The 71,448-nt window shown below is 36.1% G+C and overlaps 8 protein-coding genes across 9 annotated transcripts; 4 read left to right on the top strand and 4 right to left on the bottom strand.

Moving 5' to 3' along the window:
- Positions 1-248: 248 nt before the first annotated feature.
- On the top strand, positions 249-2,184 carry LOC149405790 (MATE efflux family protein). The gene has a single exon (XM_089604476.1). It carries the CDS (start codon positions 381-383, stop codon positions 1,953-1,955), a length of 1,575 nt encoding a protein of 524 aa, XP_089460602.1. The 5' UTR covers positions 249-380; the 3' UTR covers positions 1,956-2,184.
- Positions 2,185-17,308: 15,124 nt separating this feature from the next.
- Positions 17,309-19,390, bottom strand: LOC149405789 (BAG family molecular chaperone regulator 3-like). The gene is made up of 4 exons (XM_089608069.1): positions 18,667-19,390; positions 18,301-18,557; positions 18,039-18,185; positions 17,309-17,941 (listed from the first exon to the last, which is right to left on the bottom strand). The coding sequence occupies exons 1-4, from the start codon at positions 18,875-18,877 to the stop codon at positions 17,717-17,719; spliced, it is 840 nt and encodes a 279-aa protein (XP_089464195.1). The 5' UTR covers positions 18,878-19,390; the 3' UTR covers positions 17,309-17,716.
- Positions 19,391-22,365: 2,975 nt separating this feature from the next.
- LPLAT1 (MBOAT (membrane bound O-acyl transferase) family protein) lies at positions 22,366-26,004 on the bottom strand. Its single transcript, XM_089608068.1, has 8 exons — positions 25,531-26,004; positions 25,179-25,234; positions 24,819-25,039; positions 24,078-24,486; positions 23,438-23,523; positions 23,104-23,167; positions 22,815-22,933; positions 22,366-22,722 (listed from the first exon to the last, which is right to left on the bottom strand). Exons 1-8 carry the CDS (start codon positions 25,824-25,826, stop codon positions 22,585-22,587), a joined length of 1,389 nt encoding a protein of 462 aa, XP_089464194.1. The 5' UTR covers positions 25,827-26,004; the 3' UTR covers positions 22,366-22,584.
- Positions 26,005-27,328: 1,324 nt separating this feature from the next.
- On the top strand, positions 27,329-30,501 carry LOC149405787 (rRNA biogenesis RRP36-like protein). The gene is made up of 9 exons (XM_089630535.1): positions 27,329-27,571; positions 27,654-27,784; positions 27,901-27,967; positions 28,677-28,729; positions 28,826-28,880; positions 29,265-29,339; positions 29,438-29,555; positions 29,643-29,689; positions 30,113-30,501. The coding sequence occupies exons 1-9, from the start codon at positions 27,458-27,460 to the stop codon at positions 30,218-30,220; spliced, it is 768 nt and encodes a 255-aa protein (XP_089486661.1). The 5' UTR covers positions 27,329-27,457; the 3' UTR covers positions 30,221-30,501.
- A 679-nt stretch (positions 30,502-31,180) lies between these two features.
- Positions 31,181-34,854, top strand: LOC149405786 (putative transcriptional regulator SLK2). Of its 2 annotated transcripts, XM_089606674.1 has the most exons (11): positions 31,181-31,275; positions 32,070-32,586; positions 32,659-32,790; positions 32,891-32,939; positions 33,021-33,235; positions 33,312-33,380; positions 33,462-33,556; positions 33,677-33,770; positions 33,860-33,929; positions 34,053-34,216; positions 34,324-34,854. In XM_089606674.1, the coding sequence occupies exons 1-11, from the start codon at positions 31,268-31,270 to the stop codon at positions 34,537-34,539; spliced, it is 1,629 nt and encodes a 542-aa protein (XP_089462800.1). In that variant the 5' UTR covers positions 31,181-31,267; the 3' UTR covers positions 34,540-34,854. The 2 variants fall into 2 exon arrangements, with proteins under 2 accessions (XP_089462800.1, XP_089462801.1); XM_089606675.1 differs by lacking the exon at positions 33,312-33,380.
- A 345-nt stretch (positions 34,855-35,199) lies between these two features.
- On the bottom strand, positions 35,200-37,482 carry PP2-A12 (phloem protein 2-A12). Its single transcript, XM_089608066.1, has 3 exons — positions 37,043-37,482; positions 36,703-36,821; positions 35,200-35,953 (listed from the first exon to the last, which is right to left on the bottom strand). The coding sequence occupies exons 1-3, from the start codon at positions 37,379-37,381 to the stop codon at positions 35,551-35,553; spliced, it is 861 nt and encodes a 286-aa protein (XP_089464192.1). The 5' UTR covers positions 37,382-37,482; the 3' UTR covers positions 35,200-35,550.
- An 11,778-nt stretch (positions 37,483-49,260) lies between these two features.
- LOC149405784 ((S)-N-methylcoclaurine 3'-hydroxylase isozyme 1-like) lies at positions 49,261-51,272 on the bottom strand (the record flags this gene model as incomplete). Its single annotated transcript, XM_089607876.1, has 2 exons — positions 49,261-50,059; positions 50,397-51,272. Coding segments are annotated over 2 exons (1,491 nt in total), but the record flags the coding sequence as incomplete, so codon positions are not given.
- An 8,192-nt stretch (positions 51,273-59,464) lies between these two features.
- Positions 59,465-61,455, top strand: LOC149405783 ((S)-N-methylcoclaurine 3'-hydroxylase isozyme 1-like). Its single transcript, XM_089602186.1, has 2 exons — positions 59,465-60,488; positions 60,724-61,455. The coding sequence occupies exons 1-2, from the start codon at positions 59,487-59,489 to the stop codon at positions 61,336-61,338; spliced, it is 1,617 nt and encodes a 538-aa protein (XP_089458312.1). The 5' UTR covers positions 59,465-59,486; the 3' UTR covers positions 61,339-61,455.
- Positions 61,456-71,448: the final 9,993 nt, after the last annotated feature.

Genomic DNA, 71,448 nt, shown 5'->3' with positions numbered 1-71,448 from the left:
TTATTTAATTTATCTTACAAATTTAGAGGCCAAACGAATAGAGACAAAGAGTTTGGTCACACAAGGACGCTTACACGCTTCCAATATATGAGATATCAGTTTGGAATTTGCACAAGACTCACTCAAGTCCCTCTCTTCAAATATCCATAAATCTCTCTCTCTCTCTCTCTCTCTATTTTTTCTTACATTTTTCTTCCCAAATATATATATATATATATATATATTCTCCCCCACCATAAACATGCCGTTCCAATAATCTAAGAACAAAAAAAAAAAAATAAAAAAAAAATCATATCGAAGTCCTTTATTTAAATCCCCTCCTCTACTCTTCTCTCTTCAACTCAAAACCCTTCTCTCTCTCTCTTTTTCTCTCAATAAAAATGTGTCACTCCACTGCGAATTCTTTACCCAACAAAAACGACAACATAGTCACTCCTCTGCTCCCCAAAACCCCAACACCTCTGACAAAATCCAATCACAAGAACGACAATGCGTTCCTCTCTTTCGTATCTCCGATCGTCACAGAGTCCAAGCGAATCTCCGAGATTTCCATTCCCATGGCGTTGACCGGTCTCCTCCTCTACTCCCGATCCCTGATCTCCGTCCTCTTCCTCGGCCGCCTCGGCGCCGTCCAACTCGCCGGCGGCTCCCTCGCCGTCGCCTTCGCCAACATCACCGCCTACTCCGTCCTCTCCGGCCTCGCCGCCGGAATGGAGCCGATCTGCAACCAGGCCTTCGGCGCCGAGAAGTTCAAGCTCCTCGGCCTCGCCGCCCAGAGGACCTTCCTCCTCCTCATCCTGACCTCGCTCCCGATCGCCGGAATCTGGCTCCAAATCGACTCCATCCTCATCCTCTTCAACCAGAGCCCCGAGATCGCCGCCGTGGCCAAATCCTACATCCTCTTCTCTCTCCCGGACCTCCTCGCTCAGTCCGCTCTCCACCCCATCCGAATCTACCTCAGATCCCAGTCCCTCACCCTCCCGTTGACTTTCTGCGCCGCCGTGGCTCTCCTCCTCCACTTCCCGATCAACTACCTCCTCGTCGTCGTTCTCCGCCTCGGAGTCCCCGGCGTCGCCGTCGCCGCCGTCTGGACGAGCTTCAACCTCGTCCTCTCTCTCCTAGTCTACGTAACAGTCTCTAGGGTTTACGTGTCCACGTGGCCGGGAATCTCCTCGGACTGCCTACGTGGCTGGGGCTCTCTGCTCAGCCTCTCCGTACCGAGCTGCGTCTCGGTCTGCTTAGAGTGGTGGTGGTACGAGATCATGATCGTCCTCTGCGGATTGCTTTCCGATCCGACGGCCACGGTGGCTTCGATGGGGATACTGATCCAAACGACGTCGTTGATCTACATTTTCCCGTCCTCGCTAGGGTTCGGAGTCTCGACCCGGGTCGGGAACGAGCTCGGGGCGAACCGGCCCGATCGAGCCAAGCTCGCGGCCCGGACGGGGATCGTGATCGGGTTCGGGCTCGGGTTGACCGCTCTCGGGTTCGCCTACTCGGTGAGGGACGTGTGGGCCCGGATGTTCACGTGGGACCCGAGGATCGCGGCGGTGACGGCCTCGGCGCTGCCGATCATAGGGCTGTGCGAGCTCGGGAACTGCCCGCAGACGGCTTGCTGCGGGGCGCTCCGCGGGTCGGCCCGGCCCAGCCTCGGGGCCCGCGTGAACCTCGCGTGCTTTTACCTGATCGGAATGCCCGTCGCGGTGTGGCTCGGCTTCTTCCGGGGGCTCGAGTTTCGCGGCCTCTGGCTCGGCCTTCTCTCGGCCCAGCTCTCTTGCGTGGCCTCGATGCTCGTGGTCTTGGGTCGGACCGACTGGGAGGTTCAGGCCCGACGGGCCGAAGAGCTAACCGGGTCGGGTCAGGGTGGTGGGGATGATAGTGTCAAGGTCAAGTTGAGAGGAGAAGAAGAAGAAGAAGAAGAAGAGGAGACTAGTACATTTGACCAAATTTGTTGACCATAGAAAAGAAGAATTATTGATTTTTATTATTATTATTATTATGATAATTCTTGATGTAATTTGTTGATTTTTATTATGTGATGATGATGATGATGATAACTAGGTCTATTAGTGGCTATTATCGTGAGTCGTTGTTGCATGTAGAGAGAAGATGAAGAGTACGGGTTATATATGATTGTTCGTAAAATGGTAGGGAATATATTTCTAATGAAAAGTAGTTTATTTATCTTCTTTTGTTTTTCTCTTTTTTGCAGTTGGCCTTTGTATTGTATGTGAGTTTTTTTTTTTTTTTTTTTTTTTTTTTTTTTTTTTTTTTTTTTTTTTTTTTTTTTTTTCTGTATGTTTCTTCCGAACCATACGCTTATTAATTCCCTATACATTAAATGGGAACAAAACAAAAACATTATCTCTTTGCCTTGTCATATGTATTAACTATCCCTCTCCAAGAAAAAAAAAACTGCTCTAGTAGTAACTAACGTATGGGACACAAAACAATGAATACCTGAATTTGGCGTGAGTAATATTAATATGAACCAAAAAAATAAAAACTAACAAAGGAGATGGACCATATATAGTGGTCATTCAATCCCTACTTGACCCCAACTTGCAATATTTCTTGTCGCCAATGAATAAGTTTGTACTTCCATTATGATATTTTTCCCTCACATTCACTCACCTAAAATCTGAGAATTGGTCCACGTGGCAGTATCTAAAAAAAGTACAACTGCTTCTTTGATGCTATAGACTTTGGTATTATAGTGCATCTTTAATGGCTAATTATAATGGAAGGTTGACTAATTAAATAGCCAGAGATACAACATACATATGTTGAGGATGAAAACTAGTTACAACAGTTGTGTTTTCGATTAACAAATTAGGGAGAGTTTGAAACCTCGAGCAAATTTAGCACTCAGTCCCGAATGTTTTATAATAAAATCTGATTGCAAATAGGAAAAACAAATAAAAAAATTATTTGAAGGTGTTGATGATATGGATCCTGGGGTGATTAGCCCCCCTCGATTTGATGATGATATGCTTGGTTGGTTATTATCTTTATAGTTTTTCGCCGTATTTTAATATTTGTTTGACTAGTCTTTATTATCTTTTATAATATTTTTGGTAATTTTTAGTCATTAAATTATAAAGTCGGTGTGTACTCCGTGTGGTCCTCAAGCCGTATGCTCGAACCTTTTGTCATTTGCATGCCGAGTCGAACCTAATTGGCTAGGTTACCGTTGACAGACAAATATATTACAACACTTGTCCCGGAAAAAATAATGAGTATCGAGCAATAAGGTGCCGACCACTAAGAATTAATTTCTAAGCAGTATTATCTCTAAATACAGACGAATCTAGTAAAAGATAGAATGTAATTAAGGATGTTGAATGATAGTGAAGCTTTCTGGTAGAGTTTGAGTATAAAGTTGTGCATGTCTCTGCTTCTGTCGTTTCCTCATGTATATAGGTATTGAGAGTTAAATACGTGGGTTGACCAGACCCATATCCTGATGGTTTTTCTTGTAAATGCTCCTATAATGGGTGATTATTTTCTCATGTGCTCGAAATAACCGTCGACGTTTGCGTTTTGCTTAAGTTTTATATGTGGCCACATGTTTTATTATTTGACTAGTCTTTGGTTTACTAGCTTCTCTTCTCTTCGAAATTCTGCTCGGTAGACTTCGTTCTTTCCTTATGAACGAGTGTTTCCTTCTTTCAGTGTCCCTAGACTCTAACTTACTCGGGCTCGGTGCTGGATATATATTGTTTTCGGTGACTTCAAGCAATCTACTCGGACTATGCGACTTATGGGAGTAACCGTTGGATAATTTACATTTATTACAATTGTATTGTAACTAATAACCCGTGTGAAAAATAGAAATTGCATTAACCAATAATAGTAAATAATTGTTAATTAATCACTAACTACAATAAAATTTAATTAATATTTGACTTTATTTCTTTATTTTTCTCTCATTTTCTGTCTCTCTCTCTCTCATAGTTATTTTGGGATATCTAATTCAACTTTATTCTTCTTATTTATTTTCACTTATCTCTCACACACACTCTATTTTATTTTATTAATTCATAGCCTAATATGTCAATTTATAATTGTTCACAACGGTTAATATTATTGTTATTAGTAGATATTTGACGTAATTTTCTTATTTTAACAATCACTTGAAACATTCTCTCTTTCTCTCTCTCTCTCTCTCTCATAGTTCATTCAGGATAAATGATTCAACTTTATTCTTCTTATTTTTCTTAACTTCGCTTTCTCTCGCACGCTCTATTTTATTTTATTAATTCATAGCCTAATATACAGTGGCGGATCCAGACTCGGGCGGCGGGGGGGGCAGGGGGGCCAAAACTGAATTTTGGCCGGAAAAAAAAAAAAAAAAAAAAAAAAAAATTTAGCCTGAATTTTTTTTTTTTTTGGGGGGCCCAGGCCTCTTGGGCCTTCAACGTGGGTCCGCCCCTGCTAATATATCAGTTTATAATTGTTCACAACGGTTATTACTATTATTAATAGATATTTTATGTAATTTTCTTATTTTAACCACCACTTGAAACATTCTCTCTCTCTCTCTCTCATTCTATTTATGAATAAAATAGTTTTGAATTTATTTTCCCTATCCCGTTATTTGTTTTCTTTTTGTAGTGCGTAGCTCATTTATTTATTCATAATTGTTTATTATAGTTAATAATAGTAGTTATTAAATAACTCAAATATCAACACAAACCTTAAGAATGAAAATATTCATATTCAAAGAAATTCAATAAAACTTACATACATTAACAACCTAATTTAATTTGATTAAAAATTGAAAGACCTAATGAACATGTACATTAAGTACTCATCTTCAAACAATTTAAAAAATCAAACATATACCCTAAGCATCAACTTTTCGAACTAACCTCGCTCAAACCTCAAATTTGAAAAAAAAAATGATGTAATCCATAAAATTTTAATATGAACAAATTACCTCAAAAGTGTTCGGTGAATTGTAGTTTCAAAACAACCCGCTCAAACATTGACACTGAAAAATTTGAACTACAAATAAACAAAACAAAATTTTCACAACTACAATCGTGTTTATAAACAAATATTTATAATTGTTAATTCAGTGTTGTTTTATAATTATATTTCTGAAAATAAAAATAATGAAATCTAGATATATATATATATATATATATAGAGAGAGAGAGAGAGAGAGAGAGAGACCCTACAAATATGTGGAAGCAAATAAGAATATAATTGGGGGTTTTTTTTTTTTTTGCTTCTAATATTAATAAAAAAAATTGAAAATTATCAAAATAACTAATTAATAAGGTTAAGTTCGGTACAAAAAAATTATGAGATAATGGCCACGCCACCAAAATGACTAGTTAATGAAAAGTTTTGAAGTCGCGCGCGTGTGTGTGATGTACTGAAAAATACCGTTAGTTAAGAGAGCATAAAATAATTAAATGTCCATATAATTGAAACGCCGGCCGCAGAGAAAATTGAATAAAAATATTATCTGAATTCCTCATATAAAACAACGGTCTGTGCCGGCTTGAAGAACATTCCACTATAAAATTAATATTTGAGCCATGAATTGGAATCCAATAATATAATCAGCGTAAGCCAATACCGACAACTTTATTCACATAAAAAAATTGTTAATCACTCCAGTCTTTTTGTGTGACAACGTGATTTGTATGGGATCGATAGGATACCATACAATTATATAAATGAAAGGTTTTTCCGACTATAATTAAAATAATGAAATTTGGCCCAATTACTTAACATAGTCGGATAGTGGCATGCATCACTACTATTGAAGACGAGACAGCTTTAATTAAGTTGTTGGTATAATAGTCTTGTTGATTAATTATTAATATATATATATATATATATATATATATATATATATATATATATATATATATATGTAGAGAGAGAGAGTTTGTGTGCGCGTGCATTAATGCATCAATTTGTGCGATACTTCTATAAGTCTTAAGACAATCTTGTCTTGATTTTTTTTTTCTTGAACTATTGGACAAAGTGAACACTAAATTTGTGATAATATGATCCGTTAGCTACGTTTAATTAGTCTATAAAATAATTGACTAAACTCTACTTTCACTGCTAGCCGTCTACGCTGATCAATTTTATGATATTTGTAGTAGCATCATATTTATTTAATATTATTAATTTGTCCTTTGTGCGTATTACCTAGAATTTTTTTCAATAACCTAGAATATTTTATGTATATTAGGCTTTATCCGCTATAGCCTTATATAATTTATTCATATAGCCTTATATAATTTATTCACATAGCAAACCTATACATCAAAACAATAGACTTTCCGTTTATATTTTTTGTCATCATTTGTGATAGATATACGTACGACTTTCAATCATCACAATTTTATAAATGAAATAATGTATTTATCCGTCAATACATCAATCGCAACTTGTTGCCAACAAACTCTATCACAAATGAATTCCAGTTTTTTTATGAGGACGTATATGACGCACAAAAAAGGTTTGTTTGGATAGCTTAAAACACTTTTTTATTTTATTTTTGAGACGTAGTCACAAACTTCGTATATATACTAGGGCTGTATATCATATAGGGATTTCAATGATCACATTCTTAGTTGACATTATGTTGTTAACTACAATGTTTGTTTTAGATAAAATGTTTTAAAGTGAAAGTTGAGGGCTTATAAAATCTATATTAAACTTCGAATGTCCATACGGCCGAATTGTATATCGTACATCGATCAACTAGTCAGCTACTTCTGGTGAAATAATAAAACCAAACATATACGAATTTGTCGCGAAGAATCTTTTAGCATAATTTTGTATACATTTTTTAATCATTCAACCAAATCCATTCACCCGTGTGAGATAGAGATCGAGAGATCTTATCATTTATATGTATATATAACCATTTATAAATATGCATGGGTTTGGACGTAAATGTGCATGCATAATGCAAATAGCACCGTTATTTACTTTAACACGTATTAACAGGCGTTTCCACGCTCAAGACATGCGCTAAAACGTGTATGGATGGTAGAAATAGAATATATATATATATATATATATATATATATATATATATATATATATATATATATATCTGTGTGTGTGTGTGTGTCTAAGTGCATGTTTCTACCAGTAAAAATACCATTTTACTGAGAAATTAATATTACCACGATTAGCAAAACGACACCACCAATTACTTATAAACCGCTTAAGTAGTGTTTTTATTATATGAACTTATTAGTTACACGATGGTAAAGTCTACTCTATAGCTTGGTCTTCTAAAGTTCACTTATTAATTAGCATGTGCATTTGTTTGTTTGGTACACTTCTTAAAAGAATATATTATAAATTAATTAAGAATGAGAAAGAGAGCTATATATCATGCTCTTTTTTTTTTCTTTTTTTTTTTAAGATTCCCATTTGCGATCTTTTCATAAATTAGTTAATACTTAATATTATCTTCCGGCCATGTAGTATTAATAATTATAATTTTTATATAATAATATCATATAATGATCTCTATTTATGAGTAGCTCTAGGTTGTTTCATACTTATCCAAGCGCAATTAGTTTGAGAGGCAAAACAGTATGGGGTTCTCATGCATTGCATGTTGCCCTTTTAGAGTCACACATGCCATGTTTGGCCCTTCACACACACAGTCAATATAGGGTATAGAGCTATATGAATAATTATTATAATTATATGATTATAAGATTATAAGGTTAAACTAATAAAAAAAAAAAAAATCGATCCCTTTGCTCAAAAGTCAACTTGATCAATATATAAACAATTTATTTGGATGTTTGTTGTAGCAGAAATGGTCTCAAATTAATGACTGTAGAACTGTCTGTCTATATATTATATGATAGGTGTGGTTTGAACTTTTGACTCCTTACTGTTACTTGCATGAATTCTGAACTTCTAAATTTTTTATGTTATCATTTTATCGGTATTGATTCGGTCTATCGACTAAATGCAAATTTAAATAGACCTCGATTAATTAAGGTGATGTGTATAGATCAATACTACAAAATGCTACTGAGCAAGGATAAATATGAAATTTATTATTATGTAATTACGTAATATGCACTATTGCTATAGAAACCGTTTCATACGATTTTTTTGACAACCGTTTAAATCAAACGAGAAGATTGTAGAACTAATAATTAAGGGCAAGATAATGAACGAATACACGAATCGGTGACCCAATTCGACTAATAATGTCTACATCAATGGAAAGAAGTTCACTGTGATAACATAATACAATAAGCATTTAGGCTCAACGGCTTCTTGCTAGCTACCCGACTTACATCTATCTATGCAACTGCAACTTGAGCTTCCCCAAAGTTCGAGATCCCATTATTACTTTCACAAAATATTTCTCTTGAGACTTCTACAAATGCGTTTCCCGCTCTCACAAAAATAATATACCTAACTTCTGCTTCTTAATACGCTCAAATACCCGTATAGAAGAAATCCTAGCCGGTTAACATTACACACCCAAGAGAGTAAGTGTTGATATTATTGTTGTCATTTGATATTATTTTGATCGATTTGGTACTAATTATGTCAATATTTGAGTTTTTGTTTATTTTTTGTAAGTGACAAACAATTAATATTATTATTGTCAATTTCCCGTAAATGATTGGTAGTGGTTGAGCTTATAACTTAAATGTGTCATGATATAGAAGAAATCCTAGCCGATTAACAGTACACACTCAAGATATTATTTTCAATTGATATTATTGTTAAAGGATTGGTATTGTGGTTGAGCTTATAACTTAAATGAGATTGGATATGTAGACAATTATTTCAGCTTAGCGTTACACTATAATTTTTTAGACGCAAATTCGGAGAACCCATCTTGTCAACAATACTAAAAACAGCAAATAATAATAATAATAAATAAATAAATAAAATCTCCAATGATTTTACAACAACTCTTCCTCGTCCATGAGTTTTTTTTTCCGGGTACAACTCTTCCTCATCAATCTGCATGAGTTATTTTACCAAGTACAAGTATATGATGTTCATATGCTATTTTATTTTGCTAACGCTCATGCTCTATATCTCCTTCGTCTGTATATACAAAAACAAAAATAAAAAAAGCTTTTAAACTCTGAAAAATAAAAAATAAAAAATAAAAAATAAAAAATAAAAATAAAAAATGGAAGTCCATCAGGCTACCGAGTTAGATGGACTAAACTATGTTTGGAGTTTTACTACAGTTTCATTTGCAAGGAAAATAAATATTTATAATTTTAAAAAGACTAATTTTAAAAGGACCATTATTTTAAAGAAAAATTGATCATCCAACTATCATTTGATAACTCATTTTCTAATTTTCACTAAAATCATAATTTGGACAAATTTACTAGTAAATTTTAGAGACAGAATATTTTTGATCTATTTTTACTCTCTTCTTTTTTTTCTTTACTTTTTTCTGATTTTTTTTCTCCGAGTCTCGCCAAGAAATCTAATTTTTTTTTTTAAATCTGGATTTGTTCGACGGTTTGTTGACATATAGATGTCAATAAATAACAACACTAAAAAATTTGTGGATTTGTTGATATAGATATAATCAAATGACATGATTTGTTGACATATATATGTCAACAAACGACAACACTGAAAAATTTGTAGATTGACATAGATGTCAACAAATGACATAATTTGTTGACATAGATGTCAAATGTCAACAATCGGAATAATTTGTTGACATGCATATCAACAATCGACATGAATTGTTGACATAATTGTCAACAATCGATGTGATTTGTTGACATATATAAGACACAATTTCTACACTATTTATGCTAAAAAAATAAAAGCTAAAAAATTAAATGGTTCACGCATTTCATCAAACACCTAATATATAATGTAAATGGTTCAAACATTTCATCAAACACCTAAAAAATCAAATGTTCGTTTTTTCTTCATTACATCATTCTTACTTATACCATTTTTTCGTCCGCTCGACTCTCGATTTCCCGGCAACATCATTTTTTTAACATAAAATTTATACCATTTTATTCTCAAAATAATCTTACTTATGAGCTTACACATGGCTGGTCTTTCACTTATTCCCTGAAAAACAAGAACTCTAAGAACCTACATTTAGTGAAACAACAATGACAAACACACGGCGGCGATGTCATATCTCAGTCGCTGTATGCTCGGACATAAATCAAATGATACAATCACAACCTGTTTTTTCATTTAACTTCAAGATTTTGAAAGTCTGATAGTATAATTATAACATTTAAAATAAAAACGAATTTAATAATTATAGCCACTAAGTATTCTCTTCTCTATATCACCGAGCCTCATACCCCGACCAATCCAAAATAAATTGCTAAATTTTCCATCACTATTCTCTTCTCTAACCATGCTCAACAAGCACGTACAACATTACCAATCCAAACAACAACACAAAAGTTTCAACTATTCTAAAACACACCATACTCTATGCAATCACGATTGTATGCAATCATCCCCACAAAAAAAAATTGCACAATAATACCCAACTAAGTCTCACACCATTACCTCAATCATTTCATCAGTAGAAGAAGCACACGACGGAAGATCATCCCTAAGAACCTTAATCTTGATCCCAATCTCGTTCTTGATCCTCTTCACAATTTTTCCTCTCTTTCCGATCACGGCGCTAGCCTACGAAACAACCCCGAACCCGTCGGCGTCGAGCGCCATCTCCAGAATCCTATCGTACACTCTCGGAAGCGCCTCCTGAGCCTTCGTCACCTCCGCCGTGAACTCTCCGGAACCTCCACCGCCGAACACGGCGTCTGCCATCGGAGAAGCAAGAATCAGTGTCCGAGCTCGCCGAGAGCCAGTCGCCAAACAGAGGCACGACTGGGAATCCGACCTTGTCCAACATATCATCGGTCGATCATGTACAAGCTGCATGACCATGTCCCGACCGACCATAACGAAAGCAAAAATCCCCAATACTTTTTTTTTTGGTGTACATTAAGGGTGTGCACGATCCGGTCCGGTTTAAAACCGGTCAAAAAATAAACCGAACCAGTTTAAACGGTTTTAAAAATAATTAAACCGGACCGGACCAAATAAGAAAAAAAAACCGGACCGGACCGAACCAGTTAAAACGGTCCGGTCCGGTTTAGACCGTTTTAGAGCGGACTGTTAGACCGTTTTAAACCGGACTGTTTTATTTTAACCTACTTTTTATTTATATTTTTCTTAAATAATAACCGGTCCGGTTTTCTTTTAGACCGTTTTGGACCGTTTTAGACATATTTTTTTTTATTAATTTTTATTTAAATACTAACCGGTCCGGTCCTGTCTAAACTGCGGTTTAGACTTTTTAGACCGGATCGGACCGTTTGAAAGTTTAAATCGGACCGAACCGGTGAAATTTTAAACCGTTTAAAACCGGACCAACGGTCTAAAAACCAACGGTTCGGTCTAGTTTACGGTTTTACCGGTTTTTTTGCGCCGTCCTAATGTACATGCAAGGCCGGAGAGAGAGAGAGAGAGAGAGAGAGAGAGAGAGAGAGAGAGAGAGAGAGAGAGGGTTTGGGTGATGAGTGGGAAGGAAAGGGAAAAAAAAAAAAAAATGTATTTGTACACATGATGAGAATTGGGCCCAAATAAGAATTGGGAAAATGAGAATTGGGTTATGAAATGATAGTAGTTTAGTCATTTTCTCTATTTTTAAACTTTGCATTTTTAGAACACAATTGTGTAGGTTGATGTGGCCCAAATAAGAGGAGCACATGGAGTTGGGCCCACCGGAAAGCTAAAACATACATTTGGAACAATGCATCATCATTCGTTACTAAATTGCTCTGTAAGACAGCTAAGATTCAAGAGCAAAGAGCCCTATTTGCCAATCACAATGACACAAACAGATCTTTGAGAAACAGAACCAAAACTTAACTGTAGCCGCGGGACCTAAGAGTTTGTTATGGGTTCAATTATTTTTGACACGTCACTCTATTAGTTTGTTTGGTTTTATAATTAATTAGAGCTCAAATAACCATTTGTTTTGTTTTATTTCATGTCATGAGTGTAACCTCCACTCCATTTATTTGGGTTTTATTGAAAAAGTGTGTTTGTGTGATTAGAGAGGATTATCTTAATTTTAGAAGTTATCAAGAATTTGTGATCGAGTTCTTGTGGCGTTCGTCCGATTTATCGACAGGAATTCCGTAACCTATCGTGACATCATTCGATACATCATAATTTGAGGGTTTCAAGCACGAAAGCTTCGTCTATATCCGAACATTTTATAGACAATCCGTTCAAAATTGAACTGCGACGAATTCCTCCGACGAGTTCATATCAACCTTGAAGCGTTCGGTGTTAAAATACTACACCGTGTAGCAACTATCTAAAAAACCATACACATACCCACTTGAAAATTCCAAATTACTCTTCATCTTTATTTTATTTACAAGATATCCAAATCAGAATAAAGTATGTCTAAGTCATTGAGTTTTAGGGTTTATTCATACGTACAAAGAAAATATAAGAGAGAAAATGTCATTGTTGAAAGTGTGAAAAATGAAAATCGACATCTGAAAGTAATGAGTATGTCTTCTTTGTGTTTCAACTTATAATCGTTCATTTATAATAAGTTCTTTATTTTTTTTATTGACCAAAAAATCGTAGGTTCGTTTGTGTATGTGCGTTTTTCTGATTTTTGACCAATATCTTTAATAGTTTGGCTTAAATTTTAAGAGAGTTGGATTGTTAGGGCTATTTAATTAGCAACCCAAATTATATGGACGTGATTGATATCCTTACCTCCAAATTCCAAGTTCCACTTCTATCTTTTCTTCTCTTTTGGGTTTTTGGGGGGATAAAAGATAATGAAAGCTTTGAAAGAGGATATATAAATATACAAATACTATGAAAAATGTCTGAATTTTTGTAATAACATGGACACTAAATTTTTAATACCCTAGAAACTTCAAGTAGATTAATAATGCGAGATATATAGCTCACAAAGATATATATATATATATATATATATATATATATATATGTATTCAGAGCCGCTCTTGATTATAGACAAACAAGATTGGTGTCTAAAACTTCCGATTGGATTGGGCACAAAATTTTAAATGTATATTATATATATACTCAAAATATTTAAATTTTTATTTTTTTATTTATATTTAAATTTTTTTATTATCGAAAGGCTTAAAATATTAATTCGCCTAGCTCTGAGTTCGGATTTGTATGCTATATATAGTTCCCAATAATTGTTGGGTAATGATCTAGTACTCGTCGATTTCATGCCACTTAACGATTGTCACGTCTCATAGAGCGACATTACATAATATTGTACCTATATGTGCATACATCACGATCTCACCATGCCTGTCATGTGAAAGTCAAAACAAACAATCACTTTCCCTATATAATAAAAAGAGAAATGGGAAGAAGAAGGAGGAGATAAATTGAGAGAGATCACATGTAAATTGGTCATATATTGAGCACAGAACAAGACCAAACAACGTTGGTCCTAGTTGTTTCTTTGCTCCATCATAGCTAATTTAGAATAATAGCATGGTAAATAAATTTTCCAATTGAATAACAAAAAAACTAAAAAGTAGAAAATTATTGAGGGAATCTCAAAGCCTCTCCAAAGTTAGGGTGATAACGTTTGGTTCTCTACAAATTTATTTTTTCCTCTTATCTAACTTGTTTGGTAGACATATGAGAGTTGAATTTTTGGGATACAAGAGTGATAGGAACAATATATGAATTAGCATACTTCAATTATTGAATCCACCCCCATGAGATTACTCTTTTCCAAAGGTAAAATGATTGATTTTCGTATGGTTTAATATTCTTATATCCAGTCTTTTTTTCAATCAGTATATTGCATCTCACTGATCTTTGTATTGTTCAGCAAACTAATTGGAGCTAATTAAACTTAAAAAAATAAAAATAAAACATAAAAAAAAAACCATTTGGATTACACGCTTGAGATTCTAACAAAATAATTGATGGAAGTTAGGCGAAAGAAGTCTGCAGTGCCAAGTTCTTAAAATTTTAGGATTATTGATGCAAACAAAAAATTAGAAAACAAGTCAAGCTGAAAAAACCTGCAAAGTTCAAAGGCTAAAGGTGCAAATAAAGTAATAAACCCTTTTATATTATTATATTCACATTTTCAATTAAACATCTTTGTCGGAGGGATTGTAAATATTTTATGTATATGTGGACCTAAATATTTTTTTTTTTTGGGTAATAATTAGAGAATCTTAATCTCAATTAATTGAATGAGTAGAAGACTACACTTGTTTTCTTTTTGAAGAGAAATCATGTATATATGCAAGATACGATTTCTAAAGGAAATACGAGGTTAGTGTTCAAACATTTCCGAAAAAGGTCGGATCGGCCCAAAACCTCAGAAAAAGGGCCGGGCCGGTTAGCTCACGGGTGGCCCGACCCAATTGACAGCACTAATTCGGATATAATCTAACTATCTCGGATATAAACTAACTATCGCCGCTAATTGAGCCATTAAGTACTATTTGATATCACTTATTTCCAGAAATGTTTTAATAAAACATCTAAAAATAGATTTGAAAGCTGTAGTATAGTTTGCAAAAATAAATTGAAAAATAATATAGTAAAATGTATTAACGATTCTCCATATATATTTTCTGGATATTGGAGATGAATTCCTTCCAAGCAAGCCCTGAAGTTCTTGTAAGCCAACTTTTCTTTCTGGTCACTCATTTCATTTCACTTGGAAATTGGTTTTTCTAAGTTCAAACTTGTATTGTGTACCTTGATGAGATTCACACTCTTCACTCATGGGCAATAATGTATAGTCCACTCATGGTCACTCAATACATATTCACGATATGCCAAAACAGGCAAATTAAAAAAAGCATTACACTTTCCTTTATTATCTGGCCTCCATTATCACAAATGTTCTATTATTATTTCTTTGATTTTTAATTTTACTTACACTTCATAAGTGATTTCTTGTCTACACGTTCCTTTTCGACATTTGTGTTCTTGCGTGTTTTTTCATAGTTTTGGTCTTCCTTTTCATGTACATACATGCTTGTGTGTATATATGTATTATGATATGTGTGACGTTTAAGTATAACGTACACAATTATTAAGATTTTTTTCAATTAATCTAAAGCAAATGAGAACCAAATCAGGCTGCTGATGATTAATGCCAAGCATAAAACGACAAGGTTAACTTTAATATTTTATCAACATGTTGCCTTAAAAAAATATCAGGACCTTTGTTTCATCATTACTTAAGCCCTAGAAAGTCAAACTAGCGATTTATCACTAACTCCACGATTTATCACATATATTTATTATTAATCTATTTACAATTCATTATTTTACTTTTCAGTTTCAAAAAATTATATTCCTAATTTTAAGTTGTTCCAATCAATAGATAAAAATGTCATCGTTTCATTCGTTTATCACCGTTTTGGCATTTGCCGCCGCCCTCTAGCCGCTGAAAATGATTTCATCATATTTTCTTATAATTTTTCATCTATTCGTTGGCTTTATAGCACGTATTACCAAAAAATCTAAAATTTTAGTGACGGGTAGCCATAAATCTGAAATACAATATATATATATATATATATATATATATATATATATATATATATATATATATTAATTATTTCGGCAAAAGTTTTAAATTGCATTGCGAGAAACATGTCGTTACTTTGATTGGCCGTTGTCATTTAGTAAAATAAATTCTTCGAGACAAAGCATCGATAATTTTTTAAGAATCTCTCGTTGAAACGAGCTATTCATTTTATTGTCGGTTGTTTTGAGATAAACGTTTTCAACTTGATGATATCGCCAACCAACATAAGCTGATGATGTCGCCAATTTGATGATATTGCCAATTTCCATGTGGCCACCAACCCTCCTAGCCGTCAAGTCTTTTTCGCCAATTCTCTCTTGGTCGCAAACCTCTTTACGCCAACTATCATTTATGGTCGCCAAGTATACTTTGCTCGCCAACCTCCGCCTTGACGCCAACCCAAAGTGCCTCCAACTCGGGTTGTCGCCAACCCCAAACCATGTCACCAAGACACCGAGCCGCCGACTCCAAATGACCAAATGCTCCATGGTGCCGCCAACTACAATGTGCCACCAAAGCTTTTCGCCAACTCTCTTAAGTCACCAAGAATTGCCGCCAACTCTCTTTTTCCACCAACTCTACTCTCTTTTTCCACCAAGAGTTGACACCAACCTCATTTAACACGGCCACACCATGATCCACCAGCCTCCAAGGCTCAAACCAAGTACCTCATGTGCCTCCAAAACACTATAAATACTCATATCACTCTCATTCCAAAGAGTGTTTTCTCTCCAACTTAGAGAAACTCGATCTCAAAAGAAACTCTCTCTCTCTCTCTCTCTCTCTCTCTCTCTCTCTCTCTCTCTCTCTCTCTCTCTCTGGTTACTTCTCTCTTTTGATTCTTCTCCCACAAGAACACTTGAGACCAAAACTAAAGAGAATTAATTCCAATCCACTCACACAAAAATAAAAATAAAAATTTACTCTAAAATTGGAGAAGAAATATTTACTCTCTCAAGAATACTTTATCTCACATACCAAGACTAACCATGCCAACATTATATTTTCTCTCTAAAAGTGTCAAATAGCTTGAGAAACCAATTCTCATGTTCTTCTTTTAATAAGATGAATATCTCATCACACACTTACTGGAAACGTGACCCGATGACCCTCTTGAGATAGTGATTTTCAGGTCCGCCCCAAATCTTCACTACTCTCTCGAGATCGACAGAAATGTGACTCAAAGAACTAAGATCGAAACACGTTGTAAGCTTGCACACTGACGTGTGTCTCGTGAATGTTAATCGAAAAAATGCATTAACACTTTAATCCACCGTTGTCATTCAGTAAAATAAATTTTTTGAGACAAAGCATCGATAAATTTTCAAGAATCTTTCGTTGAAACGAGTTATTCATTTTATAGTAAGTTGTTTTGAGATAAACGTCATGATACTTAATATGATACGAGAGCTCAAAGTCTGAACCGGTTGGCTTTTGATCCCAATTATTAGTAATCCGTCATTCGTTATATGATTATCATCTTGAGGGATATGATAAGATTCCTACTTTTGTAACAAAAAGAATAAAAGGTTATCGTGAATTCTCTTCTTTTCATTACCCATTGTTTTTAGATGAAACTTTATAATACTTAATAATAACGACCATTTTAACACTTGATTCTAATATAGCACCATAAATGTACAGGAGAATATGCTCTTAGATGCAAAGACAATCAAGTAAAATAACAACTTATTATAATTATATTTTCTACTGCAATATATTGACTAAAAGTATATAAACAAATCCATTACCCGATTGTCCCCCCTTGTTTCATCTTTATCGATTTTCCCTAATCCACTATAACCACTATAAATATATACAAATTCCCAACATGACCCAATTTAACCCCACAAACCAAAACGAATAAAATAACACTAATAATGATGCCCAAACTTTTCCCTAAAAAAAAAAAAATTTGATGCCCAAACTTACCTAAATTGCATCAATAAAAAAAAGACCTTCAAATTTCCTAAGCGAAAAACTTCTTTCATACAGAATGAAAATGGTAATTCACATGTATGAGAATCCAATCTCTTGAGGTGACCACATATTTTGTTTTTTGAAATTTTATTTTCCCAAGATAACTCAATCAAAAGTCTCCCATTTTGTGGTCACCACTACAGGCTCAGAATTCTTCATCAATGGCCTCTGAAAAACCGGGGTTTGCACCGAGCAATTCCCTCGGTTTATCGGCTGTTGGGTCGACTTTGGCTTCTCGTCGCGGATTTTTGCTTCCATTGACTTTTTAGGATTGGAAATTTGTAGCTTTAACACATCAAGGGCCTCAATGTTTCGTTGAATTCTTCTCACCTTCAATTTTTCCGTCAACTCAATATTAGGCGTCATATATACTATATTGCTATGCCCAAAAAAAAATATATGTAAAAAGAGAGAAGAAAATAAAAACCTCCATTCTTCTCTTCATCTTTAGATCTCCCTCCGCGACAATCCCATCCAATTGAATCAACCTCGACATCAATTTCTCGATCAAATTACCGACGTCCATTTCCTTGAATTTCACTCCTTTAGAAGCCATTGATTCCAAGCCTTGGACCTTAATTATAATTGATATCAAAATCACTAATTTAATCACATACAAAATTACCGCAACAATCACTATTACAAAAAAAAAAATGATTGTCATCAGCGCGCTGATTCATAATACATACCTGCTCTTGAAGCTTATCGACATCCGAGGCGATACTAGCCAAAGACTTCGAGGCTTTTTGGGAATTGGCGTTTCTCCGCATCTCCAACAATCGTCTCTCCCGGCTCGCGATATCCTCGACCAATACAATCTTTGACCCGTCTTTGACCCTCGCAACATCGAGGAAGGCCTTTGACTCTCTCTCCTTGTCCTTGTACACCAACTTTTGCTCTTCGGGATGTAACCCGGTTCGCTCCGAAAGTTTCTTCTTCAACTCCCCTAAAAAAAAGATCAAAAATTTAAAAAAAAAAAATTGGCATCATCATAAATAAACTAATAAAATGACATAACAAGGGTTTTTTTTTTTTTTTTTTATGTATAAATGTACCAAAACTTGCTTGTGAGCTAATGGACACGTCATGATAAGTAGAGCCATATTTGACTCTGACTCTCATGGCTGGGATTGGGAGGGACATAGCGTTGTTCTCGTCGGAGATTCTCTTCTGAACCAACATTCCTCCGGGCCTGATCTCCGGTCCGCCGTCGCAAGTTCCGGCGGAGTTTTTCTTCTCCGATGATGAGCTCAACGTCCTCTTCATTTCTCTCCGTTGACTTAATTCTCTCTCTCTCTCTCTCTCTATATATATATATATAATATATATGGACTTCAATCTAGTGTGTGTATATGTATAGTTGGTTATGGTACATATGTAATACCGTGTACTTGAAAAACATGTCGAGAATTAACATGAAACAGGTTGGACTGGTTTTGTCTGCCAAAGACTGATGGCCAAAGAACTGAACCAAATCTTTGTAAGACTTTGAGAGAGAGAGAGAGAGAGGGAGAGAGATGAGATCTATTATCTTATTTGCAGGGGAAATATTGAAAATGTATATGAAAAGGAAAAGAAAATAAAAAAGGAATGGCCAGCGAGGAAAGTGAGTGAAGAGAATAAGGTGAAGCTATAAATAGAACGATAATTCGAATAAGAAAGAAAAAAAAAATAGTTACCTAAGATAATTCATGAGAGAAGAACCACAAAATAAAATAAAAATGTAAAGAAATATTCACATTTACATTACAATTACATGCATCAAAGCCTTCAAAGGTGAGCATTTTAGTTGAGTCGTAAACAGAAAGACATTTTGGTGGTGAGTTTTTTTTTTTTTTCAATGCAGAATAATTATTGGGGTATATAAATAATAAATACAATAAAAAAAGAAAAAGAAAAAGAAAAAAAAAGTAAACTGGGTCGTTGTCTTAAAACTGGAAAGCTAGCAAAAATTGAAGAGGAACATGTTAGTGCCAGCTCTAACACAGAAAACAAAAAAAATCTAAAGCCAGTTGGCAAATGTTTGGTTCCCTTAATATGATTGGTTTATAAGGACATTTTAGTAATTATGTCACAAGAAAAGGAGAAAAAAAAATTACACGACTGTTTATGGTAATTCCACGTTTCTCCCTCGTTGAAATACAGGATAAAATAAAACACAACGACCCGAATTAAGTCAAGGCTGTTATTTTAGCCTGCAAAATATATACATATATATATGAAACATATTGGAGTCAAACATGTTCCATGTATTTCAACGCTATATTTCTGTTGTTCCTTAATGAATACCATTTCTATTTCTATTTTATAGCCCTTTTGGTATTTGTATAAGGATGACTTGGTACAAAAATCTTTATAACCCACTAAATACCAATATAGTGTCGGTATTTATTTATTTTAATTTTAATTAAGATAAATTACATTTTTACCATGATCGTATGCTATGTTTAAAATTATTACTACATGCACAATTGTATTCAAGATTTCGCTTATATACAATTTTTCGTTTTGCGCGCGTACATAAGTGACCCAATTATTTTTCGCATAGGTATGTACAATTTTCAATGTAGATACATATCATTGCTTTTCTTTTACTTTATATATATATATATATATATATATATATATATATATGTTTATAATATATATATATAAATACATATATCTATGTCTATTTATTAGACATACATTTTAAAAAATAAATATATAACATATTTATAATTGTATTTTTTCTATAAGATATTAATTGATATACTCGTCGGTAAACAATATACTGTTGATATTATCAGAGTCAGTATATATATTTTATAAGATATCAATCGATATATCAATTTGTAGTCGATATATAAAATCAAAACTTCGGTATCGATATTTTAATCATCGAATACAACACATTCGTAAGGCAATAATAATAGTTTTCATCTCTTGGCGTGATTCATTTGAAGAAAGAATACACAGCACAAATAACATAACTAGCTCTTAATGTATTTTTGTCCATGAACATTGGACATAGTCGACATTTTAGTTAAGGTCTCGCAGGACTTATCTCTATCTATTTGCTGGCTATGAAAAATAAAAAGGCCAGCTTTTAATCATTATTATTAGAAAGAAAAAAAATTGCTCCCTAAGTCCTTGAAAGTAGTGGTGGCAATTTGGGCCGTACACGAGACACGACACGATTACGACACGGTGTAAATGGATTTGGGTCGACCTAAAATGGATCTGGGTCCATCCGTGTCGAACACGATTAACACGATTAAATAACGGGAGAACACGACACGAACACGACAACTCATTGGGACCCAATTAGACACGAATATTAAATGGGCTGTTAATGAGTAAACACGATAAAGACCCATAATGACCCAATGGATTGTGTTTGAACTTCTCTTTTGTAGTAAAAATATTATGTTGGTGGCTTAGTTGATTATATAGAGTATTTTTATTAATTACTTATTCTGACTAATTTGTTATTTAATTTGATTTAAAGGATTTCAATATTTTGAAGTAAACATGTCTAAGGGCCTAAACCGATTCGCGTGTTCAAATGTGTTTAGTGGTCTAAATGGGTCTGTGGGTCTAAGTGGGTTCGTGGGTTACATGGTCAATTGAGACACGATTAATAAATGGGTCTTAGTGGGTTGGGTCTGGGTTTGACAAAAAAATAGTGAGTCGTGTTTGGGTTTTGCTCCTAGACACAATTAATAAAGTGGTATTTGCATCTTATGTCACAATTTGGCAATCCAATTGCAAATAAGTCACACGCTAAAATTTTAGAAAGTTTTAGCGAAAGATGAAGTGATTTTTAATGAGGTATTGTAAAAATTCAGAAGACATGGAGTAACTAATAAAAATATTAAATGATGAGAGAGAGTAATTTGAAATTTGCACATATGACACGAATGTAAATACGTGACACAAATGCAATTTTGACAACTTTGTGACACAAATGCAAAAACCCGACGAATTTGTGACATTGACGCAAATTTCCCATTAATAAATGGGTCGGGTCTGTCAAAAAATACATGAAAACGAATAAGACACGACACGAACACGACATGTAACCCGAATTGCCACCCCTACTTGAAAGCATATCATTTTTATGTTTGGAACAAGCAATCATCAAACTTAAAAAATCTAACACTCAGAATCTTAAATCAAATTAAATTTATACGGGCGAACATTTGAGATTTCATTCAAAAATTAATCTCCTAATTTTTTTTTATACCTAAACTGATATATTTATTCTAAAATTAATCACGTTCTTCACTCACTAAAGATTCGTGGAAAAAAATGGCCGAATTTAAAAAGTAACTCTAACAAGATTTCAAAGTTCTTGGACTATGCATATGAAAAAAAAAAAAAAAAAAAAAAATCAATCCGTAAAAATTGTAAAATTAATAGACCTTATTTGCAAATACTATTATTATTCACACAAATCCTTTTTTTAATGCTTTTTAAACAGAAAAAATTGGAACATGAAAGCGAACATGGCTATGTCAAATAACATACTGATTTTTTTTTTTTTTATTTATCTTAATGTCATATTTAAATGAGTCAAGTTCTTTTGTCATCAGTGGAAGAATAATAATAATAATCTCATATGGTCTACTATATTGTCCTTCGCTCTGAAACGTACCAATATATCTATCAATGCTAAAACAGAGTGACCTAATAATTCTATTCCGCAACAGAGGACCCATATCTTGTTGCTTCACGCATTGATTTGAAACTGCACATTTGTTTTGAAATCATTCAAACCAACTACCAAAAATTTATACCCATAAATAAATCGATGAATATTTTGGTTAGGTGGGGATTGATTTAAACGGAAAAAAATGGAACTTAAATGCCATTCAATTCAAATGTGCATAGTAGCCATACATGAATCTAACAAAATTCTATTAATGAAAACAAAAAGCTTGGAAACATTGGCTTCGCGGGGAATCCAAGGACAAACCAAACCTCAAAATTTAATCTTTCCGAGACTTTGGTTTCGCGGCTCGTGCCGGTTTGATTACGTAACTTAGGAGGATCAGAACTATGGGGACAAGTGTTCCGACATAGTACACGCTCCCGTACGAGGCAAGAGTTTCGTGAAGACTTAGTACCTATAAGATTTCATTCAAGTGTGAAATAAGCACAAAACCCCAAGTAAGAAAATAATAATTTATAGTTCATAATAATGTGAGAGATTACTCACCATGAAACCAACACAAGAGTAGTTCAGAACCAAAAGGGTATAAGAGAAGTTCATGAGAACAAGTAGCTTCTTGACAATGGCAATCTTTGGTGGTACGGCTTGTTGCCATCTGTATATCACTGCTTGCCGGGGAAAAAAAAGTTAAAACTGTGGTAAATAAATATTTACGTCGGAAGTAACAACGTAAAAAGCCAGGTCTTGGTTTAATCATTCTTGGTGTGAAAACACTGTAAGAGAGCTTTATGATATAAGAGCAGAGCCAAGCAAAATTTAAAGTCATGATAATTACCTCTTGAACCAGCAATCATCAAAGCTGACTGAACAAAGAATATCACATAGCCTGGATATAATCCCTGGAATTTAATACGGAGAAAAAAAAAGGTCATGTTAATGGCCACAGAGGTGATAGTTGGCAGTAAATTTTGTGGCCAGATTCTACATTTTCCCAACGAGTCTATGAAGTTATTGAGTCCAATATATCTGGGGTTGGGTTAGTTGTGTGTATTAAGATACCAGACAACATGTATCAACAAATAAGCAAAGAAAACGTGTTTCATAACTATAACATATTCACGCACGACCAAAGCAATGAATTCACACATACAAAGTGTGTTAATACTTACGTGCCAAACAGCGCTGACAGTCTGTGTAGCAAGCAACTGAAAGAACCCGGGTCGCTTTCCCTTCTGAACAAGCCTGTCATAAACATCTACACCACAACAAATGTATAATAAATTAATCATTGCGCAAAAATTCAAAATAAAACTATAATGTATTCCTCTACCGACATAACTGCATTGCTGTTCTAATTAATGAGCTTCAGAAAATGAAAAAATTGTTGTTTTTGCTTAATGATACTGGCCAGCTACCACATATGCTTGGATAGTAAATAAAACCCACATGTATAACTCGATCTCACTACTAACGTAGTAAATGTATAACTATTATTCTTATTAAATTATACATAAAGGGATTTTTTGCAGCTTCATTATTGGTACGGACTACGGAAAGTAAAGGTAGATCTGTAAAGGTCTAACGAAAAAAAAAATATGAATATATCTTTCTAGGACGTTGGTAAATTGCAATAAGGTCAGGTGAAAAGGAACAAACTATAAATTAATCTTGTAAACACAGGAAATTGCTTTAAGTAGTTAAAAAGAGAAAGCTTTAGCTGAGCCTGACCGCTAGACCAACAAGTCTTGGGTTATAATTTTATTTTTATTATTTATTAATTCGTTAAAATAGTTTAAAGAAAAAACTTACAGTGGCGGAGCCACGTGCTGACTTGTATGTTCCACACAAGAGGCAACTCGACGGCACTCTTGGCTAACTCGACGCCAAGAACATCAACATTCTTTGCTCGGTCCCACTTGGGTTTCGGCGGCGAGGATTCGGTCCAGCCACTGAATCCCAGGCCGGAAATGATGATCGAGGCCTCCGAAATCGACCAGATAAAGTAGTATTTCCAGCGAGCGGTGAAACCAGCCATGTATTGGTAACCCAGTCTTCTCCAGAATCCCCATCCCTGGTAAGTCTCGTCGGTGAACCGTGAAAGAGGGAATTTCGGTACCAAGTACAAGTACAAGCCCATACAAACAGCTGCTTGGATAATCGCCCGAGCTGTCGCCCCGTACGGCGACGCCGACGCTCCCTTCTCAGATTCGCTCCAAATCTATCAGTGTCATAGGCAAAAATTAAAAATTAAAAAAAAAAAAAAAATCATTTTCAATCAAATTATATCAAATCATTAGGAAAATAGTCAACTTAAACGTTTGATATTGCTAAATAGCCAATGTTTGGTAAATCTTAGGTAAATAACCACTTTCATATATTTACAAACGTAAATCTTAAGTAAATAGTCACTGCTGTATATTAAGCCATGTCATCATTTATGGTTATTTACCTAAGATTTACGAAACGTTGGTTATTTAGCAATATCAAACGTTTAAATTAGTTATTTTCCTAATTTTTTGAATTGCAATTTCGTTGATTAACATTACATACCCCTTTTCGCTCTGTCCAATCGAGGTAATCCTTCATCTCGTAAACCGGGCCGGCGAAATGGCTTCCGCAAGAAAGACAATAACCGATGAACTCAATGATCGAAGGCAATTTAACCAGCCGGTTCTTCTTCTGGGCGTCCCGTAACTCTTCCTCTTTCAGCATCCCGTCGTTGTAGTTTATGGCACACGAGATGACTTTCAGAGTCAATACCATCAACGCTCCTGAAGATATAAATATAAAATAAATTTGTAGTTATTTCGGGCACAATAACCAGGTCATTTTAGCTCCAATTCAAGCAATATGAACAGATTTTCCACAAATATGACTCAGTTCGAATCTAGATTATACAAGCTGACTTACCAGTTGCATCAATACCACCCTCTTTCCATGCGTCTCCACTCATGTAATAGACATGGCTACACACAGACACTAACTGTCAAGATTTCAGGAAATATCTTCAACACCAAATCAGAGAAGCCAAACCAAAGACAGGTCTTTCCATTTCAGTGACAAACAGAGCTCGAGATTTAGACGAACCAAGCAAAAAATTCACCTCTAATTTACTTACGCGCAACGTAATAAATCGATTAACAACTCTCCAAAACAAAAAAATCTACTCAAACACCCGAATTATGAAGAATCGCATGCACAATGGATTCATACAATCAACAGATCGACCGAGCTTGGAAATAGAAGTATCGAGTGTCCGTACCAGCCAATGAGGTATCCGAATCCCAGGAAGAACGTGATAATCCCGCAGTGACGGCGAAACAACGCCATGGAAGCGTAACCTAGAAGCATCGGCACCAGGAAATGGAGGTTCGACGAGAATCCGAAGGAAAGGTACGAGAGCAAAACTCCGCTCAGCGCGGCGTAGAGGTTCTTGCCGAGTCTTCCGGGGACGAACCGCCATAGAAAGCTCACCGGAATCGTCGCCGCGAAGCAGAGTAGGAATCGGAGAACCGCGACCGAGACTCCGATCGAAGACGCCATGGATTCCATCTCCATTGCCACAGAGCTTCGAATGAATCTCTCTGTGTCTCTCTAGAACTGTGATTTTGTTTCTCTCTAGTTCCTTTTTTTGGTTGGCTCTGAGTCGGCTCAGATTCTGACTCGTTGATAGCTCTGTGAATCCGAAAGACCACAAAAAAAGAGCAGAGAGAGAGAGGGGCTTCGAAAACGGTTCACCCGAAATTTGATTTGGAATTTTGTTACCGGTTCGGCTTCGCAATGACGATAATGCCCTCGAATCTTGGCACGTGCGTACTATTTCTGATTGGTCGATGTGTTTTATAGATTCTATCTCGAGTACTGTGTCACGCGCATTTAATGCGCGCGTGACTTTGCGGATAAAACACCTGTTCCTAAAACTCATCGAAATACGTACACGTCATATTATGGGAAAATTTGGGCCTTGATTTGGGCTGAGGTCCAACGTTGTGTCGTAGTCATTTGGGTAGGCATAAGCTTGTATGGAACTTCGATAAATGTAAACGTTTAATAAAAGGAGTTGAGAATTGTTACCAAATAAGTCATTTAAAATGTGTAAATTTCGTTTTAACCAACGTTTTTTTTATACCTTTATTTTTATTAGTTAACTAAATAAAATATTCGAAAAAAAAAATTAATTTTTTATTTAAATCTCCCACATTAATGAATCTCACGCTCTCTATCTATCTAATCCATCTCATTTTTTCGAATTTCTCTCTCTCTCAAAAATCGTACTCTCTCTCCAAAATCGCTCTGATGCGTACTGGAACACGAAGTCGAAATTTCACAAATCTATGTAGTTTTGTAGTGGAAACAAGCTAACAAAAACAACTTTGTGACAAAGTTCAATGATTTAAGCCAAATTTTGCCATTTCGACCTCCACAACGGTGTTTTCCGTTTTTATCCGGATTAGAGTTTGGAAATTTAGGACTCGCAACCGAAGATCGGAGCTAGGGTTAGCGTTTGAAGATCGGCGCGAAGATCATCAACAACTATTCTAAATATTATTCATTTAATATTTGGTAATAACTATTAATGGGTAATTGAATTTATGGTTTTCTGGCTTTGTTTTACAAACTACGCATTTAATAATTGTCAATAAATGTTAATAGGTTAATGGGTTTGTATTCAAAATTGCGTAGTAAATAGTTATTAATCTATTAATAAATGTCGAATTTTGATCTAAGTTTCAAATACGATTAATAAATGATTGGATTTGATTTTATCGCATATTTCCAAAAATACGATAAACAAGACACGATTACGACACGAACACGAATTAGCCATCCTCTACTAAATACCAACCAATTTCTTTTGTATACACATAAATTTTGATTTAGTGCAATGCTTAGCACACATTAAAATTATTTAATCTATTATATGTTTTCTAGTTTAAAAAAATTCAAATTTTTGGTGATTTATATGATGAACTTTATTGTGCAAGGATTATTTTGCAAATTTTTCAAGGATAAAGTTGTAATAAAATTAGGTAAAAATATATGATTGCAAGGGTTGTTCTTCTTCTTTTAAGACCTCTCTCTCTCTCTCTCTCTATCGCTCGCGTTTTTCTGTGAATTTCGGTAGCTTTTCTCCGATTGTTGCATTGAGGTTAGCTTTTCTGTGAAATCAGTGCTTTAGGTTGTTACAGATGAATAATCTCAAAAACAAGCGTGCAAAGCCAAGCAAATTGAAGTTTCACGACAGTGAAGAAGAAGAAGAAGATGACGAAGAACTCAAATCATCCTCTTCAGAAGAAGAACAAGTGAGTAATAACCTAAATTTTCCTTCGTGAAGTTTAAATCTTTTATAAAGCTCAAATAAAGGTTGTTATTGTGTGTACAAAGGAAGACGATATAGAGCGTGAATTAGCAGACGTAACATTCGGGGAATTACACAAGGCTCGCTCCGATGGGACTAGTTTGTTTCACCAAAAGAATAGCAAAGAGAAAACAACCAAGCGTGCCAATAAGAACATGTATTTTTGCTCTTCTTTGTTTTTTTAGAGAAGTATTTATTTCCTAAGCTAGGTTATGTTAATGGTGTTTGTGAAGTGTTTGATCGTTTGTGTGTGTGGGATTTTTTGTTTGACAGGCCAATGGAAGCTAGTTGTAAAAAGCCGGTCGGTCGATTCAGAGAAGTTATACAAGCTCCGAAAAAGGTGTGTTAGCCTTTTTTGCATTAGAGATTGCGAGACCTTCGATGTACGAGTATGATATGTAAACGGTTTTTCGGGTGATACGAAATACTGGTTTTGTGTTTGTCTTGTTTTTGGATAGTTTGAGGTTCGTATTTTTTCTTTTAATATTTTAAATGCTCGAGAGAACCGACACTAGCTAGATTTAGATTGTTATGATCTTCGAATGCTAGTTAACTGGATTGACTAATCCTTCATTGCATTTAAGTTAATTATGTAGTTTGTTGTGTTGCGTATCTATTTCTTCCTTTGAGTCTTTTTGCTGGTTATTATGGGCTTAATTAGACCTTCAATGTCCGGATGAGTCATGTAAACGTATTATCTGGTTGATTTTTTCGGGTGATACCAGATCATAGTTTTGTATCTTCGTGTGTTTTTCTTGGCTTTGACTAGTTCCGGTTGTATAGGGTAAACTTGAATCACGTTAGGCTTTGATCTTACATGATATTTGAAATTTAGTCATTTTGATTTTACTAATCCTTCAGTACAATAAGTTTATTTTGTGTTTTTGTATATCAATTTCTTCCTATGAGTACAGCTTGTGTTTTTCGTTCTCAGATGATTCGAAATTTAGCCATTTTGATTTTACTAATCCTTCAGTACAATAAGTTTATTTTGTGTTTTTGTATATCTATTTCTTCCTGTGAGTACAGCTTGTGTTTTTCGTTCTCAGATGACCCGAGATCCACGTTTTGAGTCTTTATGTGGTAATCTCGATAACGATGGGTAAGTCATTGTGTTTTTTTTTCGGATATGTTTAGATTTGATCCGGTTAGGTTTCGTCTCAAAAGTGTTTTCTGTTCTTGTAACTCGTATTTTCAGGTTTAGGAAGAGATACAATTTTTTATACGCGGAGACTCTTCCTGCTGAAAAACAGGTGAATAATATTCTTAACAAATCGTGATTTATCGTTTGAGATGATTTGCTATCGCCAGGAGGTTTGATTCCTTATTTTCATGTTCTGCTTCTTTTTTTTTTTTTTGAAGCCTCATGTTCTGCTTCTTTTGATCATGTTAATATGATCTTTTATGATATTACTCTTCTCCGCCTTTATTTTTCTTCATAATTTGAACCTTGAAACCATCAGAGAATTGTAAACCCGGCGTTTCGGACTATAAAACCTCCGATAGCCTTTTAGCTGAAGAAAAAAAAAATCATCTCCAAGTCCCTCTTTCTCCTAGTTGTTTTCTGGTTTGTTACTTGCAATCCAAGTAACTAATGATATTAATAAATTGTCTTACTTTTGAATTGGAAATATCAGGAACTTCGCAACCAATTGAAGGAAACTCGTGATCCCGAAGCCATTGAAGATATAAAGAGCCGCATTTCTTGGATAGTAAGCGCATTTTATTATAACAAGATGTTTCTCTTTTTTTTTTTTCTTTTTTTTTTTAATTTTTATACCGATCCTTAAATATATCAATTATTTTGCAGGACAAACAGATAAAATCTGGCTCGACACAGCGTAAAGAAAACGCAATTTTGACGGATCACAAGAGAAAAGAGAGAGCCGCTGCAAAGCAAGGAAAACAACCCTTCTATCTCAAGAAATGTATTGCAAAATCTTAATCTCTCGCTTCTATTAATTCCTCTTAGTAATTTTCTTAAGCAATAACATTATCATCTCTCTACTTCGCAGCCGAGATACGGAAGATTAGGAATGTCGAGAAATTCAACGAGCTCAAGGTATTCGATTTCAACACAGACATTCATTTTAACCTCTCTGTTGTGACGTCGAAAAATATTTTTTTTGCACGATAGAAAATAAAAATAATATGAAACCATTCTCGTGACAAATAAAAATACATACTCTCTTCTTTTTTTCTTTTTTTTTTTCTGTTTAGTTTTCTTTTTCTATCTGCTCAATAAATTTCTAATTAATTTCCCTTTTAGTTTTTAATTATTATTTTGATTACTTTTAATTTATTAATTTTTTACCAAAAAATAAAATAAAAAACCTAACTTGGCAGTTGATAATTTTTGTATAGATTTTAAAAATTTGTGTTAGACTCTTCTTAAATTGAAATGCAAACCCCTCTTAATTTGTTTTATGAAACTTTTTACCGTTATAAAACTTTTTTTTGACATTTGGCCCCCCCTCGATTACAGGAAGCTGGGCCCGGGAAACTCGAGGCATATGTGGAGAAAAGGAGAAGGAAAAACGCCGCTAAAGATCACAGACACGTGCCTTATCGAAGGCCCAACTTCGGCGAATAAAGTTGATTTTGGTGGCGAGTTTGAAAACTCTCTTCTAACTTACCCAAGTACTAATGCTTTATATTATCTTCTATGTTTTGTACGATTTTTTGGGACCATTTATAAGACTATAAGATGCAAGAGGAACTAAAGAGAAGACCATTTTATAATGTTGTTTTATGATTACATCATTGTATTACATACATTTGCTGTCACAAGATTAGTACTTGCATGAAAGTACTAGCATGTTGGTAAGTAATATACAAACTCGTTGAAGGTCACTAAAAAAAAGCTAGTCGTAAAAAAAAAAAGAAAAAAAAAAGTCAAAGCTACTATTAGTAATTGATTCTTACATTAATGATTCTTTGAATAGAATAGAGTAAGCGTCGTTAAAAAACTAGTCAATTTTTTGTTATATGTATATGACTAGTTTACTATAATTGTGTAACATTGACTGTTTTTGCTATAAATGATATTATCCGATATTTTACCATATTTGATTTTCCCATCACAAGATTTTACGAACGCCTCAGAAGGACTTGGCTTTTATGTTTCACTAGGACGGGAAAAAAATATTCAAATTTATGTGGAATTGTTAACTTCTCTTGTTAAGTAATTGATAAATAAGGAATTAGATACAAATTTAACAAAACTTGAATATTTTTTTAAGAAAGTCTTGGCAAGAAAAGAACGAGCAATAAATGCGCTTTTTTGTTAAAAGAAATAAGGGAAACCCCGTGGACTTGGATGGCAGTTTCGAAATAACGAAGCGACTGTCATGGGGGAAATAGTAAAAACCGAGCAACAGAGAAGCCACGCTAAAACATCAACGGACACGTGTCCAGAAATCACTGTGAATAACCAGACCCTGGCAACTGGTGATAGCCGGTCACTCTTAATCAACACGTAAAAACTAAAATAATATTAACAAAAAATAACATCAGTCTCCGTTTTATTCCCGCTCTCTCTCTCTCTCTCTCTCTCTCTCTCTCTCTCTCTCGCCATGGCAAATCCGTACGTCTTCTTCGAAGCAACAGTCTCTTCAACTTCTCGGAGCTTCGTCTATGAATGCTAGGGTTAGCTCGTTTTCTCTTTCATTTTTTTCTGTGATCTCATTTGTATATGTTTTTTCGTGGAGAAGAAGAAAAATAAAAGAGAAGCATTAATAGTTTCATTTCCAGTCTTTTTTTTTTTGGTTGCTTTTGATTCGAAGATAATAAATAACTCGTCGTCTTCTTTTTATTTATCGAAAGTCTTTATTTTAGCTAATGTCAAGAGAGAAAGAGGAAAAAAAAACTTTTTTTTTCCGTTTCGTTTCGTTTTTTTTTTTTTTTTTGGGATCTTGTAAATGCTTTCCTCGTTGAATTATGGATGATGATTATGAGTATACTGGGAATCAGTGTCACGATTTTGGACTTCGATTTTTGCAGAGTATGAACTTTTTTTTCTCTCTCCATTCAAAGGTGTAAAATAGAGTTGGTATTATATTCAGCAAATTTGAGTCATTGGGTATATGAAATGTCTAAACTTTTTGAACTTTTTTTTTCTTTCATATCGACGTCTGACTATAAATTTTGTAACTTTTTGGAGATTAAGAAATCGGGAATTTGTTTTTTTAATCATCACAATCTAGAACTTTTTTTTTTGGGGTTATGAATATGGGTAATCACAATATAAATTCAATTCGAACTCCAAACTGAGATGCTTTTTCAATATAAATGCAGAAGAAAGTTATCAAATGATTAAGTAAGTACTGTCATTTTGTCATCGGTCCCAGAGAGCATTTGTCATTTTGTGTGTGTATATATATATATATATATATATATATTTAAGGGAGACTTATATATAAGTGTTTATTGTGCTTTTGTAGGCTAGCATTTGATATAATAATTCCCATGGACGCGTTTTACGATCCCAATTTCCATTTCGAAGCTCTCAACTCGAGCTTAGTACAACTCCAAAGCTTCAATGATAGCTCAAGCGTTGACCCAATCAGCGCCTTGTACTCGAACCCGACTATAGATTCTCGGTTCGTGTACTCAGACGGTTCGAACACGAACACAAACGGCGGTTTCGCACCGATCCCAAGCGCGAACCACAAGATAGAGCCACAGCAAAAGAAGCCGAGGTTAGAGCAAAGTCATCAGCTTTCGGGGTTGGTTCAGCAGCACATGAACGAGGCTTCTTCGCAAAAGTCCGGTCAGAGACAGAGCCGAACGACGATGATGAGCGACCGATCCGCGATCGCAACGATGACGATGATGAACGGAGACCAAGCGAATCAGAGAGCGATGGTGCGTGGCTTGAACGACGTGCCTCGGCTGAGCGAGACCGTGTGTACGAGGAGACTAATGCAATATGTTTATCATCTCCGACGCCGACCCGCTGTGAGTAATATTTCAAGTGTATAGATATACTAGATTATCGCGATGTAAAAAGTGAAATTTCGTATCATATAGGACAATAATATAGCGTATTGGAGGAAGATCGTGACCGAGTATTTCGCTCCGGGTGCTAAGAAAAGGTGGTGTGTGTCGATGTACGATAAAGCTGGAACCGAAGTTACAAGTCTTGTTCGCAACTCGGCTATGGTCTGTTATGTTCGCTGTCTCAATATATGTTTTATTTTCTGCTCATTCTTTTTTTTCATTTTTTTATTATTTACTATCATTATTATTATTATTATTGCAGAGTGTCTGGCAGTGTGATATGTGTAACTGCAGACCAGGAAGGGGATTCGGTGAGAAATTTTGACATTTCGCAATTTCAGATTTTATTTTTAAATTATTCTCACTTTTTTTTTTTTTTTTTTGCTTCACAGAGACGATCTTTTCTTCACTTCCAAGGCTAACGAGATTGATGTACGAAAGTGGCGTGATCGATGAACTCCTTTTCCTCGACTTGCCAAGTTCGTATTTGCTTCCTTCGGGCTTAATGATGCTGAGATACGAAAAGGTCTCGCAAGAGAGCGTCTACAAGAATTTCCGTGTGGTTCACGAGGGTCAGCTTTGTGTTGTCTTCACTCGCGATTTGAAGGTGAGCGCTACTTTTTTTTTCAGATACTATTCACTCGTTATTGTGTCACCAATTAATTTTTTAAAAAAATTTGAAGATACTATCCTGGGAATTTTGTGCTCGTGGTCATGAAGTATTTGTGTCTCGAAATTCGGTCATGTCACAGGTATGTACCTTTTAGTGTTGATGATTATATAAACCTTAGTTCACCTGAATTTCGAGTACTTGATATATGTCTTTTTTTCAGATGGCTCAAGCTGAGCAAAACTATCAACAAATCATTGATGAGTGTGGATCGATTGGGATTCAGCTATATCAGGGCTCGCAAGCAGTTAGAAACAGGTAATAAAAACAAAAAAAACATTCGAATATTTGTGTGTTTCACCTATGAACTTTGAAGGACATAATCTCCCATTAGACTAAGTGAAACAAGAATTGATTTAGGGTTTTATGTTAATGTAGGATCCAGAATGTCGGGGTTTCAATCGAAAACGCTTTGGATTTAGGGTCGGTTGATGATTTGGGGTTTTCAAAGAGATACGCTCGTTGCTTGCAGGTGAAGATTCAACTAAAAAAAGTGATGATGTTTTTAAAACTAACAACCTAACGATTTTCGCATTTTGAATTTATTTTATTTTTACACAGATTGCTCAGGTCGCACAAAGCATGAACGTCGTTCAGTCTTTTTGTGAAGCTAATCGAACCGGTCCAATCGGTATAGTGATTTAATCTTGCGTCTATAATAGTTACTGTATGCTATGTTATTTTAGTTAATCTAACAACATGTCGATGACCTTAAGACACTCATTTTTGTTCCATTTCACTGTGATTTTTGCAGAGAGCTTGAAGCATCTCTACCCAGAGCTCGGCTCATCCAAGCTTCAGAGAAGCGAAATTCCGAAAATATCGCCCGAGCCTCGAGACCACTCGCCGGAAAGTTTCGTAGCATCCTCGGATGGGGACACTTCTGCGCTGCTCAGTCACAACAACACCAACGTTGCTGTGAGGACCCGGATCTCGAATCTATTCTTCCGAGCTCGAACCGAAATATTTTCATCGTCATAATGATGGATAACTCTTTTTCTGTTTTTTCGAAACCGTGTTCGTAGGCGCTTCAGGCGCGGCCAAGGACCTCGAATTGCGGGCCATCCTCGTCGTCGAGGCGTCTCGACCAAAGCAAGGAACACCGAGCGATTCAGAAGATTCTTCAGGAGATGATCAGCGGCGGCGGCGGAGAACCCGAGAGGCAAGTTTCGAGCGGGCCCGCCAGAATGTACGATCTCGGAGGAAACTTCTTGTGGGGGTCAATGGATGACCGGCTTTGACTTTGACCGCCAGCTTCGGTGACAAAAAGTTTTTAAGAAATTGAATCCTGGTTTTGAGTCCTTCTTTTGTAGGAGAAAGACGGTTACTTTGTTGCTGTTTAGCTTAGTCTGTAAATGATGATCTTTTTGGGGGGTTAAATATTATATATACACAGGGTATATGGATAGAGGAAAGATTTTGATTAGCAACTCAATAGGACAGGGTTTTACAGGAGAATCATTCACATAGATAATATTATAATATGCCTGTTGACTTGAGACAGTTCTTTTTAATGAACCACCATATAAATTTGATATTACAATTTGTTTTTTTTTTTTTTTTTTTTTTTTGGCTAAGTATTAATGATTTGTTGAGTAAAATGAAGTCACTCACTATTAGCGGGATTTAATAATAGGAGATTAACCGGTTCATATTCAATTTTTGCTTGATATTTGTAATTAGTAGGATTTCCTTTTTTTTTTTTTTTTGCATTCTTCGTGAGTAAAATGATCTCACAATTTTTATTGGTTTAGAGTATAAGACATGAAGAAAAAAAATCTATTAGTTGGTAGCACACAGATATGGACGTAATAAATATTAATTTCTCATTACACATTGACAAAAAAAATAAAAAGTCACTCGAGCACATGAAAATTGAATATTGACCAGACGCAAGAAAATGAAAAGAAAAAAAATTCCCACAACAAAAATAATATAATATAATAAAAACAGATCCCATAGAGCTTATACATATAACCACAATCCCGTTGGGAAAAAAGTGGCAAACAAACACACCTTTGAGAACACCAAGAAATCAAAAGTGACAAAACATATAAAATGTACACGAACATCTCTATTATCTACTACTACATTTATATATCTGCCTTCAAAAGAACTGCTAAAATATCAGTTCTTTCGAAAATGGACTTGGTCCTCTCTCAATAATCTTTAAAAAAAAAAAAAAAACACCCTCTTGTTTGTTTGTTCCTAAGCTTCAAGGTTTAAGAGCAATCTAAAAGTGCCTTAAACCTCTAAAAGCCCTTCTTCGGGCGTATCATCACAGAGTCCAAACAGAGACCACCTTTGGTGTGAGTACAGTCGATCTGCGTCATCGAGAACTTGAGCTTCGTCTTCTTCGAGGCATCTCGAACGACAAAGTCTCCGGCTTTGTGGGATTTCCATGACCCGGCCTCGGTCAGGAAGCACTGAGACGAGTCGCTCTGGCCGTCGGATGTGTGGAGCTGAAATCGGACGGGCTTGACGTCCCAGCCGTGGATGTTGTCTGTGTTGCAGATCCGGCGCCCGAATCTCTTCCCCGTCTTGCCCAACAAGAGCCTGAAATACACAGAGTACGTCCCCGCCGGGAACGGGAATTCGACCTCCCCGTCCACTTCGAACCACCAGATTTGCTGCAGAAACGCCACCGTTTGGAATCTGAGATGGTTCCCAGAAAAAAAAAAAAAAAAATATAGAAAAATGAGAATCATGAGTGAAATTTCGATATACTAAACTTTTTGGATTGTTTTTCCCTTTTGACAAAGACACAAGGATGAAGTTCAAACTATTGAGGCTAGTCGTGAATTGACAATTTCGTATACGAATATGGGTGATTAGGTTTTGATATTTATAGATCGCCAATAGAGTTATATAAGGATGAACATAAATCAAAGCTCAAAGCAAACTATCTCAAGTCAGTGAAGAAAAAGATAAGAGGAAGGTCAGGAGTTACTACTCGTTATCGATTGATATAAGCTTAACATGGTATCAGAGTCCAATAACTCAAACGAGCAACTAATTTATTTTTTTTAACATACATGAGAAACCCAACAAGGAATATAGGATCGACTGGTTTTAAGATAGAATCTATACAATACTTCACGTGGTATCAGAGTCCCGAGAACTCAAACGAGCGAGTAATTAAGTTTTAATGCATGAAAATGATGGACCTAACCAGGTAATATAGGATCAAGAGTTACTCCTTTAATTATATCAACGGGTTTTAAGATGGAATTTATAATACTTAGTGTGGTATCAGAGCCCAATAACTCAAATGGAAATCCTAAGTTGGTCTTAAAAAGCTCTTCTAACTAACATAATGGAACAGGCAAGGACAATCTAATCATAATATTATCCATTTGTTGTTGAATTATTTTAAGAATTAAAAAGCGATGAAAAAGACTTACGTAGATTCTTCGGTCTGAATCCGATTCCAATATCTCCGGTCATCAATTCCAGTAATAGCCAAGCCTTTCCAAGAAACAGACAAGCAAACACCACCGTTGCTTTTGTCCACCCAAACTCTCTGCAACCAAAAATTAAACAACAAAAATTAATTTATTACATTTTCATATCCATTAATCCCAAAAACTCAAACAAGCAACATAATCCGAATCATCCAAAAAAAAATCAGTCAAAGATTCTATCTTTAGAGCTATACCAGGCCTAAAAACCTCTATCTATCGATTTTCGGATTTATCCCAAATCTTGTCTGAATCAAAATCAATTCAAACCCTAACCACTTACCTTCGTACCGTCGTCCAATAGATTAGGTCGACAAAGCCTCGCGTAAATCTCCCTCTTGCACAAACCCCCAATCGAATCGCCCAAAACCTCGCGAACCAGAACCCTATAATTCTCCGGCAATTTCGACTCCCACACGAAATCCGCCATGGAAGCTCCTCGGAAAGCTCGATTCAGCCTCGCCAAACTGCAGATCTCGGTCGGCCCGAGGTTCTCGATGATCGAGGCGACGCAACTCTCCGGCAAATCTCCGAGCCCCGGATTCCATTGCTGCGACGAGGGCGATGAATAGCTCGATCCATTCGGATCGAAAAAGGCGAAGAGGGAAAAACCAGAGCCCATGAGTTATGAACGAGACGAAGAAGAGAGACTGGAAGTTTCTAAAAAGTTGAGATCTTTATGGTCATTGAAGAGGAATCGTGGCGAGGAAAGGTATATATATGATAAAATGACTTTTTGTGTGTCAAGTGTCGACGCGTATATATATATATAGTAATATGTATTTAATAGATGGATAGAGAAAGATTTGTCTGTTTCTTTTCCGTGACAGATACAGAAGAAAAGAAAAGACAGCGGTATTTAATGTAACTTCTTTTTAAAATATCTTCTTAAATGTATTAGTCATTTGTCTATTTATTAAGTAATAATCTTTAAGGCCCCGTTTGGTTAAGTTTTTCATTCATGTTTTCTGTTTTCTGTTTTCTGATTCTAAATTTTAGAAAACAGTTTTAGAAAAATTGTTTAGTTATAAATTCAAAAAACAGATTTAGAATCATGTTTCTGTTTTCTTTGAAATTTGTTTAGAAAACAGAAAACAATGAAAAGTTGTTTTATAATTTATCTATATACAATTGAATGGAAAACATAACCAAACAACATTTAAAATATTCCGAAACGTAATTCTAAATCTGTTTTTTAAATTTAAAAATTAGAATCAGAAAACAGAATTTAAAAACAGAAACGAGTTTAGAAAACTAGAACAAACGGCCCCTAAATTTGCGAGTTTTTATTTTTTTTCATGTAATTATTACCAAATTGTAAAACATTTATGTATTTATGAATGACAATGACTACGGTCCGGTCGGATCCACTTGTTTCGTTATCATGTTTAAAAATAAACTTGTTATTCGGATCCATTTATTCGGTTTTTCGAGCGGATCTGATAACAGGTATATCCTTCGAATAAACGGATAAAAAAGTGTCGGACTCATTACCGTTTAAACGTGGCTTACCGGTAGCGGGACGGGACGGAATCCCCGCTACCGGTAATGAAGGTAACGGGACGGGAGGTCCCGTTAAGCCTAACGGACGGGAGTCCCGTCCCGTTACTGTAGCTAACGGGATCCGCGGATCCCGTTAGCGACCGTTGCTTTTTTTTTTTTTTTTTTAATCTCGGCCGTTGGATCAAAGATCCAACGGCCGAAAAAAGAGCCGTTTGAATATGAACGTTGGATTTTAGCCGTTGGAGCCGAAAATGAGGTTTTTTTTTTTTGTTTTTTTTTCCCACTTATTTCTAAAATCTATAAATACCCCCCCATTTCATTCATTTTCTTCACACCTTTCACTCAAACTCTCTCAAACTCTCTCAAATTCTCTCAATCTCTCTCTCTAATTCTCTCAAACTCTCTCAATTTTACTCTCTAAAGCTTTCATTTTCTCATGGCATCATCATCCCACAACCGAGGAGGTCGAAGGGGAAGAGCTTCCCGAGGTGAACGAATGCACCGTTTTGAAGAAAATTGGTTGCATTTGTCTCAAAACGCCCCCGACCCAAACACCCAATACTCTTTCGATCCAAATTATGTTGCTCCTACTTTCCACAATACGGAATTCACCGAAATTCCAAACACACAAATGCCATATTATCCTCAAATGGATCCCGAGCAAGCATATCAAGCACAAATACCGCCATCCGAAGCCGCTTTTCAAGAGTTTCAAGTGTTCGAGGAACATTATCATCAATCCCAAAATCCAAATGAAGAAGAAGACGACGACGAAACCCAAGATCCAAATGAACAACATGATGACGAGGAGGAGGAGGATGAAGAAGAAGACGTCCCACCGCCACCACCTCAGCCTCGAACTCAAGTTCCACGACCTCGACAACGTGAGCAACAAGAGGATACCCGACAAAGACGACGTGCCCGAGAAGAACAACAACAACAACAACCACCTCAACAACAACAACCACCGCAACAACAACAACAACCTCAACAAGCACAAGCATCACGACGTCGAGCGAGGTCTGTTGTCTGGACGTTCTTTGAAGAGGTGGTTGCCAACGGTGAAAAAGCCGGAAAATGTCACGTTTGTGGCAAAATCTTTAGCGCTCATAACACTAGAGTTGGGACGTCGCTATTGTGGAGTCATCACAGACACTGCCAGTGGGGGACACAATCTGGAGCCTCTACAACCCAAGTAAGTAACATCGATCCTTTAAGATTTAGACGTGATTTAGTTGAATATTTTGTATCAACCGATCAATCTTTTAGTCATATCGAATCTCAAGGCTTTGTTAGATTCATTAGTTCTTTTATTCCAAACGTACAACTAATGTCTAGGAAAGCCTTGAGATCCGACATCCTAAAATGGTTTTTAGGAGAAAAGGAACAAATGAAAGACTCAATATCCTCTGGTAGATATAGCGTAGCCTTAACATCGGATATATGGACCGGTCAATCTAAGATGGACTTTATGAGCGTTGTAGTCCATAACATAGACGACGATTGGAACCTGAACAAACGTATCATAGTGTTTAGGAGGATAGAAGGTTCTCACACTGGTGAGAACATCTTAGATATCATAGTTAGTGTTTTAGCTGAGTGGGGTTTGAACAATAGGGTTATATCTGTGACCTTAGATAATGCCACTAGCAACAACGCCATGATTAGGGAGTTGACCCAAAAACTTAACGTAGACGAAACCCTTATACATCAACGTTGTGCTACCCACATCATCAACCTCATAGTTCAAGCCGGAGCCGCTAGTTACGACCCTTCGATAAACAAGATTAGGAATTACATAAGTTGGATAAATAGTTCAACCTCTAGAGTAGATGAGCTTAAGAGACGGCTTAGACTAAACGGCCTTCAAGAACGCACATTTCACCTAGATAACAAAATTAGGTGGAATTCAACCTTTCTTATGCTGACCAACTTCTTATCCGAGCGTTACGTCGATGTTATTGTTTCTTACATTAACAGCGTACATGGCGAAAACGCTATATCTGATTTGGATATTAGGATGGCTGAATCATTTGTTTCTTTTCTCGACATTTTTTATAAAGAAACTTGTTATCTTTCTGCTGTTTACACTCCCACTTCTTTTCTCGGTCTTCATACTATGACCGCAATAGCTGTGCATCTTGATAAAAATAAAAACGAAACTATTTTTCAAGATTCTATTCAAGCAATGACAGCAAAGTTTTTAAAATATTGGGGGGCTGGAAAGGTTCCATTACTATACGGTTTTGGAGCCATTCTAGACGTCCGATGTAAAATTGGAGGTTTAAATTTTTTTTTGAAATACATAAGAAACCATTTTGTGGACCAAGATTACGTTGCACTTGATCTTTCGAGGATCGTGCAAGCTTTTTTTGATCTTTTCAAGGTTTACGAGGCGAAACTTCTACCGCAATACCGAGCGCAACCTTCTCAATCACAGACGCAATATCCGAGAAGACACCAATACACGAATGTCTTCGTCAACGCGCCCGCGTACAGCCCGTCTCCTCAACAACAAGAAGCTGGGACAAGTCAGACGAGGTCAAGCGCAACCGACGCACGGTCCCATCCGGAGATCCAAGAGTACGATAGGAACGATTGGGTCAGGTCGGACGACGAAGCCATCGACCTCTTGGTTTGGTGGAGGCAGAATGCGAGGAGGTTTCCGATCTTGTCATCTATGGCACAAGACATCCTCACCATCCCAGTTTCAACTGTGTCCTCTGAGGCGGCTTTTAGCAGCGCGGGCCGGATCATCGACGATAGAAGATGCAGCCTGAAACCGGAGATGGTCGAAGCATTGACGTGCGGAAAAGATTGGATTCAACATCGAAATCGAGCACAAGAAACATTCATGTGCTTCGATATTCTAGACGATTTTGAAGTTGATTTTGCAAACGTAAACATAAATGGTTAAAGTATCGTGTATAACAAAGGGATATCCCGGCCCTTGTCCGGGATACATTTTCAAACATTTAACGAGGAAATGGGTGCTCTTTTTCCTCGCCGTCGCACCTTTTTAGGGGTCGGTGAGGTTTTTTAGGAGGCCCATTTTTAATTTCACATTCTTCTTTATTGTTTTTTTTACCCATTTTTAATTATTTAACAACATTCATATTTTTCATTTCTACCCACTTATTCCAAATCTTTTCACTTTAATCCTTTCATTTTATTTATTAAATTCTTTTTTTAAATTTTTTTTTTAATGCCTAACGGGATCCGCGGATCCCGTTAGACATTTACCGCCTCCGTCCCGTTATATAACGGGACGGGACTCCCGTTCGGCGAATTAACGGGAGTCCGGGCGGGGGCGGGACGGGAGGCGCGGTAACTCCCGTTAAGCCACGTTTATTACCGTTTATCCTTTCAAAGTTTCTGGGTCCCGAGTCGGGTAAGCCCGTTTGAATTTAAAAAAATCAACAAGCCTATAAAAAAAAGTTAAAATTCAAAGTTTATAAATTACAAAACTATGTATGTGATCATGTTTTTAATTTTTTAATGAAAAGAGTTGAAAATCGAGTTCGTCTTCAACGTTGCATTTTTAAAAAAATAAAATCATTATAGCAAGATTATATGATATTTTAAACACAATTATTATAAAATATAAGCGACAATAAAATAATAATGGTGAATTAGTTAGCTAATCAGAGTTTTTTTTAGTTTAATTATTTTTTCAAATCATAAACATAATTGAAAAACACTATCAAAATCCTCATTTTTATTGTCACTGTCTGAAAATTAAAAATTAATTTTTTTTTACTATCCGGTGCGACATGTCGCACCCAATACCCATATAGGAGCAACTTGTCGCACCCAATACTAGCAACAGGTGCGACATGTCGCACCATATATCATTCCAGAAACAAAAAAAAAATTATAAGTTTAAGTGGTATATCGGGTGCGACGCACCCGATATGAGCAACAGGTGTGACTTGTCGCACCCGATATGAAAAACAGGTGCGACATGTCGCATCGGATAGTATTAGGGTAACATTATAACCACCGACCTTCTTCTTCTTCTTCTTCTTCTTCACTTTGCCGAAAATCCTCTCATTTTATGGATTCTCTCATTCCCTGATTTGCTCACCGCCCAACTCTCTCGCCGGAGCCACCATCGCCACCGGCGCCTCCGACCAACCCCAACGCCCGACGTCACGTCTTCCTCGCCGCCCTCCAATGTTACCTCTCCCTCGCCGCGGGCCAACCGCCACGAGCCAACCTCCTCCCTCGCCGCCCCTCTTCCTCGTCGGTTCATTGTAAGCTCTATTTCTCTCGTTCTCTGTCTACTCACTCTGTTTCTCTGTCTATCTCACTCTCGTTCTCTTTCTCCGGCGCCGACCTCAGCCCCGGCCACCGCGCACGCCCCTCCTCGTCGCCGGACCTCAGCCCTCGCCCTCGCCGACCTCAACCTCTTTCTCTCTCTTGTCCCTCTGCTCTTCGCCCCTCCTCCGCGCCGGAGCTCGCCGTCCCCTCCTCGCCAGAACACACACACATGTTGTTATTGGGCTTCTCAAGGGCTCGCTGGCCCGTCATTTTTGAGGTTCTTAGAAGTAAAATAAGTGCGACTTTGGATGAGACAAATCGCACCCGAAGCCTTTAGCGACGGACTTTCGGGTGTGACATTGTCGCACCCGAAGAACTTTCGGGTGTGACATTTTTCGATGCCTATATTTGTTCTAATGTTAAAGTACGTATCTTAAGATTCTTATCCAAATATATTTCAATATCATTAAATTGCAGGGAAAAAATGTGTAGGTGAAAATAAATTACAAACATTTTGAAAAATATTTAGCATTTTCTTTATGTTGACCAGGAAATTATGGCGCTTAAAAAAACAAATAAATATCTTAAATTGAAGGCATCATATCATTTCAATGGTTCCCCTTTATAAATATCTACTCGTGTTTTGTTGTTATGTTCACACTTTTTGTTTTTTGGAATTGGGATATTTAAACAATATATTTTCTCCGTTTTAGCAAAGAAACAACAAAAACAAATTTGGACACAGAAAATATCCATTAATTTTGTGGCGTTGTTGGTTTATATATAATAATTTTGTTGGTTTATTGCTTTTTTCTATACAAAGCATTTTTATCATCAACAACCGAATATGTTATTTTCGAAAAAATTAAAAACTACCAATTAACTAATAGAATTTCAAATAATTAACTATGTGTACGTATTTTGGTTTCATTTTGAAGCATGGTTATATATATATATATATATATATATATATATATATATATATATATATATAATATGATTCCTTGTAAGAAGGTTTGACTTTGAATTCTCATACAAAAATATGAAATAAGAGGTCAAAAACTTAATCCCCTATGACTCTCATATATATATATATATATATATATATATATATATATATAATATAATTCATTGTAAGAAGGTTTGACTTTGAATTCACTTAAAAAAAAAAATGAAATAAGAGGTCAAACTTGACCCCCTGTGACTCTAATAAGGAAGGCTGGCTTTTTTATTAAAAAAAAAAATCAAGGATTTATAATCATATAGATAGATGTTTTCGGAGAAATGAAGATGAGGAAAATGACAATTCACGTGTGAATATAGATATGAAAAATCAAAGCTTATTAAATGTTTCATAATATCTTGTCGTGTACACGTTATGTTAAGCCGGAAAACCAGTATAGCGTACTTTGACTGTGTCTTAATATTTATAAAAAGGAGTATAAATTGTGTTTCTTCGTACCAGTCAATAATAAATAAATAAATATTTGCTTCGGCTAAATAGCTAAGCAGTAGTATAATTTTGGGCTGAAATGGATACACTATATATGGTCAACTTTCTTCAACGCTAGTCTTCAGTTATTCTATATATTTAATGAGTTTTATATCAAAATTGAAATAATATTCTAAATTGAAAGTTTGTTTGTTCTTATCCGAAGCTGATTTAGTGTCGATGGGTCTTTGTTTCTGAAGCTATGAAAAATATTGAGTTTATCTACGTTTATCGTGAAAGTAATGTTGCGGCCGATGCTTTAAGCAAGTTTGATCATTTTTTAGATTATTAATTTTTTGGACATTCCTTTAAAAATTCGAAGTATAATTGTAAAAGATAGCAAATGATATAGATATCAAGAGTTTTGTGTAATCTATCTCCCATGCTCTTTTATTTTTCCTCATTTTTTTTGTTTAAATAAAATTGTAACCACGATTTTCTTTCGTCATATATAAAGTTTATGAATAAATTTACCGTGATTTCGTCCACGTTCTAAAAAACAGTTGGATTTTCTTACTTTTAAGTGTCAAATATTTGAAACATTCCTTTTAAGACAAAAGTATTCTTGAAAATAACCAAATTAGTTCAGAAAACTTCCATGATTTTTTAATGCGGCTGGACGGTATAATTTATAATTACCGAAAGTATATTTTATAAATAGCCACTCACTATTGTCTTCAAATTATCATATATCAATAGAGAATATATGTGAAATGTACCGCCCAAATAATTTCCACCACACAACTATATTCTACGTGTGCCTATCTTATCTGCTTGCATTATTATATCCACTTAAAAAAAAAAAAAAAAATCCAACGGTGTGTATATATTCAGTCACATTCATGCGTACTATCGCTGAAAGTTTTATTCTCTCTCATAAAGAAGAAGCTGATAAAAAAAATGTTTTATTTTATTTTATTTTTTATTGAAGAAACTGATGAATAGTTATTATCAACTAATATAGAAACATCATGAAAGTACTATGACGAAAATATAATTAAATATAATGCAAATCTAGTCACTGAACTAATAACAACCAGGATTTAATTAGGTCTATGAAACACATTCAATCCCAGCTAATTGCCACGTAGGTTTTATTGGCGGTTTCTCAGAGTGAGTGGTTGAGGATGATCTATATATATCCATGCCATGAGTTCCTAATTATATATTAAATTATCCAATTTCAAACACATATTAGGAATCAAATTATTTATAAATGATATCCATGCAAATAGATTATAAAAACCAACACGTAGAATCAATAATACGTAAAGCTGAGTCAGCTTATCAATGGTCGACTTCCCACTATTGGTATAATACACTACAACTTACGTGTCTAGTTCGAGTTTTTGTAATGATCTCATTTAAAAACTTATCTATTTATTTTGTTAGCACAGTTGGCGAATTTTGGATCAAAGCAGTGCATTGAAGCGTACGTCTTCTCAACTTTGGGTAATATGATAAGAGAGAAAAATAATTATTATTGGAACATGAAATGCTCTCGATTTAGAAGAAACCAACTAAAATTTGGTTTGTGATTTCTAGAGCTGTTATTAAATAATGAAAAAATGGTAAAAATAGTCCTTTGAAACTAATTAATTAGTAAAATAGTCAAATTTCAACTTTTCAGCAAATTAACAAAATGTATGTTTTTAATTTTTTTTTTATATCATAGATTAAATTTTTTGACGATTATTATAAACAATTTAGCACTACTGTATATTTAGACTATTTCACTACATTATGAAAAAAATTTGTTATTTTACAAATTCATAAACTTTAAATTAACTATTTAACTACGACACCCTTAAATAATATTTAATTAGTAATGCCCTGCGAAATATTGAAATGCTATATTTTTTTTTAGCAACAACGTTCTCAAAGTGCCCACTTGTTTGCTCTCAATTTAAAGATAAATAGCTTCAGTATTATCGATCATTGATATCAACATCGTAAAGTGAGATTTTTGTACGATAATATATTTATTAATCAATTGACCGATTGATTGATAAGCTTCGATCGATAGATATTTTAGCGGTCCGTGTACGTTTTATTTGGATAACATATTTATGTCTACATTTTATATTTGTTTTTAAAAAAATGAAGCTGTGTTAGATATTATAATTCCTTCATTTTTTTTTTTGTAAAGGTAGTAATAATATTATTGAATTATTAGTATTTGAACCCTAAAGTTGTAATTAATACATGATGACAGAGATTATTTTACTCCATAAATATCATTTTTTTGGGCCTCTAATTAAGATTATAACTAGTTTCTCGATTTTCTTGATCTATTTTATAAACTTCTGCATTGTAACCAGTATTTTAGTTGCTCCCCGATTGCTAAAAATACATCATAATATGCTTTTCGGACAATAATATCTATATTATGTAGATGTTAATACTAATTTAGCCTTGACGATTCGAAGGTAAAAAAAAAATTATTGGATCTGGCCATGTTATATACACACACTATTTAGATATTTGTCAATAATTTTCTATACTTTGAATTACGATATCTTAATTCAACTTGTAAGGCCTTTGTACCTTATATGCTATCACTCATCGACATATTTTATAGTTTAATCGCAACAAACAAAAAATTAAAGTTAGTCGTCAAAGGCATAATTTTTTTTAGCTAAAGCTAGCTGTAATTAGGATTATGTGTTTGACTACATACTTGACTTTTATTTTCGGGCTTATCGCTGCCAAATAGTTTTATGATATTTATGAACAAGAACCAAGTCGCTTAGTTTCCACTTTCCACAAACGTAGTACACATTAATCTTTGTCAACTTATGCAATAAATACGTGTTACATGTGAATAGATAGATAATAACAGCTAACCATTCGATATTCGGGGAATCTCATGCATATGCAATTTTTTTTAGGCAGATTCTAAGGTGATAATATCATGTACACACGTACAAATATCTCTTTGCCATGCATTATTACATTATATAGCACAAGTTTGTGAAATAGTTTACATGGTTTAAAGCTTGCCAACGCATCAAAATTGATCCGTACTTTTAAATCTTAATTAGTGTTTTTTTTTTATATATATAAACATGATAAAAAAATATATATATTATTAGGTTATGTGCTTTGGAGTATCAGGAAATGAGAACTACTCTAATTTTTATTTTATTTTGCTGGACCAACCCACAATTGACGTTTTATATACCTGGCCAACATTGATGATATGTAAGTACAAACACCACATATTACATAACTTACAGTGAGGGACAGAATTAAAAGACATAAAATCAAAATGAGAGTTTAGAAGTCTTCCATTGAAGATGTTTTTAAATGAGCTTATTTTGAAAAAACATTTTTTTTTATGAGAGAGGGGCTAATTTAAAATTCTCTTATGTAAATTAAAAATAAAACTCTGAAAATGGGACTCCAATAAATCTAACATGTCAACCAAGATAAGCTTTCATCGAGAGAAATCGCCAATGAGTTAAATAAAAACATCGAGAAAATTTATGTTCTCCGTATTAGGGGAGCAACTTCAATATTGTTGTAGAATCTTTCCTGCCAAATGATGTGTATATTATGTTTGACGACGACATTGTCGCTGATTAATATATTTTTTTTTTGTATCTATTTATTTTATTAATTAAAGATATACATAATTTTTTTTCTTCTATGTATGGCCTTTACAAAAATTTCAAATAACTAAAAAAACAAAAAATAAATAACTAGGTTCACATCATAGTATGTAGTGTTTGCTTCTAATCTATCGTCGCTTCTAAGTGTCTTTCCGGCATTAAGCGGTAGAATTTTTAGAAGCTATATGTCACTTCTAAATCTTATTTTTATTTATTAAATTCATTTTCATTTATTATATTTTAATTTTGTTAGAGTAAATAAAGTTTCGAATCCTCGAGAGCTTGTACGGCTTGTCACAATCTTTGTCTGTAATTCATAAGAGAGTATGTTGTCCATCTGCTCGACACCGATTGAGCGGGGCTCGGTTTAAGAAGTGAAAATGTCACCATAGCGCAATTTTTTGTCACAATTTTTTTGCCAATGATTACACTCGGAATTTGAATCAGAAGAGGCATTACAATTCCATTGGATTAAAAAAAAAGAGAAGGGAGAGATCAAGGATGTTGATAGTTATCTCAAACGGTTAGAAGGTCATGTCAAACTATATGCGACTTTGGTGGAGCCTTTTAACCGGTCTTTTTGGTTCACAAAATGAAATATTTTTGTCTAGCTTGAGTTATCTCTAAGCTAAACTGCTTGTTGGTACGTAGGCCAAAATTCCGAGGATTTAGAACCCGAATGGCTTGAAAGAAAGCTTAGCTTGGATGGCAAGATTTGTAAACACGGTCCGCTAAATTTGTTCTTGAAAGTAACTCGTGACACAAGATCAAAACTTAAAAAGTCTTTTGCGTAAGAATTCAAAATTACCCTATAGATATTTACAAACATTTTTTTTATTTTATTTTTGTTATTAGGATATAGATGGTTGGATATGCTCTATTACAAAGTTACAAATCTTGATTCCGGAAGATTGATACTTCTTTCTTTTTCTATCATATTCCTTTGATTTTATTATCCACATTCCGACAGTCTTAGTAAAATTAAACCATCAGCAAGCTATGTGGCATTTTCATAATCCGAACCAAAGAGAAAAATCTAAAAAAAGAGGGTTACTTATACAAATTTGAGGCTTTATCCTAAAGGGCGGGCCTAATTTGCCATCAAGGGCCGACCTTAATATTTGTTTGGGCCAAACCCACATATACTCTAATCATATTTAGACCATTGTGTATTTGTGTATCATTTGTTCTATAGTAAAGATGATATTAATTGTCCTCACTTTCAGAATTATAAGGCTACTACCAAATGTAATAATACACGTATTTATGTCCATCAGTCCATGCCGTACATTTTTTTAATCGATGTCATATTATTATGTTAAATCACAGATTTAATAACTTTTCTTCTCATTATCCCGATTAATTTAGAGAAGAAAAAAAACTTGTAATATCAATTACTAATATAACTTATGTATATGCGCCTTAAAAATATAATATACCACATTATAATAGAAAAGTATGTTGATTTAAGATATTAACCACATTTAAATTAGAAAAACTAGGTTTAGTAATCAAATAATATAGGGCTATAGTCATTAATTCACGTTTGATTAATTAATGCATTTTCTGTGATATCATCCCATTTATAAAATAAAAAAAATAATAATATCGGGCTAGAGTTTTATTTGCATCCAAAAGAAAAAAAAAAAAAAAACTATAGTTGCAACTTGCAACTTGCAGATTGCAATGCAAATAAGGAAAGATTTTTATTTCTCTATTACTACAACAGAAGAAATATCAACAAACAGCAATAACATAAACTTGAGAGAGAGAGAGAGAGAATATGACGTGGAATGAAATCATAATCATAAATTCATTTAGCCCTAGGCGTAGGAACAAGACGGAGAGGCTCTTTCATCCTCATCGCAATGCCGTACTTCTCTCTCATGTCCACGTCACTCGGAGCCATCCCCTCCGGCAGAGACCAGTCAAACCAGTGAATCAGCGACGCCACAAGCAGCGGAATCTGCTTCGCCGCCAACGGCATTCCGGGGCACATCCTCCGACCCGACCCGAACGGAAGGTACTCGAAATCCGCTCCCTTGAAATCCAAACCCCGCCGGGCGAGAAACCTCTCCGGCAGAAACTCCGACGGTCTTTCCCAAACCCTAGGGTCGAGCCCGATGGCCGAGACGTTGACCAGGATTTGACTGTCTTTGGGGATCGAGAAGCCCATGACGTGGCAGGACTCGGTGGCGCGGTGGGGGAGCAGGAGAGGCCCCAGCGGATGGAGGCGGAGGATCTCTTTGAAGCAGGCTTGGAGGTACGTCAGGTTTTGGAGGTCTGACTCTTTGACCGATTCGCGTTGACCGATCTCTCTCTCGAGCTCGTCTCGGACTTTGTTCATACATTTCGGAGATCTTATCAGCTCTGCCATTAGCCACTCCACTGTGGAGCTGCTTGTCTCCGTGCCAGCAGCGAAAAGCTCCTGTAAAATTATTAAAGTCTCATCTTTTCGTCAAGTGTGAGAATATTAATATTTATTACAAAAATAAATAAAAAAATTCATTCTTAAAGTTTTAGTAATATACAAATTAAGAATATGTTAATGAATTTTTAAATGATGATAATAAAACCCCGTATTTTTTTTTATCATTATAATAATATATATATTTTTAATGAATTTTAGTCATTAATTTAAGAATAAAGGGGATGCTTTGTAACATATGCTTTCAAAGTCTCGTATATGTAGTACCTAGTACGTAAACAAAATTAATTATAAATTGACAAAACTAAAATTGAATGAGAGAGAGAAAGGTCATTACCACAAAGAGCACGTTGATTTGGTCGCTGGAAAACCCATTTTTAATAAGAGCATCAAGAAAATCATCGGGGCATGAATCAATAATACGATCATCAATACCATTATTATTATTATTATTTTTCTTGGCGTCTTCTTTTTCCTCCATGATTTTGTCCCACAATTGGCATGCCTTGTGACAATGCGCTCTAGCCCTTTTCTGTAAACCCTGCAGATCAAACCGACCCAAAACCGGATAAAAATCCGATATATTCGGAGAAGAAGCCAGGTCAGTCATGCCCTTCATGAGATCGCAAATCTCTCCGGTGAGTCCCTCGCGATCCAACCGCACGAGATCTTTCGAGACGAGGATGTTGCTTAGGGCGTTGAGCGCAGTGGCGAAAGAGACCTCTCGGATCATCAAAACCCTACCTTCCATTTCCCTCACAAACCCTAGCATCTCCTCGACTTTCCTCTCCCTTATCTGCGCCTGCGAGGCTATGGATTTCCCCGAGAAGAGCTCGGTCCGGCAAAAAGTCCGGACGCTCCTCCAATCCTCATCGCACTCAGCGACCCACCCGACCGAGCAGTTTCTGAGCTCCATGCATCGCGCGGGGGCCACGTGGGGCACGAACCGGGCCGAGAGGACCTTGTCGTGGGTCCGGAGAATCTCGGAGGCCGCTTCGGGGGACGAGCCCACCACCACGAGCTTTGGGCCGAGTCGGAACGAGAGGATCGGCCCGTAGGTTTGGGCCCATAGGGTCAGGGTTTGGTGGGGGTTCGGGCCGAGTTGAAAGAGGTTTCCGATCACCGGCCACGCAAAAGGGCCGGGTGGGAGAGGAGGGAATTTGGAGAGGAATAATGGGTTGAGTTTGGAAACTAACAAGAAGATTAGAGGTAAGGAAAAAAAAGATTAGGGCTGGGATAATTGGGAAGTTTTGAACAAGGTTATTATTATTAGTGCTTGTTGTTTTGAGGATTTCTTGAGGGAAGAGTGTTTGTGTAGTGGTTTGAGACATTTTGTTTGATGCTAAGCAAGATGAGGGTTTTTATTTTATTTTTATTTTTATTTTTTGCTATGCATAGATCACACTTTAATACATAGAGCAAGTTTTTTTTTTTTTTTTCTTTCTTTTTTTGGTAATTGTAATGATTATTTTATGAGTAATGAGTAAAAAAGATATGGAAATGTTTTGAGATCTAAGCGAGAAAACTAACATTATACACAGAAAATGTTGTCCATAACATATCATGTGATGGAAATGGAATGTTAGTTGTCATAATTTAACGCACTTAAGGTCATCTCCAACCAAATCAAAACACCAAATGTCGTTTTTTTTCCTCCAACCGCATTGCAAAACCAACCCCAACTTATTTAACGTACGGAAAATATATATATATATATATATATATTTTACTCTTTTATTAGCTTGTTTATACATATATATATATAACCTTACAAATATTTATAAAACACCAAAATTCATAAATTGAATACAAAAATACATTAAAATAAAATAACAAATAAAAATTTAAACATAGATTACAAAGTTTAAATTAAACACACAAAATAAAATAAAAACTAAAAACAATAACATAATTTTATTTATTTTAGTTTTTGTTAAATATCGGTAAGTAATAAATAATTTTAATCACTTAATTAAAAAAATTATAAATATTATAATTATTTATTGAAATATTTATTAATAAAGAGATTGTATAATTTTAATAATATAATAATGATGAATAGTATTTTTAGTGTGAAATTTGGTATCTTGATTGGAGTTGAAAAAAAAATTGGTGCTAAATCAACACAAAAATTGTGTTGAATTAACACTAAATATAGTGTTATTGTTGGAGTTGCTCTAAACAATATCTTTTAAATGAAATTATTTTCACCGCAACTATACATATAAGCAGGGAGATTGATAGAAATTTAGATTGGGAGGGGGTTACTTTGCAAAAACAAATTCAGGGAGGTTGATTTGTAAATTTTGAGGATAAAAATATATAAAACTAAAATGAATAATGAGCAAAAAGTAAAATAATAATAATAATAATAATTGAAGGGGAGCGATATAGCTCACTGTGAACTGTTACTGGCTTCGTACCAGCATGCATGTAGGAGCTCAAAATAATATTCCACACATATCATCACCGATAAAGTAAGGACAAAGCACAAATATTAATTTGGACACAAACATCTGTTACAAAATTAAAAACCATTTGGAGTTTTATATATATTCTATGCTGACTTTTTCTTTGTGTGGTTGAATGATTGACTAGCACTAGAGGGAGCAACAAACCAAAATATGTTAAATAAGAAAGTATAGTATCATATAATTTTTTTTATCAGAATATATTATAATATAATATGTTATATAGTGACGTGGTTGATAAATATCATATATAAATCAACTGTTCTCTTTCATTTTTAGATTACTCGCATGGCAGACAATGAAATCAAATGATATATATGGCAATCCTCAACGATGAGGTTATATTTAGTATATCTTTTTATTTATATTTATGTGGACATCATAAATTTATCGTATAAGAACTGAGTTAAAATAACGAAGAAACATAGAAGAAATAAACAGAAATAAGTAACGAACCAAAAATGTACGCTTCATTGAATATCGATCAGAGAATACAGTTGAGGTCGAAGTTGGCTCACTAAAGGGACAAGCTCAACAAAATATATTTAGTACAAAATTGACAATAATAACGATGATAGAGACAATATGATGCATTTCTAGCTTAAATTGATTAATTTATAGTCGAAGGTCAGCTCATCTTCGCCGTTGTTCCAGTGGAGACCGCTTGTTCCAGATTGACTTCATGGAGAACTAGACACGGTCAAAAGTGAATAGTGTACAGAATTGAATATTGTACACAGCTGAGACTGTTTATGTAGATGTTATAATTAGTTTCTCGATTTTCTTGATCTATTTTATAAACTTCTGCATTGTAACCCGTATTTTAGTTGCTCCCCGATTGCTAAAAATACATCATAATATGCTTTTCGGACAATAATATCTATATTATGTAGATGTTAATACTAATTTAGCCTTGACGATTCGAAGCAAAAAAAAAAATTATTGGATCTGGCCATGTTATATACACAGTATTTAGATATTTGTCAATAATTTTCTATACTTTGATTTGGTCCATTATGGTACGATATCTTAATTCAACTTGTAAGGCCTTTGTACCTTATATTCTATCACTCATCAACATATTTTATAATTTAATCGCAACAAACAAAAAAATTAAAGTTAGTCGTCAAAGGCATAATTTTTTTTTAGCTAAAAGCTAGCTGTAATTAGGATTATGTGTTTGACTACATACTTGACTTTTTCGGGCTTATCGCTGCCAAATAGTTTTATGATATTTATGAACAAGAACCAAGTCGCTTAGTTTCCACAAACGTAGTACACAATCTTTGTCGACTTATGCAATAAATACGTGTTACATGTGAATAGATAGATAATAATAGCTAACCATTCGATATTTGGGGAATCTCATTGCATATGCAATTTTTTTTAGGTAGATTCTAAGGTGATAATATAATGTACACACGTACAATATCTCTTTGTCATGCATTATTACATTATATATATAGCACAAGTTTGTGAAATAGTTTACATGGTTTAAAGCTTGCCAGCGCATCAAAATCGATCCGTACTTTTAAATCTTAATTAGTGTTTTTTTGTATATATATAAACATGATAAAAAATATATATATATTATTAGGTTATGTGCTTTGGAGTATCAGGAAATGAGAACTACTCTAATTTTTATTTTATTTTGCTGGACCAACCCACAAGAAGAACCAGAAGTGGAAGAGCACAAAGAAGCAGAGATCGAGGAAGATAGCGGATTTGAGATGAGTGAGGACGACGTGATCGTTGACGGAGCAGCTATAGATGGAGGCCTAACAGGCAAAGGAAAAATGCATCTCAGTGATGAAGAACCAGTATCTGATACAGATAGTGACTACAACGACGAAGATGATATAGACTTGAAGAACTCGGACTCGTCTAGCGAAGAAGAAGCGAAGACCGATAAACGTCGTTCAGTTTGGAAGAAGGTGCTTCCCAATTTCCAGCAGTTTAGACAAGACACAGATATGACACAACCGGGACTCAAACTAGGATTAACTTTTCCTAGTGGAAAACTATTCAAAGATGCTATTCGAGAGCACTCTATCCGATCCGGGAAGGAAATCAAGTTTAAGGTCAACGATTCAAACATAGTTAGAGCTGTTTGTAAAGATAAGACGTGCAAATGGTTATGCTATGCCTCTTTTCTCGGTAAGACAACCACATTCGCGATAAAGACGTACGTGCCTGAACACACATGCCCGAGAACAAATGAAAACCGGTTTGCTACGTCACGATGGTTGTGTAAAAAGTATATGCCAACCTTCACAGAAAACGAGTCTTAGTCTGCTGTTGGCTTCATGAACAAGGTACAACAAGACTTAGTCTTGAATTGCTCAAGACAAAAGGCGTACCGGACAAAGAAATTTGCTGATGCGGTAATAGAAGGCTCGTACAAAGAGCAGTACGCTAAGTTGTGGGACTACGGGGCTGAGATCAGGAGATCCAACCCCGGTTCCACGGTCGAGTTTCTAACCGAGTCCGATGCAGAAGGTAATCCTATATTCAAGAGGCTCTATATTTGTTACGCCGATTGTAAAGCTGGTTTCGTTGAAGGATGTAGACCTGTTATCGGTTTGGATGGATGTCACATAAAAGGACATCACACAGGTCAGTTGTTGACGGCCATTGGCATTGATGCCAATAACAGCATGTTTCCTATAGCGTTTGCAGTGGTTGAGTCCGAGTGCAAATCGTCATGGGCATGATTTTTAAACTTTCTGCGAGACGATGTGGGCATACACAATGGACATCATTGGACATTTATTACTGATAAACAGAAGGGGTTGAAGGAAGCACTGAGTGGGATGTGGGAAGAGGGTTCTGTACAGGCAGAGCATAGACATTGTGCACAGCATCTGCAAAGCAATTTCACGAAGGTAATGTACTAATTTTCTGATCTTATTAATTGATGTCTTGATGGATTCACTCACTTAAATACTGAATTCTTGATTCAATGTCAGGTTTTCAAAGGTCAATTTCTTAAAAACAAGGTAATGGTAGCGGCAAAGCAATATTCCGTCCCAAAGTTCTCTCAAGAAATGGAATTGATCAAAGCAGAGGATCAAGAAGCGTATGATTGGTTACTGGATAAAAACCACCGTAATTGGGCCAGAAGCAATTTCAGAACAACACCAAAGTGCGACATCCTGCTTAACAACCTTTGCGAGAGTTTTAATGGAACTCGGGCCGTGTTGCTATCTAGAGGAAGACCTATTCTCTCTATGTTAGAGAGAATTAGGATGTACCTTTTGCAGAGATTCAGCAAACAACGTCTAGCTGCGGAGAAATGGACGGGCGACATTGGTCCTCGGATTTACAAAATCGTTGAACAGAATAAAATCAGCAGTGGTGCGAACATAGCAATCTGGTCCGGGGGTTTTAAGTATCAAGTTCAGAACATGTATGGGAGCATGTACGCAGTTGACTTAGGCATAAGAACCTGTTCATGTTGTCGATGGGATTTATCAGGTACGTCATGAAATGTATCCAATATTTTAAGTAGTTACCTTATTACTTAGGATATCCTATTACTTATATGGTTTCAACATGTCCGATCATCCATAGGGATTCCGTGTGCACATGCCATTGCATGTATATGGGAAAGATCGCAGCAAGTAGAAATGTATATCGACGATTGCTACAAAAAAGAGACGTACATAAAGGCATACAAACACCAAATCTTTACGATGAATCCTATCGGGCAGTGGCCTAAGACAGGTCTAACACCTATGGGAATGCCACCAAATAGAGCAAAGCCGGGAAGACCCAAGAAATTGAGGAGATCGTAGAACATGATGAGGTTATTCCACCGGGTGGAACCAGAATGACTCGAAGATACGTCACGGTTACATGTTCTGGATATGGAAAATCGGGTCACAACCTAACGACATGCTTTAGGAGGACACAAGAAGAACATGTCATCTATTTTCTTAGCTACAAAAAAACTGTGAAGATTTTCTAATTTCTAATAAACTTGCAGAGGCAACAACAACGACATGCTAGAGATCAACATCAAGCTGCTAGACATGCTCACCGAGGTACTGCTGAAGGTGAAAGTAGTCAAACAGGAGGCAGTCAAGGCACTCAACAACCACAGCCTAGGGTAAGTCTATCAGAACTGAAATACATTACCTTATAGATACCTTAAATAGCAATGTATCTAATCAATTGAAATGTATACAATTACAGCGTAGCCCGAGGCTCAACAGGGTTCCAACGAGACGGAATGTATTAGAACCGAAGAATTTGTTCTGATTCTCGTGTTTTTGGACCACAATATTATGGTGAACAAGTTATGAAGTTGGATTACCGGTCTTACAATCATATTTTGTCCTTTTGGGTAGTTTTTTTGTGCATTTTGGTAGACTTGGCTCGTTTAGGTCTCGAAATGATTAATTACTTTTGATTTATATGTACTTAGTGTGTCAAACTTATGGTTTCTTCAGTTTTTGGACATGGAATGCAAAGTTTGTAATTTCTCACTATCTTGTTTGATCAAATTGAATGATAACTTTTGGTTGAAACGGAATGCAAATTTACCAGCAAAATACCATAAACCTATTACACATACCATTACACTTACACAGTTACACATATCATTGCACACATAAAATACCATAAACCTGTTACACATACCATTACACAGGATATCCCCATTACACATACCATAAACCTGTTATACTAACTACTGCAAGTATATGATCACAAATAAAACTTTAACATTACACACAGCAAAATACAATTACACACACACAATTACACATACACAGTTACACATACCATTAAACATATTCAGTTTGGGGCTATTTGAAACAAAGCGCATAAATTAATACAACAACAATTATTAACATAATGTTCTTGATTTTCTGGGCTTCTGCAATCAGTTTTACACTCACTTCCTTCGCTTCCTTCATCTCACCACGGACTTGATACACAGCGGCGTTAATATTAAGTAATTCTGCTAGAATCAACTGGCTCCCTTCCTTAGTCTCGCAACTGGCTTCATATACAATATTCTTCTTCGCGACTTCATCACTCATTCCCTCCTCCTCCAGTTTATTTATTTTCTTCAATAAACCCGGGATAATTTGGAGAGACCTTTTACACATTTTCGGATCAATCCATTGTAACATGCCACAACCAGCTTCCACATTTTTCTGCGAATAAAACCCATCACCGTCCTCAATTAATCAAGTGATACGCAGACGACAACCAGGAATACAAATATTAATAAACCCTTACCTTGTATCTGGAACAGCCATAAAACCTCCGACCTGGGTTGTCACACGTCCATGACGTGCGCTCGACACTCAACAGACCGCATTTGCAACGAGGACTCCGACGACTCTCCACTGCTTCGTCGACGCTTGCTGTAAATGCGCTATTCGACGACGAATCCATGTGGAACAAGTATACAATCTGAGATTATGGGTTCGTTTTGGGTTGAGAAGATTGGTTTGAAGATCGACGACAACGCCCGATTTGGGTTTTAAAATTGAAGAGACCGCGCGATTTGGGTTTGAAGACCGACGAACCGCGCGATTTGGGGGTTTAGGGTTACACGGATTTTGGGATTTTGTAATTGTTTCTGATTATGTTCAAATATTGACCTAATTTATTAGTTTTTATTAGTTTCCGAAGGGTATAATGATAATTTCAACTCCATACTCAGCTCACGTGAGTGAAACGTGCACCTCAATTGGACGGTAACTGAAAAGGTTTAACAGAAGGGGCAAAAGTCAACATCAACCTGAGTTCAGAGTATTTTTTGTTGAAAATCCGAGTACAGAGTGCACTTTGTTAATCAAGCACGAGTTCAGGGGGTAATCTTGTAAATTATCCCTTTTTTATTATATATAAACATGATAAAAAAAAAATTATCAGGTTATGTGCTTTGGAGTATCAGGAAATGAGAACTACTCTAATTTTTATTTTATTTTGCTGGACCAACCCACAATTGACGTTTTATATACCTGGCCAAGTTTTTACATAACCCTAGTCTTATATTGTTCACGTAAAATATCTCATCGGGACCAGATAAATAAAATTTAATTACTCGAACGACTTGTTTTTCTATCTTATTCAGATTATTGTTTCAAAGTTTCTATCAATGTTAGAGACAGATCTAATGAGAGAAAATAGGAAATGAGAGAGAGAGAGAGAGAGAGAGAGAGAGAGAGAGAGAGAGAGAGAGAGAGAGAGAGAGAGAGAGAGAGAGAGAGAGAGAGAGAGAGAGAGAGAGAGAGAGAGAGAGAGATGTTGTGAGAAAAATGACAAAAGTGTCCCAATCTTTATTAGGATTGGTGCTTATAATAATAAGCCTTATTATTAGGACTCAAAAATCTGATTATATACATTATTATAATTAGGTTATAATCTTACAGGAAAGCGCATTTTGTATATAAGTAACTAGATATACGTACATTTAACAAAAATGTATATGACCAACTTCAACTTTGTCCATACTTTATCGGTAATAATACGTGTGGAATATTTTGAGCTCCTACCTGCAGGTTCGAAGTCAGTACCAATCTAGAGTGAGCTATATTCTTTTTTTTTTTGCTCATTTTTTATTTTGTTTTTATATTTGTTTACTCTCAAAATTTATAAATCAGCCTCTCTTGAATTGTTTTTTTTTTTTTTTTTTTGCAAATTAGCCCCTACTCTAGATTCCACGCTTAGTAACTGCCTACATGTATAGTAGCGGTGACAGTAATTTCATTTAAAATATACATTATTGATGAGTACGTTAAATTTTCCATCACATGAAATGTTATCTTCGGACAACTTTTTCTGTGTATAATGTTTCTTTTCTCGCTCAGATCTCAAAACATTTCCATATCTTTATTACTCATAAAATAATCATTACAATTACCAAAAAAAAAAAAAAAAAAAAACTTGCTCTATAAATAAAAAAAGACCCCTCATCTTGCTTAGCATCAAACAAAATGTCTCAAACCACTACACAAACACTCTTCCCTCAAGAAATCCTCAAAACAACAAGCACTAATAATAATAACCTTCTTCAAAACTTCCCAATTATCCCAGCCCTAATCTTTTTTTCCTTACCTCTAATCTTCTTGTTAGTTTCCAAACTCAACCCATTATTCCTCTCCAAATCCCCTCCTCTCCCACCCGGCCCTTTCGCGTGGCCGGTGATCGGAAACCTCTTCCAACTCGGCCCAAACCCCCACCAAACCCTAACCCTATGGGCCCAAACCTACGGTCCGATCCTCTCGTTCCGGCTCGGGCCAAAGCTCGTGGTGGTGGGCTCGTCCCCCGAAGCGGCCTCCGAGATTCTCCGGACCCACGACAAGGTCCTCTCGGCCCGGTTCGTGCCCCACGTGGCCCCCGCGCGGTGCATGGAGCTCAGAAACTGCTCGATCGGGTGGGTCGCCGAGTGCGACGAGGATTGGAGGAGCGTCCGGACTTTTTGCCGGACCGAGCTCTTCTCGGGGAAATCCATAGCCTCGCAGGCGCAAATAAGGGAGAGGAAAGTCGAGGAGATGCTAGGGTTTGTGAGGGAAATGGAAGGTAGGGTTTTGATGATCCGAGAGGTCTCTTTCGCCACCGCGCTCAACGCACTAAGCAACATCCTCGTCTCGAAAGACCTCGTGCGGTTGGATCGCGAGGGACTCACCGGAGGGATTTGCGACCTCATGCAGGGCATGACTGACGTGGCTTCTTCTCCGAATATATCGGATTTTTATCCGGTTTTGGCTCGGTTTGATCTGCAGGGTTTGCAGAAAAGGGCTAGAGCGCTTTGTCACAAGGCGTGCCAATTGTGGGACAAAATCATGGAGGAAAAAGAAGAAGCCAAGAAAAATAATAATAATAATAATAATTATAATGGTATTGATGATCGTATTATTGATTCATGCCCCGGTGATTTTCTTGATGCTCTTATTAAAAATGGTTTCTCCAGCGACCAAATCAACGTGCTCTTTGTGGTAATTAATGGCCTTTCTCTCTCATTCAATTATTTCGTTTTGTCAATTTATAATTAATTTTGTTTACGTAATACATATACGAGACTTTGAAAGTATATGTTATAAAGCATCATAGCTTATATATATATATATATATATATATATATATATATTACCAAAACTTGAGTGCAATTAAAATATTAAAGTCTCATTTTCATCAAGTGTGATATTATAAATATTTATAATAATTTTACAGGAGCTTTTCGCTGCTGGCACGGAGACAAGCAGCTCCACAGTGGAGTGGCTAATGGCAGAGCTGATAAGATCTCCGACATGCATGAAAAAAGTCCGAGACGAGCTCGAGAGAGAGATCGGTCAACGCGAATCGGTCAAAGAGTCAGACCTCCAAAACCTGACGTACCTCCAAGCCTGCTTCAAAGAGATCCTCCGCCTCCATCCGCTGGGGCCTCTCCTGCTCCCCCACCGCGCCACCGAGTCCTGCCACGTCATGGGCTTCTCGATCCCCAAAGACAGTCAAATCCTGGTCAACGTCTCGGCCATCGGGCTCGACCCTAGGGTTTGGGAAAGACCGTCGGAGTTTCTGCCGGAGAGGTTTCTCGCCCGGCCGGGTTTGGATTTCAAGGGAGCGGATTTCGAGTACTTTCCGTTCGGGTCGGGTCGGAGGATGTGCCCCGGAATGCCGTTGGCGGCGAAGCAGATTCCGCTGCTTGTGGCGTCGCTGATTCACTGGTTTGACTGGTCTCTGCCGGAGGGGATGGCTCCGAGTGACGTGGACATGAGAGAGAAGTACGGCATTGCGATGAGGATGAAAGAGCCTCTCCGTCTTGTTCCTACGCCTAGGGCTAAATGAATTTATGATTATGATTTCATTCCACGTCATATTCTCTCTCTGTCTCTCAAGTTTATGTTATTGCTGTTTGTTGATATTTCTGTTGTAGTAAATAAAGAAATAAAACTATTTGCCTTTCTTGCATTGCAATTTGCAAGTTGCAACTATAGTTTGTTTGTTTGTTTTTTTTTTTTTTTTTTTTTTTTTTTGCAAATAAAATTCTAGCCCTATATTATTATTATTATTATTATTATTATTTTAATAAATGGGATGATATCACAGAAAATGCAATAATCAACGTGAATTAATGAATATAGCCCTATATTATTTTTATTACTAACCTAGTTTTTCTAATTTAAATGTGGTTAATATCTTAAAGCAACATACTTTTCTATTATATTTTAAGAAAGCATGCACAATTTGAATATATGTATAGTTATAATTTAATACTTTTTTTTGGTAAAGATCTGATTAATACTTGAGAAATTGCATCAACCACTTCCATTTGATAAGGTTTTTTTTTTCAATTTCTCATAAAAAACTTAATTTGGCCAAAAATACTACTAAGCCATTTGTACAAATACAATTTTATCATAAAAAATTGATGTCAACAATAGATGTCAATTATTGACATCTATGTCAACAAACAGAAAACTCAAACCTCAATTGTTGATATCTATGTCAACAAACAGAGAACCAAAAACTCACGATTTGGTCACTGATATTGATGATTTCACATTTTCAATCAATTAATTGTATATGAGCATTCTAATTCGTTTGCCAATATGCATTAAATAGTGCATAATCAATTACAATCTCTGATTAAATGCTATTAATATTAATTTTGAAATTCAAATATTCACACTTAATTATAGCTTGGTTAAATCGGTTAATTTCAATTAATTGGACTGAAATAATATCGATTAACAATTAACTTTAACCACGTTTAATAATTAACAATTAAATTCGATTAACCGAATTTTCTCCTTTATCAGCACAAATATTAATTTGGACACAAACATCTGTTACAAAATTAAAAACCATTGGAGTTTTATATATTCTATGCTGACCTTTAAAATTATTTGCTGAGACAGCGAGCAATTAATTGACTGATATCGGTGACAAAATCGGCATTAAATTAAGAATTAATGACATTTTTGGTCCATCGTCTTTGACCACTTTAACATGTTGAACATTCGTTAAAAAAAACTGTCATTTTGATCTTTTATGATAATCAAATTTTCAATTATAATCCTTCTGTTACTTTTAGTGTCAAAATAGACAGAAAATGCTTACGTGTCGAATAAAAAGAGTAAAGTTATTAAAATGCCATCCTCATTTATACAATTTATTTGTTTTTAATTTTAAGTTTTGTTAAATAAAAAAAGTTCAGTATCTGCCGCACAAGTACCCTAGCGATGCCGGTCATGGATTCTGGTCGATCTCCGTGGAGGCTCTGAAGCCGAGCGCGACACGTTTCCGCGGCGGCAAAATCCGGTGTCGGTGGAGGAGCAGGAAAGGGAAGGGTCGCCGCTGAGTCCCATCTCCCGGAGCAAATGGCAGCGGCGCTCCGAGACGGAGGAGGGCTGGGAGATCCAGACGTCGTACTTGGAGACTCGCATTGGATTTGTGAAATTGAAGCGGGTTTGATGTGGATTAGTAGCTGAATGGTTTGGTTGTGTGCTTGAACTCGTGAAATTAGAAGTGTTTGTTGATTTTCTCTTGGACGACGTCCTCCTGGAGTGCCTCTCCCGATTCTCGTCGCCGCCGATTTAGGCTCTGGTCCGCAAGGGCGTGGGTTCAAATCCCACAGCTGTCAAGTTTTTTTTTTTTCGTCGTCTTGTTATTGACTGAGTGGAATCGCTGAGGCCCGAGCGAGAAAGAGAGCTTGAATAATCTGCAATGGCGACGAGTCTGGCTAGGAAGAGGCTGGCTATCAATAACCCGCTCTTAGTCCGAATTCTGAGCTCACGAGGTTTCTGCGATGGCGGACTTTCAACGAGGTCGATGGGAACCCTAGCTTTCGAAGAGGTCGGCGACTAACCGCGAGAGTGGAACCTCTCCGCCTTCCTCGCCGCCGCCCCGCCGCACGCCCGGATCTGCGCCGTCGGACCCACCATCTTCGCTGTGTACGCTGGGTCGATGGACCTGTTCGACGTGGAGGCCGGCGCGTGGCTCTCCGAAGCCAGTGCGTTCCCGACGGCGGGTGCGTGGTGGCAGCGGGGAGGGTGTACGTGCTGGCGAGCCACGCGGTGGAGCTGTCGTTCTGGAGCTTCGACGGTCGACGGTCGGTGGAGCTGTCGTTCTGTTAATTGTTCCTTTATTTACTCTGAAATTCTATTTACTCTGAAATTCTTAAATTAAAGGAAATGAAATGAAATATAGGTGAGACATAATTACCCTCCCCAATTCGCACGCGTGACTTGCACGTGATGAGTATCCGCCAATTTTGAAAAAATAAATTAACAGAAGTCCCAAACATGAAAATTGGCTGATCATAATGGGGCAAGATTGCAAGTTTTTTTAATCAGGGACCAAGTTGTTAAAGAGGTCAAAGACGAGGGACAAAAATGTCATTAATTCTTAAATTAATGCAATCAAATCTTCTGGATCACAAAATTAATTTTTTTTTTAAATCCCGGCACCTAACCGTAATGTCGTGATGTGAGTTTTTATATACACGTAAATATAATATTAAGTAACCTAAAAAAATGTTTGTCTTTTCACGTGTGTCGTCTTCTAGATATAATTTGATGCTCGAATTATAACAATTAACCTTTAAAATTATTTGCTTTCGGCGAGCAATTAATTGATTGACATCATCATCAGTCAAGCTGGGCAACGGACGAAATCGGACATGCCGTACCGAGGACGAGACCTTCCGACGATCTCCCGGAAGGAAGCTTTCCGTCGCGTTTCACACGGAAATTCCGTGGGTCCGGAAATGGTATTTCCGTGCCGAGTGAATATTCGACGGAACTTGACGGAACGCCTTCCTTCCGAGCTGCGAGAAACCTGCAACAATGGCAGACATGATCTGGGTCGTTGGATTTTATATCCAACGGCCCAGATGAACCCAAAAAAAAAAAAAAAAAAAACTCAAACGTCAAGTCAGCGACCCCCCCGAGCGCTCCTCTGACATTTCCGCCACGTCCGCGGAAGGAAATTTCCGTCCTTCATCCAGCGGTAGACGGTTCTTCCACGAGGCGCAGTCGATGCTCGGAATTCCGTTCCGACGATTTTCTGCCGTCCGAATGCGCAGGATGAATCATCAGTGACCAAATCGGTAGTAAAACAAGATATCGAATCTTTTTTATTACTATCATTTTTTTTTGTTTGGGAATCCCTTACAACCTACTGTAGTAATATGTGAGTTTCTGTATATATAATATAGGTGACCTGAAATTGGTTGTCGTTTCACGTGTGTCATCTTCTTAGATATTATTCGATGCTCGAAATATAACAAACTAAGCATATACGTCTAATAAGCTGCATCAAATTAAATATGATATGAGAGTACTGTCAAGTAAATAAATAAAAAAAGGTATTATTTTCCGGCAGATGCATTGATATAAGATTGAGATATGGAATAATTAAACAATTCTGAATACACAGGGATATATAATTCAGTCAAATAAAATTTGAAGGCAAACACCCCCAGGTGGAAAAGAAAGATAAATTTGGTAAGATATGTGCGGAAATGTCTAATTGATTTTTTTTTTTTTTTTTGAAGGCATGTATAGTTGATTTTCAAGGTGAGCTATCTCTACGTTAAAAAAATTAGTTTAATTATCTAATAATTAAAAAAAATTAAATTAACACTAAATATGAAAAAAAAAAATTATGAATGATATTTGTCTAGCTTATTTTTAAAAAAAATAGCAAAAGAAAAATGGACACGGCGTACTATATTTTATGGGTCCATTAAGATATTTGTCACATCTAATACCTAATAATATTTGTCGCATCTAATACCTAATAATATTTTTAGATATTATTGCAACGTGAAGAACAATTTCAAAGGTCTCACCAAGAATTTCAACTGGAAGTTTTATGTGCAACAAAGGCATATAACTGTATGGAATTTGAAAAGTATATGCATCACATGATCGACCGGAAAAATATTGAAATTCGACGATACCTTGCGAATGAAGTCGGATATGAGATATGGGCTCGTTGCTACATTGCCAATTCAAGGTACTCAATCATGATGTAAAACAATGCCGAGTATATGAATGCCATGGACTCGAAAGCTAGAAATTTTCCAATTTCAAAGTTGATTGATTGGTTGAGAGAGAATACAAAAATGTTTCTACGATCGGAGAGAATTAGCAAAGGCGGAGAGAATTAGCAAAGGCATCTATGTCGATACTTACTCATTTTTATCAAAAGCGAATGGATGGCTCTCATGGTATTTCTACTTTAATGAAGGGACGTTCACTATAAACTCATTCCTTGTTTAATATGAGAGAGAGAGAGAGAGAGAGAGAGAGAGAGAGAGAGAGAGAGAGAGAGAGAGAGAGAGAGAGAGAGAGTCTACTATGAAATGTTTCATTTACACAAGACCAAATATACGTTAATTCTTTTTAGTCAAATGGGCCTATTTGTTCAACCTTTAACTCAGGCCCAACAATTGATCGTTTTCCTCTCTTTTGGGCTTAATCAACAATCATTGATCGATGTTAATTCCTTCAATATCTCTAGGGACTAGCTTCCGTATATATAATTTTAAATTTTCATAAGATTTTGAATTTAATTTAAATGGAACTGTAAAAGTAAAAAAGAAGAAGAAGCACTAACAGTGTATAGAAGCACAAATAGCCAAAAGCAATGTCTCATACGACTTCCCTTCGAGAAAAGTGTCATCAACAAATATCACCGGGCGGATATGTTTCCATCCATGTATAGAAGCACCAATAGCTAAGAAAAAGTATTTGAAATTCCTATCGACATCGGTTTAAGTAAGTGTGTAAGTTCATGTATGTTATGATAATAAATGTTAATAATTATTATTGACAACAAAAAATATGTTATATTAACTAATACTGAAATGCAAATTTATACAACTATTATACTTGGATTTTTTTCTTGAATCATCGCTTCCACAGTAGGTAAATGAGAATAAGACTTTGCAAAATCTCCCTGAAGATCAGTCAAATTCTGACCACGCGCCTTCCATACCTTGAAATAACTAAATTCAACTTTGAATCGGGTGCGAATAATCTCCCCCACACCCTGTGGTGTAATCTTGTCCGCCATACAACGCAAAAAATCAGATTTGAGACACTTACCTTTCAGGGGCGCAGAAAGCTTGTTTGTGGCGATGAATAATGTTCTTCCCAAAACAAGTATGCTCTTTCACAAAAGTCATGATAATCCAGAATTTAGATTCCGAGCAAACATTAGCATTCAATCTCCAGGAACAATAAGAGTTAACACATATGACACTATATCGAACCTTGCACGATCTTTGACTCTAAACTGAAAATTGTTTCTCAAAGCCAACATACGAATCGCCATAACCAACACTTTTTTTCTTCATAAACATATTATTGAAATTAAAATCAACGTGCATTATTGGACAATTTTTCAAATCCTTTTCATCAACTAAAACAATTTCGTCGTGATTATCAATGTTCTCAGTTTGATGAGTCGATACTGAATCTTCATTATCTAAACATTGTCGCTTAAACAAATTCAATGCAACAGAGATCAAACACAAACGAATACCAATAATCAACATCCATGAAAGATAATTACCAAAGCTGGAAATAAACAATAATAACATAACCTACAAGTTCATTCAACAAAAAAGAGACATACCTGAGTCGATAAATGAAGATTTTGAACCATCCATCGTGAAAAGTATAACAGCAGCTGTGAGGAGTTATGATTCTAGAAATTCAAAAAGAAAACGTTCAAAACTTCTATTGTTTAAACGCGCTTATACAGGCTTAATTCGAAAGAAAAAAAAAAGAATTGTGTCAAAGCAACGTGATAACAGAGTCCTAAAAGATATGAAATAAAGTCAAATAAATATTCATTAATTATAAAAACTAAACACATGTTTAATCTCTAAAAACAAATAACAACGATTTATTTTGAAACCGAAAAACAAAACAAGGACAAAACCGAAAATTCAACCAGCCATAAACGTTGCCACATAAGCGAAATGATTAAAAATCTAAAAAATCTCAAACGTGGGGTAAAATGAAATCGTTACGTTTGAATAGGCTTAGTGAGTAACAAATCTCTTAAAATAAAGCCACTCTTGCATATATCTTATCAATTTTTTTTATTCTGGTTCGCCTAACTGTGTTTAATTTCATTGTTTTGTTTTGGACATTATTTAAAATACTAATACTTTGGTTCTGAATCTATATTTGTGGTTTCCAAATTTTCTTAAAGACTTTTAGAAAGTTAAATATATTAATTTCATATTCTTACTAAGTTCGGATTTTTAAAGTTAAATTTTTTTAATAAAGTTAGACGATAAAAAAGAAATCATTTTTTTAAAGTATTTAAAAGTATCTTAAGTAAAGACCGTTCTGAAAACATGGTCGTTACAATATTTCGGTCTTCAGAGGTATAGCGGATAGTAATTTTTCAATTAATTTATGACATTTATGTATAAACTCAATTTAGTGTATTTATAATTATATATTTCTCAAAGTTCTCTATAATATGAAAGCCATCCACATATTATTCTATTATTTAATAAGTACGTCTCTTCTAACCAGCTGGGTCTTAAATTACTTTCAGTACGTGCATTCAATTCTACCAATAAAGTAGATCCACAAATCTTAAATTATTACAGTTCACCATTAATAAGTTACACATTGTGAATCACTAATGGAAGAACAAGGTGAAGCAAAGAAGCAACAGAGCTACAAGATGACGAGATTATAGGATAATTAGACTCATAATTTCGAATTTATTTTGTAAATGCTCCTAACTTCATGTGTGTGAGTGTTTATTTATAGAGTTAATAGCGACAAAAATACTCAAAGTTTTCGACATCGGTTTCAGTAAGTGTGTAAGTTCCTGTATGTTATGATAATAAATGTTAATAATTATTATTAACAGCAAAAAATATGTTATATTAACTAATACTGAAATGCAAATTTATACAACTATTATACTTGGATTTTTTTCTTGAATCATCGCTCCCACAGTAGGTAAATGAGAATAAGACTTTGCAAAATCTCCCTGAAGATCAGTCAAATTCTGACCACGCGCCTTCCATGCCTTGAAATAACTAAATTCAACTTTGAATCGGGTACGAATAATCTCCGCCACACCCTGTGTGGTGTAATCTTGTCCACCATACAACGCAAAAAATCAGATTTGAGACACTTACTTTTCAGGGGCGCAGAAAGCTTGTTTGTGGCGATGAATAATGTTCAAAACTTCTATTGTTTAAACGCGCTTATACAGGCTTAATTCGAAAGAAAAAAAAAAAAAGAATTGTGTCAAAGCAACGTGATAACAGAGTCCTAAAAGATATGAAATAAAGTCAAATAAATATTCATGAGTTATAAAAACTAAACACATGTTTAATCTCTAAAAACAAATAACAACGATTTATTTTTGAAACCGAAAAACAAAACAAGGACAAAACCGAAAATTCAACCAGCCATAAACGTTGCCACATAAGCGAAATGACTAAAAATCTAAAAAATCTCAAACGTAGGGTAAAATGAAATCGTTACGTTTGAATAGGCTTAGTGAATAACAAATCTCTTAAAATAAAGCCACTCTTGCATATATCTTATCAATTTTTTAACCGTGTTTAATTTCATTGTTTTGTTTTGGACATTATTTAAAATACTAATACTTTGGTTCTGAATCTATATTTGTGGTTTCCAAATTTTCTTAAAGACTTTTAGAAAGTTAAATATATTAATTTCATATTCTTACTAAGTTCGGATTTTTAATGTTAATTTTTTTTAATAAAGTTAGACGATAAAAAAAAGAAATCATTTTTTTAAAGTATTTAAAAGTATCTTAAGTAAAGACCGTTCTGAAAACATGGTCGTTACAATATTTCGGTCTTCAGAGGTATAGCGGATAGTAATTTTTCAATTAATTTATGACATTTATGTATAAACACAATTTAGTGTATTTATAATTATATATTTCTCAAAGTTCTTTTTTTTTTTTTTTTTTTTTTTGAGGAAACGTGGTCGGTGCCACTTTTTTTTTTTTGAGGAAACGTGGTCGGTGCCACGGAATATCATAAAAGCCCTCACGTATGGCGGAGGAAAACCGGAAAACCGTGGTTACAAAAATAAGAAAGAAACAGGAACCAACGGAAAGAAAACAGAAGTTATCTCAAACAAACAGGGCCCTATGAGGCCGCGCGGGACCTCAACTCGCGATCATCGGCCCTAATGGCCTCTTCCGAACAAGGCGGGACTAAACCCAGCCAGGTCGAGGACGAGTGATGGTTAACCGCGTAGCGCGCTAGATTATGCGCAGCAACATTACATAGACGAGAAATATGAATAATGCGAAAAACCTCAAGCTCCCTCACCTCTCTGAAGATGCGGTGCAAGATCGTCCCAAGCTCTGCCGCAGGCGTCACGCCCTCGTCAATCATCCTCACCACCCCCAAGCAGTCAGACTGGATCTCCGCTCTCCTGCCACCGACGCTGCGAACTAGCTCTATGCCCTGGAGGACAGCATACGCTTCCGCAAGCTGGGGGGAGAACCCCCTAGCCAGGAAAAGCGTCTGCGAGGCGATCACCTCTCCGGTGTGGTCTCGAACTATACAGCCGACACCGAAGCCTCCACGGTCGCGAGCGAGTGCCGCGTCGACGTTAATCGATAGGGTCCCGTCCCTGGGGGGGTCCATCTGGGGGTCGTAGTCACTCTCGTGCTCCTCGGGGTCTCCCCAACTGTAGCCGCTCTGTACTCCTCGAGGAAGCTCACCGTCCACTGGACTAGCTGAGGTTGGCTCCAAGCTGATCTCCCGGCTAAGACGTTGTTCCTGTGGTTCCAAAGTTCCCAGATAATAGTAAAGAAAAGCTCATGAAAACGAACCTCAAGGATCTCCGTCACTCTGAGGATAGCGTCGAAAGCATCGCCGTCCCTGAAAGGCGGAAGAATGTGGCCGAAGCCCACCTCCTTCCAGACTCTCCTGCTCCACCTGCAACCCCAAATCGCGTGGAAAACAGTCTCTCTCGCCTCCTGACAAACAGGGCAACTGTCGTCAGAGGTGATCCTCTTCTTGGCTAAGACTGCTCTGGCCGGAATCTGGCCTAAATAGACTCGCCAACAGAAGAGTTTCACCTTAGGAGGGGTTCTCAGCTGCCAGAACTTCGTCCACCACCTCTCCATCACCGTCGGATCTGAAGAGCTGGCGGCCGGAGTACTGGCTCTCTCCATCGCAACACGAAAACCGCTCTTGACGGAGTACTCTCCGTCCTCAGTGAAATGCCAGCGACGCACGTCAGGGATACCCTCACCGCCACACGGGATGCTCAAGATCGCCGCTGCGTCCTCCGCCCCGAACATCGCTGTAATAAGATCGACGTCCCAGCTACCGTCGACTCTCATAAGCTCAGCAACCCGCATATCGGGGGGAATCCAAGGGGGATCAGTCCAGGTGGCCGGTCTGTCTCTCGGAACCCAACTGTCGCCCATGACCAACACAGATTCCCCGTCCCCGATCCGCCATCTCGAACCGGACTGAATAATCTCACGTCCCCAAAGAAGACTGCGCCAAATGGAAGAGCTACACGAGCCAGGGAGAGCCGTCATAATATCACCGTCAGAGAAGTAGCTTTGTTTGTAGACTCGTCCTACCAGACTATCCGGTCTCCTGAGAAGCCTCCAGACACTCTTAGCCAGAAGGGCCTGGTTGGACTTCTCCAGATCTCTGAAGCCCATCCCGCCCTCTGACTTGTGACGCGTGAGGTACTCCCACTTGCACCAGTGGATCTTCTTCGTCGCCGTTCCACCCCCCCACCAGAATCTGGCGATCGCCGAATGGATGTCTCTAATCAAACGCAGAGGGATCTTGTGGCAAGAGGCCACGTAACTGGGGATCGACTGAATGACAGATTTAATGAGGACCTCTCTGCCGGCCTGCGAGAGGGAGAGACCATTCCAACTCTTAATCTTAGC

The sequence above is a fragment of the Urtica dioica genome, chromosome 2 (genome assembly GCF_054948205.1).
Source record: "Urtica dioica subsp. dioica isolate 48M chromosome 2, U.dioica_male_clone48M_v1_H2, whole genome shotgun sequence".
In the NCBI taxonomy this organism is placed as follows: Eukaryota; Viridiplantae; Streptophyta; class Magnoliopsida; order Rosales; family Urticaceae; genus Urtica; species Urtica dioica.
Note: the sequence above shows the minus strand (reverse complement) of the source record. Positions and strands in the feature narration are given on the sequence as shown.

Coding starts and splice junctions, on each gene's coding strand:
- LOC149405786 (XM_089606674.1), top strand. Junction 32,791..32,890: donor TTGTTCGCAACTCGGCTATG/GTCTGTTATGTT, acceptor TTATTATTGCAG/AGTGTCTGGCAGTGTGATAT. Junction 34,217..34,323: donor ACAACAACACCAACGTTGCT/GTGAGGACCCGG, acceptor CCGTGTTCGTAG/GCGCTTCAGGCGCGGCCAAG.
- LOC149405789 (XM_089608069.1), bottom strand. CDS start 18,877: ATGAAGAGGACGTTGAGCTCATCATCGGAGAAGAAAAACTCCGCCGGA. Junction 18,558..18,666: donor TAGCTCACAAGCAAGTTTTG/GTACATTTATAC, acceptor TCTTTTTTTTAG/GGGAGTTGAAGAAGAAACTT. Junction 17,942..18,038: donor AGATGAAGAGAAGAATGGAG/GTTTTTATTTTC, acceptor GAAAAATTGAAG/GTGAGAAGAATTCAACGAAA.
- LPLAT1 (XM_089608068.1), bottom strand. CDS start 25,826: ATGGAGATGGAATCCATGGCGTCTTCGATCGGAGTCTCGGTCGCGGTT. Junction 25,040..25,178: donor GGGTGGTATTGATGCAACTG/GTAAGTCAGCTT, acceptor TTATATCTTCAG/GAGCGTTGATGGTATTGACT. Junction 24,487..24,818: donor ATTGGACAGAGCGAAAAGGG/GTATGTAATGTT, acceptor TGACACTGATAG/ATTTGGAGCGAATCTGAGAA.
- PP2-A12 (XM_089608066.1), bottom strand. CDS start 37,381: ATGGGCTCTGGTTTTTCCCTCTTCGCCTTTTTCGATCCGAATGGATCG. Junction 36,822..37,042: donor TATTGGACGACGGTACGAAG/GTAAGTGGTTAG, acceptor TTTTGGTTGCAG/AGAGTTTGGGTGGACAAAAG. Junction 35,954..36,702: donor ATTCAGACCGAAGAATCTAC/GTAAGTCTTTTT, acceptor GAACCATCTCAG/ATTCCAAACGGTGGCGTTTC.
- LOC149405787 (XM_089630535.1), top strand. CDS start 27,458: ATGAATAATCTCAAAAACAAGCGTGCAAAGCCAAGCAAATTGAAGTTT. Junction 27,785..27,900: donor AAGCGTGCCAATAAGAACAT/GTATTTTTGCTC, acceptor TTTGTTTGACAG/GCCAATGGAAGCTAGTTGTA. Junction 27,968..28,676: donor TTATACAAGCTCCGAAAAAG/GTGTGTTAGCCT, acceptor TTTCGTTCTCAG/ATGACCCGAGATCCACGTTT.
- LOC149405783 (XM_089602186.1), top strand. CDS start 59,487: ATGTCTCAAACCACTACACAAACACTCTTCCCTCAAGAAATCCTCAAA. Junction 60,489..60,723: donor AAATCAACGTGCTCTTTGTG/GTAATTAATGGC, acceptor ATAATTTTACAG/GAGCTTTTCGCTGCTGGCAC.
- LOC149405790 (XM_089604476.1), top strand. CDS start 381: ATGTGTCACTCCACTGCGAATTCTTTACCCAACAAAAACGACAACATA.